The sequence below is a fragment of the Festucalex cinctus genome, chromosome 1 (assembly GCF_051991245.1).
Source record: "Festucalex cinctus isolate MCC-2025b chromosome 1, RoL_Fcin_1.0, whole genome shotgun sequence".
Classification (NCBI taxonomy): domain Eukaryota; kingdom Metazoa; phylum Chordata; class Actinopteri; order Syngnathiformes; family Syngnathidae; genus Festucalex; species Festucalex cinctus.
The window spans coordinates 10,173,318-10,234,265 of NC_135411.1; the positions used below are offsets into that span (position 1 = coordinate 10,173,318).

At 39.0% G+C, this 60,948-nt stretch overlaps 2 protein-coding genes across 12 annotated transcripts; both read left to right on the top strand.

The window, feature by feature from the left end:
* The first annotated feature begins 8,376 nt into the window (after positions 1-8,376).
* On the top strand, positions 8,377-26,247 carry LOC144014948 (collagen alpha-1(XII) chain-like). Of its 5 annotated transcripts, XR_013282658.1 has the most exons (10): positions 8,377-8,547; positions 13,594-13,623; positions 17,175-17,189; positions 20,706-20,861; positions 20,941-21,060; positions 21,153-21,317; positions 21,402-21,587; positions 24,797-24,822; positions 25,249-25,323; positions 25,393-26,247. XR_013282658.1 is itself a non-coding variant. In XM_077515265.1 (9 exons), exons 1-9 carry the CDS (start codon positions 8,493-8,495, stop codon positions 25,261-25,263), a joined length of 768 nt encoding a protein of 255 aa, XP_077371391.1. In that variant the 5' UTR covers positions 8,377-8,492; the 3' UTR covers positions 25,264-26,247. The 5 variants fall into 5 exon arrangements, 3 of the variants coding, with proteins under 3 accessions (XP_077371391.1, XP_077371372.1, XP_077371383.1); XR_013282656.1 differs by having other exon boundaries at positions 24,797-25,323; XM_077515265.1 differs by having other exon boundaries at positions 25,249-26,247.
* A 6,546-nt stretch (positions 26,248-32,793) lies between these two features.
* LOC144015002 (uncharacterized) lies at positions 32,794-47,361 on the top strand. Of its 7 annotated transcripts, none has more exons than XM_077515318.1 (19): positions 32,794-32,900; positions 34,058-34,081; positions 37,105-37,119; positions 37,737-37,751; positions 39,054-39,068; positions 39,649-39,660; positions 40,467-40,481; positions 41,063-41,074; positions 42,914-42,928; positions 43,233-43,247; positions 43,814-43,828; positions 44,109-44,123; positions 44,370-44,430; positions 44,830-44,844; positions 45,215-45,235; positions 45,528-45,542; positions 46,531-46,563; positions 46,986-47,053; positions 47,128-47,361. In XM_077515318.1, the coding sequence occupies exons 2-19, from the start codon at positions 34,073-34,075 to the stop codon at positions 47,215-47,217; spliced, it is 456 nt and encodes a 151-aa protein (XP_077371444.1). In that variant the 5' UTR covers positions 32,794-32,900; positions 34,058-34,072; the 3' UTR covers positions 47,218-47,361. The 7 variants fall into 7 exon arrangements, with proteins under 7 accessions (XP_077371444.1, XP_077371467.1, XP_077371475.1 ...); XM_077515302.1 differs by having other exon boundaries at positions 32,800-32,900; positions 44,370-44,384; XM_077515341.1 differs by lacking the exon at positions 37,105-37,119.
* Positions 47,362-60,948: the final 13,587 nt, after the last annotated feature.

The following is a 60,948-nucleotide window of genomic DNA, read 5'->3' on the forward strand; positions in this document are numbered from 1 at the left end:
TGGGCCTCCATCTACATTTTGTTACAGCTGGCTCAAAATAAGAACGAAAAAAAGCTGATGCTATTTGGTGGAACGGGAATGATCATTATTGAAGGTTGCAGACTGCAGAGGCTCCAATGAAGAATCAGATGTCGCCATAGACTATGTAACACTTTACAATGGGTAATGTTCAGGTCTGAAAAATGTATATAGAATACAAATCTGTGTCTTAATTAAAAGTTTGGCCGTTTAAAAGTCCTTAAAATTCCACCCTTAACTTCTATTTAGAGCTAAGTGGTGTGGTGACGACATACTAGGGCTGGACGATAAATCGAACAAATTTGATTAATTCGTCCATTTAAAGTACCACGATCTGAAAATTAGCTAAATCGTGAAATCGAGGTGTTTATAAATAAATACACATCCTCTCCCTTGAGCGGCTCGCGTCTGCTTCCGCTCGTTATTTTGGGGTCCTTCGTTTGGTGATGACGTCACGCTACGATAGCGAAACTGCGGTATGTGACGGACATGCAGGACCCCGCAACAGTCGTGCAGGAAGGTCACGCAGCACTGCCTGTTTGCTACTTTGCTGCCTACTCGCGCACATTATGTCTGCTGCAGAAGATGAAGACTTTTCTTTCTTTCTTTCTTTCTTTTTTTTTTTACTCACTCACACAAAGACGCGCACAAACTTACATGGTCGCCCAGGTGGGGAAGCAAAACAACGCCAACGGCACCGAAGGCAACCGACGGCCCCACCCCTCCACACAGAGCCCAGAAGACGAAGACTTGATGGTTCGGCTTTTACAAGAGCGACGTAGAGCAAACTACAAGAGTGTGCAAGGTTTGCCAAACAGCTGTTAAAACGAAGAGTAGCAGCACAACTAAAACCGCTTATCTTTCAGAGCGCCCGGCCCCGGGCGCTACGTCATTTTCAGAGATTCGGGTGGCTCTCTCTCAGTATCCTGCATGCTTGCCAGCCAAGCTTGCATCATGCTTGAAAGCTGAGTTTGTGGAGATATGGATAATGCCTAACAAGATAAAATCATCTCTGCAGGCTCAGTGAGCACTTAAGTCAGACAATTGTAAATTCAAGAAAAGCTGCACGTTACCCTGTAAGCGGCTCTTGAGGAAGGCGGCGTGGGAGAACGTTGCTGCTCGGGTGTGGGGTCAATGCGTAAATTGAAATGTAGTCCTTTGCAATCACAATAATATTACAGGGGAAACCTGTTGAATCGAAGCTCACAAATTTATTTCATTAGGTGCAATCCCAAGGGGGAGAAGCACACTTGACTTAAGATGAAATGTAAAAAACCTAAGATGAAATATAAAAGCACTATTCAAACGGTTATAAGAAAAAACGGAGCCCAACACAATATATGCTGTGATGTGAGCGCATGACTACGGCTGGTTGTGTTGCAAAGGTAAGGATGGATTAAGTTGTGTACGTATGTAGATGATGGACTGTGATATGAAACGGTACCGTTCAAAAAGATAACTGTCTGGAAATGCCAACATATCTATGCTGATAATCTGTCTGATAATAAATCTGATAATCTCGCAGATAATTTTTAATTCCCTGCGCAATAAAGCGGCACATTCATCAATAGGTCATTGTCAAAAGGACATGCCATTATCCTGACAAAAGTGGACTTTATACTCTATAGGAGTATTTTCGCAAAAAGTCGCTGCAGCGGACTAAATGAATGAAGAAATCAAATGTGTGTGGCTGAAAGGAGGTGGTGAAAACCTCGAGGTGCATAGTAAAAGACCTGCTACCGACCAGCATAGAGTCTGTTACTACGATAATTGACAGAGAGCATGAATGACCTCTTTTTATGAAACAGGCTAGAGTTACTTCTATTTCACTGGTTTCAGTTACCTCCCTTTCTGAAATGGAAATTGCAGAGTTTCCCACATTTCAGGGTTTATTGACTCAGGGTTCCGGTGATGGGCATTACAGTTCTTTTAGGTGAATTGAATCATTAGAATCAGTTCATTTAAAAGAAACGTTCAAAAGATTTGTCATCGTGACTAACAAAAAAATAAATAAAGTTTTGGAATGTCGTGTTTTTTTTAATTTATAAAGTTACTTTTTAAAATCAACTGTAATAATAAAACTAATAATAATAATAATAATAATAATAATAATAATAATAATAATAATTGCAGTAGACTACACCCACAGTACACAGAGAGAATAATAAATCAGTTAAAATTTGTCCCCAAAAACATCATCTCCCCGCTGCTGCAGCGCGAGTCACATCTTCATGTGCTGGTGAGAGAGAGACTGTCACTCGCTCAATTTTGTTTTCATGCGCTTGCCCCAAGCCCCAGTACGTGGATGGACACCACATCAAGCCGTTAGCTTGGAGAAACACATGATAATGAAAACTTGTCCCCGCTAGCACGGAAGTAGTGGCGTTTCCGTGAGTAGTTCCTTCCTTGGCAAATCGTGAATCATTCATGGTAAGACTACACTCACTCACTGAACTGGTATAGAAGTACGTTCACGCAATGAATCGTACGCGAACGGGAAATGGAAGTAGCACGCTCATTCACTGAATCGTTCACTCACTGATACGTTCAGATCTTTGTGAACAGGAAGCTTCCTCAGTGACGCATTCCTGAACACCAATAGCGAGGCTCTATGTGTAGTAAAATCCCTCCCGCGTCTGACGCTAGCTGCTGATTGGTTCGCGAAGACTTGACGGCATGAGCGTGGCTGACCTCAAATGAATTGAGAAAAGAACAAATCACTTCAAGAAGTGGCCCGTTCACTCATGTTCACTGAAAAGATTTGTTCTTTTTGAACAAAACGGTCGTAAACAACACAACACTACAGGTTTCTCACTAAACCTGCTTTGTGAATGTCATGTCTAAGTAGAATTTCATTAGTCTTCCTGTTTTATTTTGGTAAATGTCTGGCTCCCTCCTTTAACTGACAACTTGCCCTTCCTGTTTCCTGATTACCTTCCCCGCCCTGATTGTTTCCACCTGTTTCCACTTGGTATGTGTGTATATATAGTCTGTGACTCCCTTTGCCCTGTGCTAGTTCGTCTTGTCTGTTAGTGCCTGAGTTCTAAGCCCTGTTTCCAAGCCTCGCCCAAGTAAGCCCTTAGTTATTGTTGTAGTTTTTGTTTGATACTTTGTATACTCTTTGATTTCAGTTTTTCCTCTAACGAGTGATTTTTTTGTTGCACTTTGATCGTTGTCAATTTTCCTCTGCTGAGTGAATTTTTGTTGTACTTTGTTCATTAAAACTTTCAAGAACTTCTACCTTTTTGAGCACGAGTTGTGCATTTGGGTTCACTCCTAGTTCCGCCTTGACAGTGAAATGGACTCCAGGCAAGCATCAAAAACGATAATTTGTTCTCAATTGTCATACCATGACAATTTAAAGGCTAAATAAATTGTAGGAATAATTGTAAATATAGTTATCATACATTTGCTGCAATGAAGAATTGCTTCTGCTTGCAATGAAGAATGCTTTGCTATGCTCCACACTCACATTCACAAAGCGTGAAAGTCTAACAGCTGCTTAACAGGAGATGACTCATAAGTACAAGAACAACAACATCTAGTTCTCCCAGAGCAGTTATTTTGACTGTTCTCAAAATTGGATTTGTTGTTACTCTCTTTATATAGCTCAACAATGTTCCTGGTCTTTTGACTTTTTCTTTCTCTGTATATAGATTATTACTGCATTTTATTGTGATAAAAATAAAAAAAATATTTAGGAGTAATTACTACTTTACCTCCACGCCCGTCAATTTGACTGCTCTTTTCATTTCAATGTGCATCTTTCGCGTTGCTGGGACCCGTGAGGTAGCGCCGCTGGGCTTCCGTAGTTGCTGCCGCTGGACTTCCGTAGCAACTAGCATTCAACGTGGAGGCATTTGGTTTTGGATACAAGCTAGACCGCCAAAAAAAAAAAAATACTAGAGAGGAGACTACACAGCTACATTCTGAGAAGCTGACAGAGAGTCTGACGAATCACAATAAGTGGTCGCTGCATTGCATATAGGCAGTTTCAGGCAGCAAGTCCAAACAAGACCAGCCCACCTCCGCTAAAAGGAGCTGTGTACCGCTCCACTGGAAGTGGCAACACAGCTCAAGGTAGAGTAAAAGCTTATAGTCAAAAATGCACTCCTAGATGTGATGGAGTCATTATGTTTTTGTTAGTACGAGCCTGATAATCGAAATTAATAGACCTGTTTTCCACAGACAAGCAAGATAGGGGCTTTTTTAGCTATTCAAAACGGCGAGTAATAACCATATTAGGCGATTACTATTATTATTATTAGGTGAGCGTGCAAGCCGTCGAAATAACTGCTCTGGGAGATCTAGTTGTTTTAGAATTCTAGTAGTGTTAGTGATTGCAATCTTGATCACACATGAAATCAGCAATCTTCCACTCACATACATACACCCATAAACAAGTACAGTGTTCCAACTATGCTCTGCTCAACCCCTTTAGAGTTGGAACACCCATGTAACAAGGAGCGTGAAAACCAAATAAAGTTTGGGTGAGGATAGGATTTTTTTTAAAGGGTGGAGAAGTAAATTGTATGAGTCAGTTCCACTCCTCTCTCCTCGTGAGCTTTGAACTCAGTGTCTTCTCTCCTTTTTGTGTCATGTCAAATGTCAAACAGGTAAACCTGACATAAATACAGTTACATGACGCACTCTCCCATGTGAGGGTCATCAGACAACATTCCAACCATTCAAAAGCAGAGGGTGTGCCTACTGAGATGTCAGCAAATTAGTAAACAGCAAAAAACAATGAACCCAAAAAAATTATCAACATGAACTCATTTATGAAGTGGTCATTCTTGTGAGACATTGTTTGGGGCCACAGTCAGCGATGGATCTCAGCGATCAGTTTGTTTGGTGTTTCTTTCTGTTGGTGTCTATAACTGATTAATGGTGCTGGCGGGGAAGGGAGCCGAGGCCGGTAACGCTTCTGCCCTAACGCCCGAAATCCACTCATGGGACAAGGGATTCCACGTCTGCCATGACAATGGAGACAATGGAACCTGAGTCTGAGTTGACTGAGGTTTAAGGTTGAGGCCATTTAGCCTCAAATACGAGGGCTACATTAAAACCTGAGGGTGAATAAAACCAAGGGGACATTTTAATACTATTCAGTTAAATTGAATTTGCATCGTAATGATGACTTCAATTGCTGAAAATAAGGTAAGAAACCAGGTCGGAATGTTGATAACATAATGATCTGGCAAATAAATCTTCATAGAAGTAAGGCTGCTAGCTACAACTTACATAAAGTTACCAAAAAGACATTGTCCAGGATTCTCCTAGCTCAGGAACCCTGGACATACAGTGCTAAAGTTAAGGGGAAGCTCCAGGGATGGAAACAGTTCCACGTCAATCAGAACAGTGAACGACCCAGGGCATAGACTTGAAGCAACCCGTCTTAGATGTCAACTGTTACCGGTTTTCTCAAACAGGGACGTACTAGATGTATGAATAAATGGTGTGCTCCGGGAGAAAGATAATTTTGTTTTTGTCTCGGCGTACATGGCAGATGGAGAACCAGCACCACCATTGATCCTTCAGGAGGTGGTTTTGGTCTGTGGAAAAGACACCTGTTGCGATAGGGTCTGATTCAAATGCGCATCATATACTATGGGGTTCTTCCGACATAAATGATAGGGGTGAGGAACTCTATTGTGCTAGAGCAAATCTGAAGTTCTGTAACAGATCTACATTCAGGACAAAAGTAAGGGGCGGAGTGCTGGATCTAACATTTGTGAACCAGTGTGCGCGCGAGTCTGTGAAAGATTGGCATGTCAGTGGCGTGCCTTCTTTCTCGGATCACGTGTATATTCGGTTCACAATATTCTGTTGGGGGGGTAAGTAGCAATAGGCCCAGGGAAAGGATGGAATTTATCGTGTTTTATGGCAGAACGGATGGCAACACATTAAAAAATATGTTGGCATTTTATTCAGGGGCTGTCTAAGGTATAGTTATGTACCAGTGGCCTGGAGAAATGGCCGAGGTGTTTTTCTTCCAAAACCGGGAAAGAATAGCTTACTTTGCAGCTACAGTTAGGCCCAAAAATATTTGGACAGTTGTTATTTTAGCTGTTGACAAAAACATATTCAAGATACAATCATATAGTGTATATATAATTAAAGTGCTCTCTGCTTTAATTTGAGAGTATTGACATCCAAATTGGAGCAAGGGTTTAGGAATTACAGCTCTTTAAATTTTAGCTCTCTTTTTCAGGGGAACAAAAGTAATTGGACAATTGACTCAGAAGGCTGAAAAAAAAAAAAGTAAAAAAAATAACATGAGCGCTTCCCCTCATTTAACCTGCCATCAATTACGCAGTTAAAATGTCTGAAGTTGATTCTAGGTGTGGCGCTTGTATTTGGAAGCTGTTGTTGTGAACACAGAACATGCTGTCAAAGGAGCTCTCAATAGGGGTGAAACAGACCATCCTGAGGCAGACAAAAAAAGAACAAAATGTTAAGAGTGGCCGAATCAACAGTTTGGTACATTGTGAGGAAAAACAAAATGCACTGGTGAGCTTGTGAACTCAAAAGGCCTGGACATCCATAGAAGACAACAGCGGTGGATGATCACAGAATCCTTTCCATGGTGAAGAAAAAGTTAGCATGTTTAATGATATCCTCAGCTTATACAAGCAGGCCTATGGGTGCGATGCAGTTGTTGTTGAATATCATTCTAATAGAAGCGTTTGTCAGGGCGGAAGCTGTCCGTGGTTCCTACATTGATCATTGATCAGATGGCATTGATCGGATGGGATTTTGGACGGCCAAAACCGTGGCCACTTCTGGAAAAACCAAGAGTCATGTGGATGTGTGTAATAGTGACAGACATGATTTGCCATTGTTTGACATGCCAGGTGACCTTAGGAAAAAAAACTAAGACATTTGAAAGATACTTTCAATGTCAAATACAAGATAAAAAAAAAATAGAATATTAACGTAACCTAATGTAGTTCTTAGATGTTACACAGACGGTTCGAAACTAGAAGGAAGAAATGGAGCTGGTGTTTACATCCAGAACCCGAATAGCGCTCGGTCTCCCATGAAGCAATCCCAATATTTGGGTCAACTTAGTACCGTCTTCCAGCAGCAAATGAAAGTTGTCCTCTCTGATTGTCATGCTGCTATCAAGGCAATGGAATGCAATATGGCAGTTTGCATTGAAAAACTTAACGAATTGGCTAAGTGTAATAATCTTCTCATTACATGGATACCTGATCATCATGGAGTCCAGGGAAAGGAGGAGGCTAATAAACTGACAAAACTGGGATCTGAGCTCCCGATTGAGGACCCAGAAGCCTTTATTTTGATCCCATATGCTGCGTGTATGCTTTGCAGGAGTGGAGCAGAAAACTCTGGCAAGCAGTGTGGGAAAAACGTACCGTTTGGAAAGGAATAAAAGAGATCGTTGGATGGCCTTCACCTGTGCAACTGCATCTTGAGTTTGAGTCGAAGTCAATTGAATCTGGTTATTCAAGTCCTTAAAGGTCACTGTACACTATAGGCCTATGGAGTTAAATTAGGGTAAAAAGTTTTGTACTTGAAAAAATAAAACTCAAAATAAAAATTCACATGCTGCCAAACACACGAATATGGTGTATATATGTTGAGTTAAGAGTTCTTTTAATTCCTACATTCCCTGAAGGCACTGTCACTGGGGGGTGTTTCCAAAGCGCTTTTGTGCAGCTGTCACTCATGATTCCATGCCCCCACGTAACATTCGGGTCAAAAGTCTGAGACTTGAAACTGAAAAAAAAATATTTGAAACTGAAAAAAAAAAGATCTGAAAGTGAAAAAAAAAAGTTTTGAAACTGAAAAAATGTGTTGAAACCCAAAAAAACAAGATCTGAATCTGAAAAGAAAAAAACATGCAACTGAAAAAAATAAGACCTCAAATGTCAAAATATATATGGAAGCAAAAATAATTTATTCAAAGTCAGGACCAAAGTGAATCAAAATTAATTTTGACCCGAAAAAACTTTTCACATGCTTATTTTTATTTTGAATACCTTTTTATATTTTGTGAAATTCAAGATCAACACAACAATTTTCAGTTTCAAGTTTTATTTTTTCAAGTGCAAAACTCTTGACCCTAATTTAACTCCATATAGGCCGGGCTACGACCTTTTGATCATTGATGATTAATTGTCATACCAAGACAATTAAAGGCTAATTAAATAATTACAGGACGCCCTCTCCCAGGTGAGGGTTATCAGACAACATTCCTACCAATTAAAAGCAGAGGGTGTGCCTACTGAGATGTTTGAAAATTAGTAAACAGCAAAGACCAATGATCCAAAAAATATAAATATGAAGACATTTATGAAGGTGTCACAGCAGAGGGTGTGTCTACTGAGATGAAAATAAATTAGTAGACAACAAAACAAGGAGTAGAGAACAAGGAACCAAAAATTACAGAAATCATTTATGAAGGTGTCCTTGATGTGAGACGTTGCGAGAGGCTACAGTCAGCGATGGATCAGTTTGTTTGGTGTTTCCTTCTGTTGGTGTCTATCACACTGATTAATGGTGAGTCCTTGTTACATTTATGATTTTAAAGGCTTGAATCATTTGCATTGATGAGTTGTAGGTCGACTTCATATTTAATCCTAACATTAACTAGATAATAATGATGTATAAAAAAAAATAAAAAAAATGCAGTATTTACCTCGCCTCTTTCGATGTAGCACGTAGCAAGTAGGCAGGGTTAGGTCTCCAAAACATGATGGATCGACCATGGAGAGGCACAACCTGAAAGAAGTGTGGTACATTTAAAAGACATGCAAAAATAAAAATAAGAATAAAACTGCAATGAAAAATAATTGCGCAACATCGTTGTTAAATGAAGCACACAAAAGGCTTTTCCTTTATCCATCCATCCATCCATCCATCTTCTTCCGCTTATCCGGGGTCGGGTCGCGGGGGCAGCAGCTTCAGGAGGGAAACCCAGACTTCCCTCTCCCCAGCCACTTCAACCAGCTCCTCCGGCGGGATCCCGAGGCGTTCCCAGGCCAGCCGAGAGACATAGTCTCTCCAGCGTGTCCTGGGTCGTCCCCGGGGCCTCCCGCCAGTGGGACATGCCCGGAACACCTCCCCAGGGAGGCGTCCAGGAGGCATCCGAACCAGATGCCCGAGCCACCTCAGCTGGCTCCTCTCAACGCGGAGGAGCAGCGGCTCGACTCTGAGTCCCTCCCGGATGACCGAGCTTCTCACCTTATCTCTAAGGGAGAGCCCGGACACCCTGCGGAGGAAGCTCATTTCGGCCGCTTGTATCCGGGATCTCGTTCTTTCGGTCACGACCCACAGCTCGTGACCATAGGTGAGGGTTGGAACGTAGATCGACCGGTAAATGGAGAGCTTTGCCTTTTGGCTCAGCTCTTTCTTCACCACGACGGACCGATACAGAGTCCGCATCACTGCAGACGCTGCACCGATCCGCCTGTCGATCTCCCGCTCCATCCCACCCTCACTCGTGAACAAGACCCCAAGATACTTGAACTCCTCCACTTGGGGCTTTTCCTTTATATATATATATATATATATATATATATATATATATATATATATATATATATATATATATATATATATATATATATATATATATATATATAAAATCAGTGTCATGCGGTCTTAATAAGCTATTAATGCGGCGCTTGCCCAAGCCCTTCAAAATGAAATCATACAGTGCTCCGTGTGACATTGAAGTTGCTTACTTTTGTTTTTTTTCCAACAGTAACAAGAGTAACAGTTTTTGTTTCACCAATACAACAGAGCCAAACAGAGTGTGTACCAAATCTTATTGAAAGCCCTCCTCTTGTCACTCCAAAGTATTTGCAGAAATATCTTCAAGAGTGGCGGCTGTAGCTAATCTTCTGATCTGGATAATGTGATGTATCTGGGAGGGTAAAAGACTTTATATTTTAAACAAATTAGGTCGAAACTAAGAAACTAGAAACTAAGATATTATTTCAAACAATATTGGTCTCAGGTCTCGCAATTGACATAACATACAGTAGTTAACATTTTGACAAGCTTAATCTGACCATGAGGTCAGTTCTGGGGCCTCATTTATAAAACTGTGCTTGAAAACCTGCGCGGAAAAGTACGTACGAACGAAACTCAAAACTCACGTACGCAGAAAAAAATTTAGATTTATAAAACCATGCGTATACACACATACGCAAATCTGCACGCAAGTTCCCTTTATAAATGCCACACGATCCCAACCGGTGTGCGCAGCAGATTCCACGCTGTTCCCCGCCCCAAATCCGCCAATTTCACCCCATATTAGGCAATGGAAAGCAACTCATCTGCGTATTAATAAGCAGCACGTGTTGGCGAACATCAAACCAAAACAATTTGGACGGTAAATGAAAGGCAAGAAAGAAAGCTAAAGTCACCATAATGTACTAGAATTTTGGTGTGAACTAGGGGTGTAAAAAAAAAATCGATTCGGCGATATATCGCGATACTACATCGCGCGATTCTCGAATCGATTCAATAATCGGCAGAATCGATTTTTTTTTTTTTTGATTTTTTTTTTTTTTTTTTTTTTTTTTTTTTTTTTTTTTTTTTTTTTAGGATTCACACCTTGAGCATGGAAGAATGTTATATGAACGGCACATTAAGCCTTAATATTTTTATTTTAATGCTGTTCAAACATGAAACAGATTACAACCTCTATAAGACTGAAATTTCAGATAAATAAATAATACATTTTCATATAAATCTTACACTCTACAAGCTTACTGATTAGTATTTTCTAAATATGAATGAAAAAAAATCGCAACAATCGACTTATAAATTCGTATCGGGATTAATCGGTATCGAATCGTGACCATTCGTATCGGGATTAATCGGTATCGAATCGAATCGTGACCTGTGAATCGTGATACGAATCGAATCGTCAGGTACTAGGCAATTCACACCCCTAGTGTGAACAGTAGGTCCTATAAAAAAAATAAAAAAATAAAATAAAAAATAAAAAGATTTTAAAACAAGATGTACATTAAAACCCTCACTGAAGAGGTCGAGTCATGGAAGGCCAATAAAAGCAAGCGGGACGCGGATCATGATAATGCCGCCAGATGGCGCACACGGAGATTTTATTTTTTAAATAAGGAAAGGAATAATAACGATAATCCATCCATCCATTTTCTTAACCGCTTACACTTGTATTGTTTTCACCCAGACTTACTAAATTGTCTCTAAATTAGGCGATCAATAGGCCGCTCTATTATTGTTAATATTTCCCAATGAGTTGCTTATGGATCTTCATCCAGAAAAACGGCTGCGTGGATCTCATTGTGAACGTTTATGGAAGACTTTATTGACGCGCGCATTTATTTATTTGCTTGACGAAACATATCTCCATCGCAAAGATGCTTGCACCAGACTATTTTTCTAGCTATTTTTTCAATCCTTATTGTCTTGTGTCTTGTGCATTTTATTTAGCCTTTAATGGCAATTGCGAGGCACGGGCGGGTGAAGTTACTATTGGGGCATATTGTTGCGCGGCGCGATGATGTAATGCGTGCAGTATGTCTACATAGTTGTCATTAATATGATTTGTTGCATGAGGCTTTTTCAAGACAAGTGATCAATGAGAGAAAACGAGCGTTTAAAATGCTCATTCGCATGCAGCTTTCCGCTCCACTGCGCGCTTGTCACATCCGAGCAACTCTGGAGCAAAACAAACATTAATATATGTGACCCAATATCCAGCATACATGTCGTTTGAGGAACAGAAATGCACCACAAAACTTAATGTGTCGCTGTTTTTCCATGTCTCCAGAATGTGCGGATTGCGTACGGTAGGTCCAGACTTGACGTGGCGGTGCGTAAAGTTTCACGTTCAGTGTGTTTTCTATAAATACCAGCTTTGGCGCAGAAATGTTCGTACGTAGAGTTTTGGCCTCATTTTGATCGTACGCAAGCTTTATAAATGAGGCCCCTGATCCCAGGTAAGATGCAATTCAAACTGCTGACATTTGTTCATTGTGACGATGGAATATGTTTCATAATAAAAGCACACTCAGATATTCTAGTAAAGTGAAAGTGAAAGGTTTTGAGTTTGACTTGACCTAAATTGATTTAAGAAAAAAAAAGAAAGAAAAAAAAAAGAAAGTGGGTGCTACACGATAAGGATACATCCTTTGAAGGGAAACATTTTTGATCTCTTTTATTTATATATTATGTATATATAAACACGTGTACACACACACACACACACACACACACACACGCACACACACACACGCCCACACACACACCCACCCACACCCACACACACCCTAAGCAATTTTAATTATGGGTGCATCGTTCAGAAATAAACTGTGAGAGAGTTTCACCCTGATAAAGACATGTTCGCACTGCAAAGTCAAAGTGTGTGTTAATATTTAACTAATAACTACCAATACTTAGTTTTTATATTATCCAGAATGTTTTTTTTTCTTGATTGAATAATAATGAAATGAGAATTCATAAGTAGAACATGTCAGTATTTAGGACCATGGAGAAATTTTCAAGAATTAAAAGAAAAGCAAAAATCAGCAAATTTACTGGTCACTCATGCATGATTAGATGAAAAATGTACTTGCATCGTCATAAATTTCAGGGGCAGAATGACAAAATTTTGGGGCAGTCTAGAGCCTTGCAACGGACTCTTTCGCGACCGGAGCGCAAATGTTACACGTTTGCGCATATGAAGAAAAAAAAAAGCATGTTCTAATCTTTAGGTTCGTGGGCACATATTTTCAAATTTTCATCTCCAAGTATCCACGGACTTCGAAACAGGAGTTATTTACCGAAAAAAATATTCTCACGTTTGTATCATCAAGACTGGACTATTGTAATTCTTTATTTACTTGCTTGAATAAGAATTCTTTGAACAAATTACAAGTAGTTCAAAATTCTGCTGAACGACTGCTTACTAAAAATAGTAAAAGAACTCACATCACTCCAATTTTGGCATCTTTACATTGGCTACTGGTGCAATTTAGAATTTATTTTAAAATGTTAATAATTTTTAAAGCACTTCATGGCATGACACCAGAATATATTCATGAGCTTTTAAATCCATATAGACCAAAAAGATCATTAAGACTATAGGCAGTTCCAGAGGGTGATCGTGCTTTTGTTGTTAAGGCCCTGAGACTCTGGAACAGCATCCCTAACCATGTTAGAAATGTAGTCTCTAACATCTTTTAAGTCTATTTTAAAGATTTATTTTTGGGGGGCTTGCATTTTCTGATTACATTGTTTGACTTTAATTGTATTAGTATATTTGTATGTTTGTTCTTTTGAATTGCCTTATGTCGAATTGAATGATTGCCTGACGGCTTTTATGCGTTTGTATTTTATTTATTTGTAAAGCACCTTGTGATGTGTTGCTTGAAAGGTGCTATATAAATAAATTATCATTATTATCATTTTTATTATTATTGTAATTATGAGCCCACAGTTTAATATGGAGGATTCCTCCCTATGGCAGCGAAAGATAACTATCCTCAAATAATATTTACAAGAATCCAAATTAATTAATAACATGTTTTTTTTTTCTTTTTTATTTAGTAAATGTGTCAGCCCAGTCCAGTGGATCAGGTAACCTCCCACACCCGTACGTCACACATTGTACACCGGAACAATCCTCTACCCACAGTTGTTTTGACCTTTTTTTTTTTTTTTTTTTTTTTTTTTAATTTTCAACAAATGCCAAATTCCTAAGGTAATACTGTGCATTCATGAATAAAAATTGAATAAATAACATGATTTTCTCTTTTAATTACTCTTCAGTTACCGTCAACACAAGCAGTGTTGTTAAAGTTACTTTTTGAAAAGTAAAGAGTTATAGTTATAGTTACTTCTCTGAAAAAGTAACTAATTACTTTACTAGTTATTCAATAATGACAGTAACTACTTTAAGTTACTTTACTGAAAAGAATACTAATATAAACAAAGAGCAATGAAACTAAAACTCGCAGGGATCTTTATTTTTATCAACGTGCCTTCAAAACAAAAGTTGATGTGTATTATCAAATAAATAAAATAATAGTAAGAATACTACTACTACTACTACTAATAATAATAATAATAATAATAATAATAATAATAATAATAATAATGTATTATTATAATAATAATATAATAATAACTTAAGACATTGTCGACACAGGCAAACAGACTATTTTTAGCCTCATGAAAGGAAAGTATGTTAATTTACCTCACATCTGGCCATTTCAAATAATATAAAAAAGATGGATGAACACAAAAAAGTGCTTTCAGCCTCAATAAGCACATTGAGATGCTTTTCAGGCTGCTGAATGTGCAGAGGTATTTAAAAATTAAAAAGGAAAAAACAAGAAAAAAAATGGAAACACTGTTTGTGCATTCCCTGTATTCATGGGAACCCCGCCCGGGCACGGACTTAAGAGTACGGGGCCACTCGCTTCTGTGTGGGATCTGACTCCTGAGAGGATACCATATCGTTGTATGAGAAACCCCCGGGCATCGAGCAACACGTTGTTGAAATCTGTTCTATCTGTCCGTACCATAACACGTTATAAGCGTGCGCGCACACAACACTAGTAGTAGCCAACACAAAATGCCCAATCCCACCAGTTTTTTTTTTTGTTTGTTTTTGGGGGGTTTTTAAGCGAGCCATGGCGCTGCAGGGGGAGACTTTTCACTTGGATCACGTAGCCTAACATAATAATAATAAATAACTTAAGTAACGCTCGTACAATAACTCTAGGACCGTTATGGAATGGGAAAATGTAAAGAGTTACGTTAGAAGTTACAGCAAAAAAGTAGTTTTGTTATATAACGTAACGAATGTAAGGGCGTTAGTTTTGCAATGAATTTGCTTGCTACTTTAGTGAAAAGGCATAAGCCATCAGGTCAAACATTGTTACAAACCAGCAAAATAACAAAATAATGCAGCACTTAAAATCACCTAGGAATAATTTAATTACCATGACAGAATTTGGCTCAGTGGATCAAAATACTGCAGTAGACTTGGTTCAGCAATTGAAACCTTCCACGAGGTGTCTTGACTCAATACCATCTGGCTTTTTCAAAATCATTGTGAAATCTGTTCAGATCGATTTACAACAAATAATTAATTGCTCACTTCAATCAGGTGAGCTTCCTAAATGTCTGAAAGTAGCCGCCGTCAAGCCCATTCTAAAAAAGAGAACATTGGATTTCTCCCTGCTAGCAAATTATAGACCAATCGCAAACCTTCCCTTCGTAACTAAAATAGTTGAAAAAGTGGTTTTTAATGAACTCAGCAATTTCTTGAGCCTAAACGGACTTTTGGATAAATTCCAGTCAGGTTTCCGACCTCATCACAGTACAGAAACAGCTCCGATTAAAGTACTGAATGATATAAGATTGAGCACTGATGCAAGGAAGGTATCGGTGCTCGTCTTGTTTGACCTCAGTGCAGCATTTGACACGATTGATCATAATATACTGTTAGGCTGGAAACTTGGGTGGGATTAAATGGAACAGTCCTTAAATGGTTCAGGTCCTATTTGGAGGAAAGGAGTTACTTTGTGACCATTGGAAATTTTGAATCAGATCGAAAGGCCATGACATGTGGGGTCCCTCAAGGGTCAGTCCTTGGACCCCTGTTGTTCAGTCTGCATATGTTACCTTTGGGTCAAATGCTTCAGAACGCCGATGTTGACTATCATAGTTATGCAGATGACACACAATTGTATTTATCAATGACCCCAAATGACAGCAGTTCTATTAACGGATTGTGTCATTCTCTAGAGCAAGTTAACAACTGGATGAACCAAAATTTCCTTCAGCTGAACGAAAACAAAACGGAGCTCATTGTTTTCGGCAATAAAGAAAAGAGGATTGCTGTTAAAAAACAGCTTGAGTCACTGTCTTTAGAAACTAAAGACCAAGTTCGAAATCTTGACCTGACCTTCAGCAATCACATTAAATTCATCACTAAAACAGCCTTTTACCAGCTGAAAAACATATCCAGACTGAAGGACTGCATGCTTCAAACAGACCAAGAGAAGCTTATCAATGCTTTATCTCCAGCAGAATAGATTACTGTAACGGTCTTCTGACTGGACTCTCTCAAAAGAACATGAGACAATTGCAGCTCATTCAGAACGCTGCAGCTCGAGTTCTGACCAAAACAAAAAGATCAGAACATATTACTCCAGTACTTAAGGATTTACACTGGCTCCCAGTCAGCTGTAGAATCGATTTTAAAGTTCTGCTACTCGTCTATAAATCACTAAATGGTTTGGGTCCTGAATATATCCAAGAAATGCTGAATGAGTACAAACCCAGCAGGGCTCTGAGATCTACAGACTTGGGCCAACTAGTGGAACCCAGAGTTCGAAGTAAACATGGTGAAGCTGCATTTAGCTATTATGCTGCACACAGATGGAATAGGCTGCCAACAGAAGTGAAGTCAGCCCCGAGTGTAAATGCTTTTAAATCCAGGTTAAAAACTTTGCTTTTTTCTTATACCTTTGATTAGGGACTTTTAAACAGCTTTAAGTATTTTGTTTTTTTTAAATTTGTCTTTATTGTTATTATTTTTATTATTAAAACTTTATGTTAAATGTTTTAAAGTTTGTTGAATAATGTTTTAAGATTATTATTGTATGTTCTTTTTAGTAAATTTTGTAACCTATTTTCATTTATTTTTCTTCCTCTGAATGTTAACTACTGTTTCTTGATGCTTATGTGTTGTCTTTCCTTGTGTAAAGCACATTGAGTTGCCTTGCGTATGAAATGTGCTATACAAATAAACTTGCCTTGCCTAGTTCCAACCCTGAACACATAAGTAACGTCCCACACCTACAATTTGCATATTGTACACCAGAACAATGATTTACAAGGGAAGCTGAAACACACAAGTGCCAATTTGCCTCCAGCCAAGCCTGAAGCTAATGTCAAAAGGTCCAAGATGAAACCTGTTGGCTGCTGCATAACATCTACTTATACTGAAAGTATAAGGTTGCATTATTAGTAGCTCATCAGAATGTCACAAGCTAATATTGCACATTATCCACAGTCATTCCAACTTGTTTCGCGAAATGCTTGAGTAAGGCAAATCTGTGCATTCACAAATTAAAATGGAATAAATAATGGTGTTCTCTTTATTTACTTTTCAGGTGGCGGCAGCCCAGGTAACCTCCCACAGCTACACTTTGTGCCCAAATGCTGCAAGCCAAATTTTAGTGAATGTTTAAAGTAGTGATGGGAATATGAAGTTTCATGATGCACTTGTGAAATTTTTTTGGTGCTTTAGTACGTTTATATAACCCTCCGTGAGTCATTACGTTATCGTGGTGGAGGGGTTTGCGTGTCCCAATGATCCTAAGAGCTATGTTGTCTGGGGCTTTATGCCCCTGGCAAACAGGTCATAGATGAGGGACCAAACAAAACATGGCTCAATGACCTCTTATGATGAATATCAATATTGGATCGCGGTTTCCCTTGCCCGGACACGGGTCACCGGGGCCACCCTCTGGAGCCAGGCCTGGAGGCGGGGCTCGAAGGCGAGCGTCTAGTGGCCGGCCCTTCACCCATGGGGCCTGGCCGGGCATAGCCCGAATAGGCAATGTGGTTCCCCCTTCGTATGTGCTCCCCAACCTGTAGGAGGGGCCACAGAGGTTGGGTACGTAGCGAGCTGGGTGGCGGCCAAAGGCGGGAGTTTTGGTGGTCCGATCCCTGGCTACAGAAGCTAGCTCTTGCAACCCACCTCTCTGGTGGGGAAGGAGCCCGAGCTGGTCTCCTCCACACACGACATGGGGGCTGGTACCAATCCTCTTGAGAGGGGTTTGACTCTATGCCACGCTGGAGTTGCCCCTGCTGAGAGGCGTAGAGCAGGTGTGGGCATACCTATTGCCCCCCGGCTTGGGGCCTGTACAATGGGGTTTACCCGAGTAGACGACAGGGTAGCATACCTCCGCCTTCGAGTGGGGGCGACAGGTCCTGACTGTTGTTTGTGTATATGCACCAAACAGCAGTTCAGAGTACCCACCCTTTTTGGAGTCCTTGGAGGGTGTGCTGGAGAGCGCTCCACCTGGGGACTCCCTCGTCCTGCTGGGAGACTTGAATGCTCACGTGGGCAATGACAGTGAGACCTGCAGGGGCGTGATTGGGAGGAACGCCCCCACCCCAATCAGAACCCGAGCGGTGTTCTGTAATTGGACTTCTGTACTTGTCACGGATTATCCATAACGAATACCATGTTCAAACACAAGGGTGTCCATATGGGCACTTGGCACCAGGACCCCCTTAGGCCGCAGTTCGATGATCGACTTTGTAGTCGTGTCATCGGATTTGCAGCCACATATTTTGGACACTCGGGTGAAGATAGGGCGGAACTGTCAACTGATCACCAAATGGTGGCGTGTTGGCTCCGATGGTGGGGGAAGATGCCATCCGACCTGGCAGACCCAAACGTATTGAGAGGGTTTGCTGGGAAGGTCTGGCGGAATCCCCTGTCAGAAAGTTTCAATGCCAACCTCCGGCAGAACTTCTCCCTTGGTGGGGGATATTGAGTCCGAGTGGGCATGTTCCGCGCCTCCATTGTTGAGGCGGCTTATCAGAGCTGTGGTTGTAAGGTGGTCGGTGCCTGTCGCTGTGGCAATCCTCGAACACGCTGGTGGACATTAGCCGTAAGGGATGCCGTCAAGCTGAAGAACGAGTCCTGTCAGGCTCTTTGGCCTGTGGGACTCCGGAGAAAGTGGACAGGTACCGGCTGACCAAGCGGAACGCGGCTTCGGCGGTCGCTGAGGCAAAAACTCGGACATAGGAGGAGTTCGGTGAGGTCATGGAAAACGACTTCTGGACGGCTTCGAGGAAATTCTGGTCCACCATCCGGCGTCTCAGGAGAGGAAAGCATTGCACCATTAACACTGTGTATAGCGGAGATGCTATTGACCTCGACGCTTGACATCTTGAGTCGGTGAGGAGAATACTTCGAAGACCTTCTCAATTCCACCGACACGTCTTCCGTTGAGGAGGCAGAGTCTGGGGTGGGCTCTCCTATCTCTGGGGTTGAAGTCACTGAGATGGTTTGAAAGTTCCTCGGTGGCAGGGCCCAGGGGGTGGATGAGATCCGCCTCCGATTCTGGATGTTGTGGCACTGTCGTGGTTGGCACGCCTCTCCAAAATCGCATGGACATCGGGGACAGTGCCTCTGGATTAGCAGACCGGAGTCGTGGTCTCCCTTTTTAAGAAGGGGGACCAGCGGGTAGGTTCTAACTACAGAAGGCTCACACTCTTCAGCCTCCCTGGTAAGGTCTATTCAGGGGTGCTGGAGAGGAGGGTCCATCGGGAAGTTCAATCTCGGATCCAGGAGGAGCAGTGTGGTTTTCGTCCCTGCCGTGGAACAGTGGACTAGCTCTCCATCCTCGGCAGGATCCTCGAGGGTGCGTGGGAGTTCGCTCAACCAGTCCATGTGTTTTGTGGATTTGGAGAAGGCGTTCGACCGTGTCCCTCGGGGAGGCCTGTGGGGGGTGCTTCGGCAGTACGGGGTACTGAGCCCCCTGATATGGGCTGTTTGGTCCCTGTACGACCGCATTGCCGGCAGTATGTCAGATTTGTTTCCCGTGAGGGTTGGACTCCACCAAGGCTGCCCTTTGTCACCGAATCTGTTCATAACTTTTATGGATAGAATTTCTAGGCGCAGCCGATGCATTGAGGGGATCCGGTTTGGTGGCCTCAGCATTGCATCTCTGCTTTTTGCAGACGATGTGGTGCTCTTGGATGAATGAATGGATGGGTTGAGTACTTTTATATAAAGGCTACTGCAATGGAAATGGATTGAATTTCCACTGCATCTTTAAAACAAGAGTGCCATCCAGGAGTCCAAAAATAAATAAATGAATAACTAAATAAATAAATAAAAGTGCTTCACTTAATTTGTCCATCACTAAGCTAAAGTCGAGATGAAACCTGCCGTAGCTGCTGCATAATATACCAATAATTTGATCCTAGCTATTAACGACAATGTAAGGAAACATTATTAGAGGTTTCTTGGATTTCAGTGAAGTCGGACGCTTTTACCCTGCTCCTCTCCCGACCTGATCTTTCCTGTTCGCTGACATGGTCTTGTGCAGTCTTTTGTTTCAACTGTCATCCCAGCCTCCTGCCTCATTTTCTCCGAAAATCAAGGTCATGGAATTGTTCAGCTAGTGTCTCAACACAATCAACAAGATTTTCTCGACAAGAAGAGCGGTGAAGTGAAATCTGCTTGTCCAGATGTAACATATGCTGCTGTGATTACTTTGGATTCTTGGAACATGTGGAAGATGATGTAGTCCTTTCTTTCAATTGTTTCTGTGGTTCTTATTTTGGAAAACAATGACCAAACTGGTAATATAGTACATCAATTGTTAGGTGCCGCTCAACACAAACAAGGGCATGCCAATATTCTCCTCCAATGAATGCCATGGCAAAAAAAAAGCCCCCAAACAGGATTTCACAACTTATAATAAACATTCAATGACAAAAACGGGAGATAAATACAAATTCAGAAAACAATTTGTGGAGCTCTTGTAACAGTTTGCCAACTCAAACCAAAGGTGCCATTTTGTGAATTAGATAAATGTAGTGACTGAAAATGTACTAGCCGGAGTAACAAATTCCGCATTGGTGAGCACTTTTGTGTTTGCATGTGCGGGGGTGCTCAGGTGATGGAAATGTCACATGTGTCACTGGTGACGCCGACATTGTGTTACTGGTGGATGGCTCCGGGAGCATCGGCATCGCTAACTTCGGCCTGGTCTTAAACTTCCTGGAGAGTCTTGCAATGGGCTTCATGGTGGACGACGCCCGCATACGCGTCGGTAAGCTCGCTCGCACCTTTGACATCACAGCCAGCGATGTGCATGTGACGTGCGCGTGACGTGTTTGGCATGTGCGCAGGCTTCGTGCAGTTCAACAGCACCCCAAAGATGGAGTGGGACCTGAACACTCACATGACCGAAGCGGCCCTCCTGAACGCCATCAGGACCGTGTCGTACTCAAATGGAGGCACAGCGACAGGTAGGCGCCAGCTACACTTATGTAGCATCACATGCTAGCAATTCCTGAGCTATGTAATGTGTCCTTGACAAACCCTCGTGACCTCCACACAGGTGCGGCGCTGAACTTTGTTCTGGCCAATAGCTTCACCCCGGCAGCCGGAAACAGAGACGATGTTCCCAATGTGATCGTCCTCGTCACAGACGGAAGGTCGGCCGACAACGTGACACAGCCCGCACAGGCCGTGAAGGACGCCGGGATCGAAGTATTTGCCGTCGGTACGAGTTGGCGTTGCTGCGGCGGATGGGCGGAGCAGTTTCCTGCTAGGTGGCGCTGACTTGACTTCCTTCCTTATTGGGCAGGTGTGAGGAATGCAAACGAGGACGAGCTGAGGATCATTGCGTCGGCGCCCCTCGACACGCACGTCTTCAACGTGGCCGACTTTGACGAGATAAGCAACATTGTGGGCAATCTCACCAGCAACATCTGTGACGCGGTGGATGACCCGCCAGATGGGAGTCCAGGTGGGAGTCCCGGTGGGAGTCCAGGTGGGAGTCCAGACCTATAGATGCAGCCATGAGCACGAAGTCGAACTGTATGTTGATGCCGTAGCCATATTGGATGTGGCAATGTGTGAAAATGGAATGCCTCATTCATTTAATTACATTTTATGCTTGTAAACAGAGCAAACACTCAAAAACAGATAAATTCATGAGAAAACAATTGTGGACGAAATTTCATGTATTCTACTACACTGTTCTTGCCATGAATAATGTTAAATTTGCGAAATGTCAAGGTTTTTTTTTGGGGGGGGGGGTTTTAGGGCAAGTAACAGTATGAAACATCACTGTAATTTTAAAGAGGAAGTCAACCTTTAACATTTGTCATATGTGACAAATGACCTATTTTCAAATAGTGAATACTAAAGAACGGAATAATTAAAGAATTATAATAATAAATAAATTATAAATTATAATTAATACATAAAATAAATTATAATAATTAAATAAAACATACTTTTTTATTCCTAATGAAAGAATGGAATACGATCTTTCAATTGGTACCGACATTGTATATGTAGTAAAAGCACACAATATTCTGTTTGCCTTGAAAGAAGAGTTAAAATGCTTGAAATCGGCTTCTTTTTTTTTATATAACGTGTGGCAGTAAAAGAGTTAAGGAGCTCACTTGGACCACACCTATATAGAATTCCATCCCAAATTAGCTTATATGTGGATAGTTTTTGTTGAAACTTGTGAGCTAATTGAACAAGTGGGCAAAATTAAAGAATCAATTTTAGCTGTGGACATCCACACAACGTCAAAGTTGATGGAAAATGTAGCCTTTATGGGCGAGTACCGACATGTCACATTTCAGGATACAGTATTCCTTGAAACCTACAACAACTATTAATATACAGAATGTCATTTATCAATTACAGTGATACCTCGGCTGACGAACGCTTTAGCTCACGAACTTTTCGCCTCACGAACATTAAATTCGCGAGAATTTAGTCTCTGCTGACGAACTACTTTTCGGCGGACGAACCAAACCACGCGGTCGAACAGCACCACGGTGGCGGCCATGAGAAGCTGACGCACGCTCACGGCGTCCCAGTTCGTCACCCCCTTTCTTTTACCCCGGGTTTTCACTGGATGCGGTTGCGGTGCGGTTGCGGTGCGGTGCGTCTTGACTGCGTGCTCCGGACGGGTCAATTTTTTTGTCAATCCACACCGGCTCCGCACAGCTGCGGTCCGGCAGCTCCGTCGCCGCCCACTTCCCAACGTGTCTCGCGGGACCGCGCGCGCGCGATCATGTGGCATTTCACAACGAGAGGTGGACTTCTTTTGATTTAACTTTTTCTTCTTCTTCTGCTATGAGATTCCATGCAGCATCCTTTTTTTGGTTGTCCTTGTAAAGTATATTAATAACGAGAGTCGGGTCAGTGCGGGTCCACTCTTTATTTCTGTCTTCCCCGTCCGGCTGCCGCTCAGTACGGCAAGCGAGACGGGCACAACAAGCAATCGTGAACATCAAACTCACAATACATTACAGTCCTTATAAAAAGGATGTGCCGTGTCATATATTATTTTGTGGTTTTCCACCTCCAATATAAACCTCTCCTCGTCCATGTTCGCTGGTGTCTAAACCGTGAATGAGCACATGGCCCGGCGACGCCCACGTCACGTTTTGCTGAAAAACTTGCGAAATAGGAGCTGGCGAGTGTTTTATTCTGAAAGGTAACCGGAAATTTATTTTGAAACTGCCTCGGTCTTCCTGTCCCGCTCGATGTGTTTTGTGCTAGCTTGCCATTTGCCGGAGGCCTACCGCTGCGGCGTCCGGCAAAAATAGAAAATAGGTCTATCCTTGCGGAAGGCTTGCGGCACGCCGCAGGCCTTCCGCAGTCGACACGCAACGCACCCGCAAGCGGTGTAAACTGCACCATTCGAATGAATGGAATCTAATTGCTTGCGTCGCCGGACCGCACCGCAACCGCACCGCAACCGCAACCGGTGAAAACCCGGGGTTAGTGCGGACGCGGTTTGTGTTTGGAGACATTTTGAGTGTACTTTTGCTATTATGGGACAGAAAAAGACCCCACCACAGGCTAGTGTTAAGCCTAATGCTTACCAGCGAGGGACGGCGATTCGGCGGCGCGTTTGCATTGTAGTCAATGGAGTTCGCGCCACTAAAAAAAAGCGAAAGTGCCATCACGTACCTCAAAAAAGGAGAAAATCGTGCCACGGCTGTTTAGTCCCAGGAAAGAGGTGAAAGTAGTTGGCGATGCTCACTTTTTGTTGACTCGCTAAAGTGCTCCACTTCCTTGTTCACCAAGGGACACGCCTCCTCCGCTCCAGTGAGCACGAAAGTGCGAATGAGCCGCAACCGTTCCATAAACACTCTAAGCGGTGAAACGCTCGCGAATGAAGTAAGTCTACCATTGCTACTATCCTTAAGAACTACCATCACAAAGTAAAATAAAACGACTTTATTATACAGTACAATTTATTTCTTTAATTACAATACAATAGCACATTTATTATACATAAAATAAGGTATATTTTTGTGTAGTTTTAAGGCTTATTTAGTAGAAAACTATGTTTTATAGGGACCTGGGAACGGATTATTCTCATTTTAATGGTTTCTTATGGGAAATAAATGTTCTGAAGAAGAACTTTTCGGCTTACACACACTCTCTGGGAACCAATTAAGTTTGTGAGCCGAGGTATCACTGTAGTTTTTTTTTTTTACATTTGGGTTGAACATAGGAGAGTGATTTCACAAGCGGACATGACTCGCCGCTAGTGAGTTCCCGTGCACCATTGTACATATGTGTAAATTTTATGGCATGTAAAACAAAACAAAACAAAACATTCGTGTTCCCTTCAATTATCGGAGTGATCGATTTAGTTTCTCTAATTCAGTAATGTTTCTTTGCCTCTTCCTCTAACAAAGCACGAAAGCCTCTTTTAAATACAGAAAATTACAAACGTGGTCATTTCTATCTCCTCTTATCTCTCCCTGATGAAGTGGCCAGCAGACACAGACCTCTTATTTTCACACATATACCATATGCACAGGACTCTTAGCATTTGTTTTTCCATCAATTGTCAAAAGCAAATTAAAAAAACAAAACAAAACAAAAACGTCAGGCTTTTTCTTGAGAGCAACAAAAGTAATTTTGACGACTGCCACTCCAATATTATGAAACAACTTTCTGAAAGACTTCTGAAAGACTTTTGTCTTTTGTTTGTAGATATTGAAGATGATCCCGAGGAAGAGGTATCTCCTCACGCATGCACACACAAGCTCATTGTACTGTACTGGCAATTACTGGAAGGCAGTCGACTTGTTCACCAAGGACAACTAGCATTGCTGTGCCTTCACCAGCAGATGGTAGCAAAGCACAATCTCATGTACTCATGTACTGTGAGAAAATGCTGTGAAAACTCTCCCAACAGGATGGAACGCACATCTAGAAGTGTTTCCATGTTATTCTTTTTGTTGGTTATTTGAGTCTTGATATCACTTTAATTGGGTTGATGATATTATATTGCCATTCACAAATAAAATAAGAGCAGTTCTTAATCGATCAACTGTATGCATAATTCTGTTCTTGGCACAAGTAGTGTACAACTAAAGACCTAAGAGAAGTACTATATTTCTTCGAGTCACTTCATGACTTCATTTCTTTGTATTTCTCAACAGTGTCCAGGCATGTAAAAGCTCGGGTTATACCGGTACATGCCCTGGGAGCGAACGTGACAGAAATCCTCCAACAAAGTAATCGTCTAACGTGCAGTACAGGAGTCCACATTCCTGCTCTCAAAATGAATGTTTGCTGTTTCACAGATCCTCTTTAACCTAACTCGCAATGTCTGCACCAATTGCCAAGTTGACGTCACTGCAACGGCGACCCTAGACCAGACCACCAGTCTGACAGTTCTAACTTCTCCATCTGCAACAGAGGAGAAGCCCACTGTTCCAGTTTATCAAGAATGGCGTATGCTTGCCTGTATAAATCTATGACAACAATAAAAGTATATCAATCTGTAATTTGGATTCATTCTTTCCTGAGGCAAACTGTCACCAATAAATACGTTCTATGTTATAGCTAAGTCCTTCTCAAATTGTGGTGTGGGCCAGCCTAAGTGGGTGTGGTACAATACCAGGGGGGCGCGCATGTGACTCACTGAAACCTTTTTTTTTTCTTCTTCTTTCTTTCTTTTTTTTTGGGGGGGGGGGGGTCACAATAGAATAATGTGTAATTGCACATCCACTACAGTAGATGGCAGTAGCGCTCTCATTTTACCTTTTTTTTTTGTTTAATTAATTTAATAACAGCATTATTGATCACTGATTCTTTAGCCCTGTGTAAAACTGCTCTAGATTGTGATACCTTAGATTTGACATATTCAATATGAGATTTCCATGTTAAGTGTTCGTCAATTATAATAACAAAAAACTTTATTGAGGTTTGTAATTCTTTTTTTTTTTTTTTTTTTTTTGAATTTCCTTTTTTGAAAAGTGGGACTACCTTAGCTATTTTAATTTGTTCTGAGAAAATTCCTGTTGTAAATGATAAATTGCTAATGTACGTAAAAGGCTCTGTGATCACGTCTATGATTTGTTTGATCAGTGACATATTCATATCTGTATAATCATGTGATTTTTTTTTTACTGGCAAAACTTTGAACAATGGCTTGTACGGCCTCTTGAAAAATACTATTTTTACATTGTTAGGTATTGTTATTGTTATATTATTGGTTATTGTCATTTTATTTATGTATTAAGATAATGTTGATATTCGAAATAAACATTTCAAACAAGGTATGATTCCATAATCAATATTTTCGTCGGTGATATTTTGTGATAATCTTGGGGCAATATTTACAAAGTGATGATTGAATTTGTTCGTCTGTCATAAATTACCAAATGGTCCTTAATTTAATAAAATAGTTTAGAGAGATTGTTTTTGCCTTGCCTTTATTCAAAACTTTATTTATTGTACCCCAAGTATTTTTTTTTACTACTTGTACTTTTCTGTAGTAATTTAGTGTTTTTTTTGTTGTCTTCTTAGGATGAAGACCAGTTTATTTTTTATATTTTTTAGGCCTAGAGTCTGCATCTTTTGTTCTTTGTTTCAGAAACATTCTATTGAAAATATTTTTTTTTCCTACAGGCATATTTCAGTCCATTTGTCATCCAAGGATTCTGAGCTTTTTTTCCTGCTTTGCATATGAATTGTAATCGTTTTACAATGTGAATTTATGAGTGTTGTCATGAAGGAATTATAAGCATTATTTAAGTCTTTATATGTACGTGATCCCAGTTCTGACTCTTCAGATGTTCTCTTAAAAGTTCTACTGCTTTTCTGGACGAATCTCTTATAGTGATTGGAATTTCCTCCTGCACAGTTTTGATATCTGATTTTCTCATAGATTATGAATACAGGGAGATGATCACTCATGTCTGTTGTAATGTAACTATACCACTTATTATTTTATCATGTATGTTTGTGTATATATTATCAAGGATGGAAGCATTGTGAGTAGTAATCCTGGTAGGTTGAGATGTCATGGGAGATAGACCAGTAGTTTCCATACAGTTCGTAAAGTCATTTGTTGTGACATTATTACCGGAATCAGTATTAAAATCACCACATAGAATTATTGATTTGTTAGTAACATCTTCAAACATTTCCATGATTCTATCTGTGAACAAGTCAACTCCTGGCCCAGGTGGTCTATATACACAAGTGATTAATATATACCCATATTGTTCATTATTTCCGTTGTTGGTACTTCCATCAAATTAATCGCACTCATACTTTTCTGTTCTATGATTTTACAATTTAAGCTTGTATCTACGTAGAGAGCAACGCCTCTACCAGTTTTACTTAATGTATTTACATAGTACATATTGTATCCTTATTTGTACGTTTTCAATTTGACTTTCGTTTAGCCATGTTTCCGTCATAGCAATCACATTAAATTTCTGTGCTACATCACCTAAAAACTCTTCGATTATAGTACTTTTATGATTTAGACTTCGGCAATTCAAGTGTATGATGGAGAATGCATTGTCAGATACCTTATCTATCATTATATTCAACTGTTCTATTGAGTAATGTGTAAGTATATTCCGTACAAAATCAGTTTCCATATCATCATAGATTTTTACAACTTATGTCATAGTTTGTGTCTATAATGCTGTGGGTAAGTCCTTGTTGTAATGCATCAGAAGCTTAGCAAATCTAAACACCAAATGCTGATTCGTCACCTTCACTATTCATATTTGTCCAAGTCCTGCATATTCTGGAAACACAACACTTTTGCTCTCCCGGGTGGGCCATTTAGTTTTATATACAATTTACAATTCATTGTCCAAGTAGAGAATAGGACTGGTATCGATTCAGATTTACAAAATGGAGTCAATTTGATTCAGAAGGGCCCGATTCGATTCAATTCATGATTCACATTGATTTTTGATTCATTTAAGGATTTCATGCAGTACCAATTTTACTTTTATATGAAAGACATTCCCAGAAGTAGCAATACTGCAAAATAGCAGAAACTTCTTTCTATTACTTGGTGCCATTAGTAAAATATTAATATTTACATTCATAATTGAATCCAATACAGTTACAGATTAAAAGTATTGAATATTGAATGGTTTTATGAATCGATATTGGGCTATGAAAAGGAATATTGATTTAATATCGATATTTTAGACCCAGCCCTAAGAGAATATTTTTTTCTGTTTCCTTAAAAAAAACATTCCTTCTTTGCAATTTCAGCATTTTTGCTTTGTTAAATGCATCATTCAAAAAAACATTTATACCTTCCATTTGTTTCCCCTTGTCTCAGTACAGTATTTTTCTGCTTTCTGTTTGAGAAGCAAACTACTATAAGAGATTTTTGTTGTTTATTCTTCTTTGAAAGCGGGTGACGTTACAATGTCTTTTTTCTTAATTTCTATACCCTTATTGCAAAGAAATTGTGTGACCTGTTGCTCTACAAATATCAAATATCACCACCTGGAGCCTCACTTCCCCCCGTAGTTCTCGATGCTGTCTCCGCATAAGAGCGTGGCTTGATCTCCAGCCCTGTGACAATAATGTAATTTATTATTCAGGAATATTGTTCCAAATCCGAAATTCGATGTTCCAGATTTGCTATTATCTTGTTCTTTTCCTCGTTTATTCACTTGAGGTCTTTAATTTCCTGCACAAGTTCTATTACTTGATTCACCTGCTTTGAAACTGTTGCAACTTCTGCTGAAAGGAAATCAAGCTTTTCCTTTCTATCCCCATACTTGTTTGTTGCCATTTTGGCAATTGAAGGGCAATGCTTATGCTAGGGAGGGTCCAACGTTTTGACTCAGGAAAATGCACTACATAAATACAGGATGTATACCCATGAACTCCTTCTCAATCTACACCTCTGGGCTTCTGTTAATGTGTGGTGGTGATTTTTTTCCTCTACCCCCACCCCCCCAGACTGTATTTTGCCATTTTGTGTTTTTTTTGTCAACAACGGGACGTTTCAGTTTAGCGTCTGTGGACAGACAGTTGTTTACCCCTACAGCCAATCGCAGAGCGGGGGGTGGTAGGGGGCGTGTCACTCACTTAGGCAGACGGGGCCTGTGTCCAAATTCAGAAAGCTGGGTCCTCCGAAGGGCGAATTTGTCGGCTACATGACGTCACTCCCGCCGCGACTCGACAGCACGCATGGACTTACACATGAAAGGACTGTCGGTCAATGCGTTACCGATAAGCAGCATTGACAATCCATACACGGTCGAAAACAAGAGTAAATCTTGGGATTGCATTTACTCACTTCCGAGCCCTTAGGAGCGGCTTGGGCTGAAGAGCAACGTAGAGTTGGCCTGTTAGCTTGCTGATTTAGCGACATGCTAGGCTAAGTCACTTTGACAAGGGTAACTCGGCAATATAGAACAAGGGTCGAACTTTTCTTATGCCCTTATATTTACACCTAGCATTGAAGCTGAAGCTAGGCTAAAAGGCTAATGTTGTTTTGAGCTATTAGCCCTGTCAGCGATCGCTGAGTGCGGTCAAAGGTAGGGGGTGAGAACGTTGAGCTGGTGTGGGTTGAGCCGTGGGAGGGGTCCATTTTGCAAACAGAAATGGTTTGTTTACAAACAGAAACGGTCAAAACTCCGGACTTTACCTTTATGCTCAACGGCTTGACACAAACGTAGACTCCGATTTGTTTTGTTTAATGTTAATAAGGGGACAATGCTATGCAGAATGTTCAATATTAATCCAAATCTGAATGTTTCTGGTGAAACAAAAGAAATATTTAACTAATAATACAGTATAAATTAAAAATTCCGGTTTCTGTAAAGTAAAAGCTCGAAGAGGTTAGGACATTATAAGCATACGCTTTGGTTGTGTCCTCAACAGCACAGGATGAAAAAAGTAACAAGCCTATTTAAAGAGATAACAAATTAAGAGCACTCGAGCTGTAATGGGGGACGGACAGTTCACTACCTGCATGTCAAATCATGCATCTGTGTGACCTTGGCTTGCCACTAGAGCTAAGGATATCACTGGGTTGGCATACAGCTTAGACAGAGGAAAACCAAATACGCTTCCAGTGCCAATAGTTTGACGTGGTTCCAGCGGGTGTAAAGTTTATGCCAATGGAATCAGCTCGTTGTAGACAAAGTGGCTCAACCCCACCACGCCGGGACCCTCTTCACATCACGCCACAGGACGTAATTCACTTTCTGTCTCATCCACATTGATGATGCGCACTTTGTTAGACTAGAAAGTAATTATCTATGAAGTATGTCAGGTTGACTTCTACGTCAGGCACGCCTTGGGTGCCAACTTCCTTGTATTTCAAGGATGTGTTTTGGGTTTTTTGTTTTTGTTTTTTTGCTGCTGTTTTTTTGTGTGTGTTGATTCTCTTCTTGTCAGTGTAAAGTTATCTGTAAAAACATATTTGCAAAATTGCAATTAATAATAGGAGAAGCTAACACATACAAGTCATTTCATAGTCCACATGTCATGACCACTATCTTTACATTGAAGCCAACAGCGCGTCACATGGAGACACAGCTTGTCTCATCAGTTAGGAGTGATCTGAGTCCAGTCCTCAGTTTCTACATATGTACAGCTCGACCGATACTATGGGCCTCCATCTATATTTTGTTACAGCTGGCACAAAATAAGGACAAAAAAAAGCTGATGCTATTTGGTGGAAGAGGAATGATCATTACTGAAGGGTGCAGAGGCTCCAATGACGAATCTGATGTCGCCATAGACTATTTAACACTTTACAATGGGTAATGTTCAGGTCTGAAAAATGTATAGAGAATACAAATCTGTTTCTTAATTAAAAGATTGTCTGTTTAAAAGTCCTTAAAATTCCACCCTTAACTTCTATTCAGAGCTAAGTGGTGCGGTGACGACACACCCTGCCAAACCTGAAGGAACTCTTCCTCCAAGTATCACATTGTATGTAACCAAAGGCACAGAACTTCCTGCAGTGAATGTTCCTGATTACAGCTCGGCCACCTGGAGCAAATGCCACAGTACCTCCTGTCACTGAAGAAACAGCTAATATAATTATGAATCACAATTTTACTGACGATGCACAGAACAGACCACCGCAGTCAGGTACATTGATTGTTCTGTAGCTTTTGTTGTACCTTGGACTTTTATAGTTGGTTATGTTTTTTGTTTTTTTTCCCTAGTCAGCCAACTATGCTAATGGGGTCAGCTCATTACTGATGTACTGTATTTGACTGGACAAGACAAAGTGGTTCAACCCTTACATTTAGGACAGGGACCTCTTCAGATCACACTACAGGACGTAATTAACCTTCTCTCGTCCACTGTAAAGTTTTACATACTATTAATTAAGCTTCCAATGTGTTTGTGATAATTACAGAAGTAAATAATAAAAGTGAGGCACGCCTTGAGGTACAAACGCCCTTGTTTTTGAATGGTGACTTGTTGCTCTTCATTTTTAAAGGGCGCAATTGTTTGTATTTTAGTATGCAGCCCCTTAAGGTTTCTTATTTTCCCCTGTTTTATTGTATTTCATTATTTTTTTATTTTTTTTGTTTTTCCTTGCCCTCCTGTGGAGTTAAGATCAGGAGATGTCCTTAATATTGGTCAACTGTGGGTGTGGAATGCCCTTTGAGACACTTTTGTAATAAAGGGATATGTCAATAAAAGACATGATTAGTTCTCCTACTTTTTCACTTTGATGGAATAGGCTTCTCTTTTTTTGTGAGGGAAAGCAGCAATAACTAATAACTAAATAGCATAATTGAAAATTAAGTCCAACAATGACAATGTAAGCCACATTTTATTTTAATGTAGTTGAGATATTGGGTTTGTTTGTTTGTTTGTTTGTTTGTTTTTAACCCCGAAATCAAATACTTAATTCCCACAGAACTAACTCTACCACAAACAATAACACGCAAACAAAAGATGTGGGGCCTGTGCGGAAACTTTGATGGGAGAATCTTGAATGACAGAATTAAACCGGATGGCACGGTCAACTAGACCGAGTTTGGAGAGCGCTGGAGAGTGTGACAAAGTCATCGCTGAGAAAACTGTGGTCTACCATTCTGTAGGATACTTCTCTCTTTTCTGCAGACTAAGCAAAACATGAATAGTCAATCACATCTTTGCATACAGTTAACATCACGTTTGTTTTTACATTGCCTGAATTCATTCAATTCAACTGTTGCTATACTATAATGATGATGCATAACAATTCTTTGTAAGGGGAACAATTTTTTGTATCACTTTTTTGTAACAATTTTGTATCACTTTTCTATATATATTTAGACATCACATATCAAATTGGAATTAAAGTACACCTTTTATCACATGGCTCATTTTTATCAAATGTGTATGACCTCACAGACTCAGTAAATCAATTTTGGAACTAAAGCACCACTATAAACAATGTTCATATTTGCAGTTTAGCAATGGGCCGGTGTTTGCTCAATGTTTTATTGCCGTTTGTAGGTTAACTTATGCTGGAAAACAGGCTGCACTTGTGTTTTGCTATTACGTGGAAACCCTGATTTGAAAACCAGCAAGGTTAGCGTCACAAATGAGAATGTTCAGTTGCTTGCTGACTTCCCCCTGTAGGTAACCAGACAACATTCCTACCAATGAAAAGCAGAGGGTGTGTTTACTGAGATGAAAACAAATTAGTAGACAACAAAAGTAGAGAACAAGGAACCAAAAATTACAGAAATAATTTACGAAGGTGTCCTTGATGTGAGACGTTGTGAGAGGCTACAGTCAGCGATGGATCAGTTTGTTTGGTGTTTTTTTCTGTTGGTGTCTATACCTCAGATTAAGGGTGAGTTCTTGTTACATTTCTTGTTTAAAGGCTTGAATGATTCTGAGTTGTAGGTCTAATTCATATTTGACTTTGTATAATAGATGTAGAAAAAAAAAATACTTTGTCCTTCAGAAAGAGAAAAGTTTGTTACTGTTTTTGTCACGGGGGGAGGAGGGTGTACAGTGCACTTCACTTCACAAATATGGCACTTTACTGTACTGTACTGTATTTCATTTAAATTATTAAATTCAATCCCGGTATAATAACCTTATTTATTGATTGATTTGATTTTTATTTTATTTCTATTATTATTATTATTATTATTTCAATCTCTGGTGTAATAACATTATTTATTGAATTATTTTTTATTTTATTAGCACCCAAAAACATGAAAGAGGAGTATAGGCATTGCTTATAAATAGATGAATGAAAAAAACTTTAATATACTAGCAATTAGGGCTGCACGATATTGAAAAAACATGCGATATGCGATATACTTGCTGAACATAGCGATATCGATATTATTGCGATATTTAACATGTACCTCAGGAAATTACATTTTTATTACCTAATGAAAGAAAAACATTTTTCATGGGGCAAAATAAGCAACCTTCATGTAATCTTAGTTAATTAATTGTAATTATGTCTTGATAATTTACAACTATTGAATGGCGATGCACATTTTAGTTAGCATCTGACTGGTCAAATTCATATAAAAAGCATAAAATTCCATATAAAACTTATTGCGTGCCTTTGCGATATGCATATTGCAAGGGCCAATATCGCGATATCGATATTTTTTCGATATATTGTGCAGCCCTACTAGCAATTTATGGTCGGTGACTAGTGCTGACTACTGACTGAGAATGGGTGGATGGGATTGTATTTGTCATTTAACTATAAGTTACTACTTAATAATTACTAGTACTACTACGACTACTACTACTACTACTACTACCACTACCAACAGTAGTAGTAATTAACAGTTAATTACTTCGCAGTTTTCACAGAATTTATCTATTTCCTTCATTGGCATTCAGCTTTTAATATTCAATTTAGCATTCAGTTATTAGCATTCAGCTTTCAGCATTCCCACACAATATCTGCAGAAATTGCACTTAGTCTAGTTCATAAGGTAGGCTAATTCACATACTTTTCTCTTTCATTTTTTCCAGCACAAGATTTACCAGATGCATCAGGTAACATCCCCTGCAACATCCATTTACTCTTTGCATTTTACAGGGTCACTGGGAATCCAGTATATTGAGAGCACGTGTCAAGTTAAAGAGTTAATAATTCCATACCCTGTTTCATTTTCATGTGCTACTACTAGCCATTTTATCAGAATAATAAGAAATACACTTCAATGTAAGTCTTGACTTCATTTTCTGAAGCACAAATACTCTAGTATTTGGTACAACATAAAGCAAGTAATACTACAACTCGGTGACTAGCAAATTTCAAATGTTCTGCTGTGATTCGGTCCAGGCAACAAGATTTACTGTTTGATAGTTTATTAACATCGTTAGTTTATTATAGTTTATTAAATCATTTACCTCTCCTGTTGTAATAGCCACATTATCAGGCAAAACATTCCCAACTCCAAAATCTTACTAGGGCTGGGCGATATGGCCAAAAAATAAAATCTCGATATTTTTCTGCCATTCTGGACGATTACGATTTTACTTGATTTTGATCAAAAGTTAAAAAAATAAAAATAAAAATATTTAAGCAAGGTTTGATTTATTCAAAAATTGATCTTGTGCAAAATGTTCAGACAATAACGTACACGATTTTTTTTGTATCAGTTTTACGGTAAATTTAACATAGCTTGTTCAAAAAAAGCTGCTCATATCTTAAATGCAACGTGCAAAAAAAAAACTACTCACAGCCTTTTGCTCAACATAAATGCCATACATAGCTTATACAAAAAAAAAAAAAAAAACTACTTATGGCTTTTGCATAACCTAAATGCCACAAAGCTTGTGCAAAAAAAGCTACTCATAGCCTTTTGTTCAACTTAAATGCCACATACATATCTTGTGCAAAAAAAGCTACTCATAGCTTTTGCATAACTTAATTGCCACAAGTAAGTAGTTCTAACAATTGTAAGCAGGTATTGTAAACCACACAAAGTATTCTGCAAATATACAACTCAACTCACAATAACATTTGTATATAACAGAACTTCAAGATCAACAGCGTAAAAATAATCAACACCACCTTTTATTGTAATAAACTCAAATTCCTTACAAGCAAAACTAGCCTGTCAACTGACTCTGGCAAAAGACAAGCTCTGGTGCATGTCAAAATGTTTCCCCCGGTACGAAATTCAGCTCAAGTTTGCCGTTTCATGGTGTGCGTGTACTTATCTTTGCTAGCGTTAGCCACGCCGCACTCTCCAAGACGTGAGCATTCGTCCCATTCTTTCGAATGCATTTGGCGCAAGTGCTGGAGGAGGTTAGTTGTGCTGCCTGCTAATTTTCGTTTTAATAGCTGTTCGGCAAACCTTGCACACGCTTTTACTGTGCTCTACGTCGCTCTTGTAAAAGCCGAACATGAGTCCCTTTTCTGGGGTCTTCTGGAGCAGACAATGTGCACGAGTAGGCAGCATACCGTTTGGCCAAAGTAGCTGATGTTGGGCTCCCGGTGATTTGGAAGCGTCACTTTCCTTCGCTGCCGGTTGGCGTGGGTTGGCTTCGCCGCCTGGGAGACCGTGTAAAGGCCTCAGTATACTTCTGCGTCAGGCTCACGCGGAGACGTTACGGCGGAGCTCCGCTCCTGCGTTTGCTTTCAAACTTGTGCGCGATACATATCAGATTAATGAATTAATTTGTTCATACATTTTTGTGCGTGTTTGTGTGAGTGAAAAGAAACGGGGAAAAAAAAAACAGGCGGTAATGTGGATTGCCTGTACGGCTGTTGCGGGCTCCTGTGCGCCTACCGATTCCACTTTTTCATCACGAGTATGATTGTTGTTATGTGTTAGATCAGGGACATTCTCTACATTTAGCGTCATAGAAACTGGCATATGATCTGTTGTTGCCATTCCATACAAGATCTTAACATCCTTGACACACTCGTGCATCCGCAGAGCTCAAACAATGATCTAACCATGAAGTTGTACTCCAAGCTTCACTCACATATGTATAACTGTCACTTGGCGAAAATCTTTACTTGATAGATTTAACTTACTATCTTTGACAAAACTGCATCAAGTGCTGACCAAACATGGACTTGATATCAGAGATATCGGCATTAAAATCACCCATAACATAAAAACAAGTACATTCACTTTCCTCAATAAAAGAGTGGAATTAATTTATATTACCTCATAGTTTAAATGTTCTGTTGACATTTATAGTAAATATTAAGTCAACAAACACATGGACGGTTATCTATCCGGAGCTATCGTTAGCCTTTGGCTAAAAACTTGTAGCAAGCTAAGTGGGCTCTGTGTGGCGTAGTGGCACTGTCACTTACCTTCGGTGCAGGCGGCGTGAGTTCGCTTTCCTGCCCGGGAGACCGTCAGTGAGTGAGTGAATGAGTGAAAAAAAAAAAGCTACAAGCTAGCTGCGCTAGCTAGCAGTACTAGAATTCTCCAGCCATCTGATTTCTGAAATGACTACAGCTGGGATAGGCTCCAGCGCACCTGCGACCCACGTAAGGATAACGCCCAGTTCACACTGAATGCATACCGGTTGCGGAACAGCATCCGTGCGAATGCCGCAAGGAAAAAACAACAACATTTGAGTCTGCGTGTCAATTCACACACGGTGTGGTGCGGAGCTGCAGAATGTTTCCAAAAGGTTTCTACGGCCCAGTCTCAATACCCACACACTACGCTCTTCAATGATGTGTTCACTTAATTCATTGAGGAGCACAGAAGTGTTCGAGAGCGATGGTTACAAGCATGAGAAAAATTATAGAATTGGGACAGTGCGTAGGATGTCATCGACTTGCGCCACTGTGTTCGATTGTCATCAAACATTGTGGCAGTGTTTTTTTTATTTTGGCAATGTTGCTGCTAAAAATCATAGCAAAACTGCAGTAAAGTACTACAATAGTTCAAACCCCAGTCAACTGCATCTCACATTATTTCATAACCAAAGTCATTTTCATATTTTTCACTAAATGCCTAATGTATGGACAAGGTAATGCTGTACATTCTTCAAATATAATGGAATAAACAATGTGTTTTTCTCTTCTATTTATTCTTCAGCTACCATCAGCACAAGTAAGTTGTACACCACAACAACTATCTACAAGGGAAGCTCAAACCCTCAGTTGCCCACTGAGCCAGAGAAAAGACTTTAATTTATGTATCAAGATCTTAGATAAAGCCTGTTTTAGTTGTTGCATAATATTTTACTAATAATTTGAGCCTAGCACAAGGTAATGCTGTACATTCCTCACGTTTAACGGCGGCTTCTAGCTAGCAGCGAGCTACCAGCACCAAGCAGCAAGCTAAGTGGGCTCTGTGTGGCGTAGTGGCACTGTCACTTACCTTCGGTGCAGGCGGCGCGAGTTCGCTTTCCTGCCCGGGAGACCGTCAAAATGGGTTTAGAGAAAAACGGACCACCTCAATGTTCATTATTATTCCCATATTTGACTGATTGTGTAGAAATCTGGGGAAACGCATATAAAAACAATAAATTTAGGCAATTTTGCTGCTTAAAATCATTGCAAAACTGCAGTAAAGCACTACAAAAGTTAAAAATCTCACATTATCTCATAACCAAAGTCATTTTTATATTTTTCACCAAATGCCTAATGTATGGACAGGGTAATGCTGTACATTCTTCAAATATAATGGAATAAACAATGTGTTTTTCTCTTCTATTTATTCTTCAGCTACCATCAGCACAAGTAAGCCCCCAAACCTACACTTTGCACATTGTACAACACAACAACTATATACATGGGAAGCTCAATTAATGTCTCAAGTTCTGAGATGAAGCCTGTTGTAGCTGCTGCATAATATTTTACTAATAATTTGAGCCTGGCTACTAGGGGTGTTAAAAAAAATCGATTCGGCGATATATCGCGATACTACCTCGCGCGATTCTCGAATCGATTCAATAATCGGCAGAATCGATTTTTTTTTTGAATTTTTTTTTTTTTTTTTTTTTTTTTTTTTTTTTTTTTTTTTTTTTTTTTTTAGGATTCACACCTTGAGCATGGAAGAATGTTATATGAACGGCACATTAAGCCTTAATATTTTTATTTTAATGCTGTTCAAATGTGAAACAGATTGCAAACTGTTTGTGTACAGTGGCTCACGGTTATAAGCCTCAAGTTTTAGATAAATATATTCATACAAATCTTACAGTGTACATGTACAAATTTACTGATAGTATTTTCTAAATTTGAATGGAAAAAAATCGCAACAATCGACTTATAAATTCGTATCGGGATTAATCGGTATCGAATCGTGACCATTCGTATCGGGATTAATCGGTATCGAATCGAATCGTGACCTGTGAATCGTGATACGAATCGAATCGTCAGGTACTAGGCAATTCACACCCCTACTGGCTACGTAATTGCTACAGTCCACAGATGAACTATTAGCAGTTCATCTGGCTGCCACCAGCTAATATCCACCTCACAACTTTTGTCATTATCTCATAACCAAAGTCATTTTCACTTTCTTTCACGAAATGCCAAATGTATGGATAAGGTATACAGTGAGTGAAAATACAGTGTTTACATGTCATGTTTCATGCAATATGAAAAGTTGGATATGTTGAGTGGGAAATTGGAACTAGTAGAGAGAAAAAATATTTTAAAAGTCTTCATTTGCCTTTATCTTAAGAGTCTGTAATATATAATAGCTCAGATATTGTTTATTATAATTAACTTTTTGTTGGGTAAAAAAAAAAATATTGAAAAGAACCTTGAAAAAAATGATCGCACATGATATCGCAATCGCCATTTTTGGGGAAAAAATAAATAAATCGCAATTAGATTATTTACCATAATCGTTCAGCCCTAATACGGATGCACTATTAACAGTTCATCTGGCTGCCACCAGTTAATATCCACCTCACAACCTTTGTCATTATCTCATAACCAAATTCATTTTTACGTTTTTTCAAGGACAAGATAATACTGTACATTCATCAGTAAAATGGAATAAATAACATTTTTCTCTTATTTACTTTTCAGATCCTGATGCACCAGGTAACCTAACACCTACACTTTGCATATTGTACACCAGAATAATTATTTGCAAAGGAACCTCAACACACAATTGCCCATTTGTCTCCAGCATTAGGTTTTAAGCAAATTACGAAAGGACCTAACAACAGTGAACAGATGGATTATTAGCAGTTCATCTGGCTGCCATCAACTAGAAAAATCTATCTAGAAAAATTATTTTCATACAGACTGGACAATTTTATTGAGAAACATAAGCTCTTAAGTGAAAATCAATATGGGTTTAGAGAAAACCGGACCACCTCAATGTTCATTATTATTACCATATTTGACTTATTGTGTAGAAATCTGGAGAAACGCATATAAAAAAAATATATATATAAAAAAATTTGGGCAATTTTGCTGCTTAAAATCATAGCAAAACTGCAATAAAGTACTACAAAAGTTAAAACCCCAGTCAACTGCATCTCACATTATCTCATAACCAAAGTCATTTTCATATTTTTTCACCAAATTCCAAACGTATGGACAAGGTAATGCTGTACATTCCTCAAGTATAATGGAATAAAAAAAAATGTGTTTTTCTCTTGTCTTTATTTTTCAGCTCCCGACACAAGTAAGCTCCCAAACCGACACTTTGCACATTGTACACCACAACAACTATATACATGGGAAGCTCAATCCCTAACGTGTCCCCTGCCCCTAGCCAAAAGGCTTTAATTAATGTCTCAAGTTCTTAGATGAAGCCTGTTGTAGCTGCTGCATAATATTTTAGTAATAATTTGAGCCTGGCTACGTAATTACTCCAGTCCACAGATGAACTATTCGCAGTTCTGGCTGCCACCAGCTAATATCCACCTCACAACTTTTGTCATTATCTCATAACCAAAGTCATTTTCACTTTCTTTCACGAAATGCCAAATGTATGGATAAGGTATACAGTGAGTGAAAATACAGTGTTTACATGTCATGTTTCATGCAATATGAAAAGTTGGATATGTTGAGTGGGAAATTGGAACTAGTAGAGAGAAAAAATATTTTAAAAGTCTTCATTTTCCTTTATCTTAAGAGTCTGTAATATATAATAGCTCAGATATTGTTTATTATAATTAACTTTTTGTTGGGTAAAAAAAAAAATATTGAAAAGAACCTTGAAAAAAATGATCGCACATGATATCGCAATCGCCATTTTTGGGGGAAAAATAAATAAATCGCAATTAGATTATTTACCATAATCGTTCAGCCCTAATACGGATGCACTATTAACAGTTCATCTGGCTGCCACCAGTTAATATCCACCTCACAACCTTTGTCATTATCTCATAACCAAATTCATTTTTACGTTTTTTCAAGGACAAGATAATACTGTACATTCATCAGTAAAATGGAATAAATAACATTTTTCTCTTATTTACTTTTCAGATCCTGATGCACCAGGTAACCTAACACCTACACTTTGCATATTGTACACCAGAATAATTATTTGCAAAGGAACCTCAACACACAATTGCCCATTTGTCTCCAGCATTAGGTTTTAAGCAAATTACGAAAGGACCTAACAACAGTGAACAGATGGATTATTAGCAGTTCATCTGGCTGCCATCAACTAGAAAAATCTATCTAGAAAAATTATTTTCATACAGACTGGACAATTTTATTGAGAAACATAAGCTCTTAAGTGAAAATCAATATGGGTTTAGAGAAAACCGGACCACCTCAATGTTCATTATTATTACCATATTTGACTTATTGTGTAGAAATCTGGAGAAACGCATATAAAAAAAAATATATATATAAAAAAATTTGGGCAATTTTGCTGCTTAAAATCATAGCAAAACTGCAATAAAGTACTACAAAAGTTAAAACCCCAGTCAACTGCATCTCACATTATCTCATAACCAAAGTCATTTTCATATTTTTTCACCAAATTCCAAACGTATGGACAAGGTAATGCTGTACATTCCTCAAGTATAATGGAATAAAAAAAAATGTGTTTTTCTCTTGTCTTTATTTTTCAGCTCCCGACACAAGTAAGCTCCCAAACCGACACTTTGCACATTGTACACCACAACAACTATATACATGGGAAGCTCAATCCCTAACGTGTCCCCTGCCCCTAGCCAAAAGGCTTTAATTAATGTCTCAAGTTCTTAGATGAAGCCTGTTGTAGCTGCTGCATAATATTTTAGTAATAATTTGAGCCTGGCTACGTAATTACTCCAGTCCACAGATGAACTATTCGCAGTTCTGGCTGCCACCAGCTAATATCCACCTCACAACTTTTGTCATTATCTCATAACCAAAGTCATTTTCACTTTCTTTCACGAAATGCCAAATGTATGGATAATAGGGGTGTTTAAAAAAAAATCGATTCGGCGATATATCGCGATACCACATCGCGCGATTCTCGAATCGATTCAATAAAAAAAAAAATCGATTTTTTTTTTTTTTTTTTTTTTTTTTTTTTTTTTTTTTTTTTAGGATTCACACCTTGAGCATGGAAGAATGTTATATGAACGGCACATTAAGCCTTAATATTTTTATTTTAATGCTGTTCAAATGTGAAACAGATTGCAAACTGTTTGTGTACAGTGGCTCACGGTTATAAGCCTCAAGTTTTAGATAAATATATTCATACAAATCTTACAGTGTACATGTACAAATTTACTGATAGTATTTTCTAAATTTGAATGGAAAAAAATCGCAACAATCGACTTATAAATTCGTATCGGGATTAATCGGTATCGAATCGTGACCATTCGTATCGGGATTAATCGGTATCGAATCGAATCGTGACCTGTGAATCGTGATACGAATCGAATCGTCAGGTACTAGGCAATTCACACCCCTAATGGATAAGGTATACAGTGAGTGAAAATACAGTGTTTACATGTCATGTTTCATGCAATATGAAAAGTTGGATATGTTGAGTGGGAAATTATAACTAGTAGAGAGAAAAAATATTTTAAAAGTCTTCATTTGCCTTTATCTTAAGAGTCTGTAATATATAATAGCTCATATTGTTTATTAGGGGTGTGAATTGCATAGTACCTGACGATTTGATCCGTATCACGATTCATAGGTCACGATTCGATTCGATACCGATTAATCCCGATATGAATTTACAAGTCGATTGTTGCGATTTTTTTTTCTCAAATTTAGAAAATAGCATTCAGTAAACTTGTACATGTATACTGTAAGATTTGTATGAAAATGTATTATTTATTGATCTGAAACTTCAGTTTTATAACTGTGAGCCACTGTATTTAACAAACAGGTTGTAACCTTTTCCATGTTAGAACAGCATTGAAATAAAATATTAAGGCTTAATGTTCCATTAATATAACATTCTTCCATGCTTAAGGTGTGAGAGTTAGACGTTTTGTTGAATATTTTTCCATAAAAAATGAATGTTAAAAAAAATCGATTCGGCTGCCTACTGAATCGATTCAAGAATTGTGTGCTTTAGTATCGTGATATATTGCCGAATCGATTTTTTTTAACACCCCTAATGTTTATTATAATTAACTTTTTGTTGGGTAAAAAAAAATTATTGAAAAGAACCTTGAAAAAAATGATCGCACATGATATCGCAATCTCCATTTTTGGGGAAAAAATAAATAAATCGCAATTAGATTATTTACCATAATCGTTCAGCCCTAATACGGATGCACTATTAGCAGTTCATCTGGCTGCCACCAGTTAATACCCACCTCACAACTTTTGTCATTATCTCATAACCAAATTCATTTTTACTTTTTTTCTTTTTTTTTTTTTTTTTACCAAATGCCTAATGTATGGACAAGGTAATAATGTACATCCATCATTAAAATTGAATAAATCCAATTTTTCTCTTATTTACTTTTCAGATACTGATGCACCAGGTAACCTAACACCTACACTTTGTACATTGTACACCAGTATGATTATTTGCAAAGGAAGCTCAACACACAACTGCCCATTTGCCTCCAGCATTAAGGTCTGAAACAAATTACTGAAGGGCCTAACTCCGGTGAACTGATGGATTATTAGCAGTTCATCTGGCTGCCACCAGTTAATATCCACCTCACAACTTTTGTCATTCTCTCATAACCAAATTCATTTTTACTTTTTTTCAAGGACAAGGGTATACTGTACATTCATCGGTAAAATGGAATAAATAACATTTTTCTCTTATTTACTTTTCAGATCCTGATGCACCAGGTAACCTAACACCTACACTTTGCACATTGTACACCAGAATAATTATTTGCAAAGGAAGCTCAACACACAATTGCCCATTTGTCTCCAGCATTAGGTTTTAAGCAAATTACGAAAGGACCTAACAACGGTGAACAGATGGATTATTAGCAGTTCATCTGGCTGCCATCAACTAGAAAAATCTATCTAGAAAAATTATTTTCACACAGACTGGACAATTTTATTGAGAAACATAAGCTCTTAAGTAAAAATCAATATGGGTTTAGAGAAAAACGGACCACCTCAATGTTCATTATTATTCCCATATTTGACTTATTGTGTAGAAATCTGGGGAAACACATATAAAACAAATTAATTTAGGAAATTTTGCTGCTTAAAATCATAGCAAAACTGCAATAAAATAGGACAAAAGTTAAAACCCCAGTCAACTGCATCTCACATTATCTCATAACCAAAGTCATTTTCATATTTTTCACCAAATTCCTAACGTATGGACAAGGTAATGCTGTACATTCCTCAAATATAATGGCATAATACAAATGTGTTTTTCTCTTGTCTTTACTCTTCAGCTGTCGAAGGCCCAAGTAAGCTCCCAAACCGACACTTTGCACATTGTACACCACAACAACTATCTACAAGGGAAGCTCTGGCTGCCACCAACTAATAGCCACCTTTACCCTCATCATTATCTCATAACCAAATTCATTTGTACTTTTTTTTTTTTTCCCCCACCAAATACCTAATGTATCCAAAGTCATTTTCATATTTTTCACCAAATGCCTAATGTATGGACAAGGTAATGCTGTACATTCTTCAAATATAATGGAATAAACAATGTGTTTTTCTCTTCTATTTATTCTTCAGCTACCATCAGCACAAGTAAGCCCCCAAACCTACACTTTGCACATTGTACAACACAACAACTATCTACAAGGGAAGCTCAAACCCTCAGTTGCCTACTGAGCCAGCCAAAAGACTTTAATTTATGTTTCAAGATCTTAAATGAAGCCTGTTTTAGTTGTTGCATCATATTTTACTAATAATTTGAGCCTAGCACAAAGTAATGCTGTACATTCCTCACGTATAATGGAATAAATAACATGTTTGTCTCTCTTCATTTTTCAGCTCCGATCAACACAAGTAACCTTCTGCACCTACGTTCTACACATTCTACACTTTGGCAGGGGTTCTTAAACTTTTTTTTTTTACCTTGGGGCCCAACTTTTCCTGTAGAAAGTGGTCCGTGACCCATTCAGAAATTATGATTTATGTTGCCTTATTATTGTTTGTATTTAATAACAAAATCAAATCTAGTTAAGGTGATAAAATCATTATCAAATAATATAATACAAGGTGGTCATCAATGGTAAGGCCAACTTCAAAATAAAAGGCTACCAATTGTAATACGTTTCAGATCTAGGACTGCACGATTATGGAAAAAAAAATAATCACAATTATTTTGGTAATAATTGAAATCACGATTATTAAAAAAAAAAAAAGATATTTAAAAATATCTGTACATACTGTACATTCATAAATTAAAATTGAATACATGACATGTTTTTCTCTTTTATTTACTTTTCAGCTACTATCGGCCCAGGTAACTTACCACATCCTACACTTTACACATTGTACATCAGAATAATTATTTGCCCAGGAAGCTCAACACACAATTGCCCATTTGCCTCCGGCATTAAGTCTTTAGCGAAATGGCTAAGATGAAAGCTGTTGTAGCTCCTGCATATTGTTTAACCAATAATTTCAGCCTAGCTACGTTATAACTACAGTAAAAAGATGTATTATTAGCATTTCATCTGACTGCTACCAGCTGAAATCCACCTCACAACCGTTGTCATTTTATCTCATAACCAAAGTCATTTTCACTTAATGTACAAACAAGGTAATGCTGTATACTCATGAATGAAGATGGAATAAATAACGTCTTTTTCTCTTTTTATTTTACATTTCAGTTATCGGTGACGGCAGCTCAGGTAACATCCCACACCCTACACTTTGCGCATTGTACACCAGAATAATTATTTGCCAAGGAAGCTCAAACAGACAAATGCCCGTTTGACGACGGCATTAAGTCTTTAGCAAATGCATAAAGGATTAAGATGAAAACTGTTGAAGCTGCTGCGTATTGTCTAATCAATAATATGAGCCAAGCTATGTTATAACTACAGTAAAAGCACTAGCAGTTCATCTGGCTGCCACCAGCTGTGTACTCATGAATGAAGTTGATATAATAACGTGTTTTTCTCTTTTTATTTTACTTTTCAGCTTCCGGCAACCCAGGTAACTTGCTCCCAGATCAACACTTTTGCACATTGTACACCAGAAAAATTCTCTATTGTACATGGTACAAACACTCAAGCACTCAACTGCGTCCAGCACAAGTTCTCTCATAGTTGTTGATTTATAATATCTTTTTAAGAATTTAAGGCTAGCTAGCCAGCTAGCTACATTATAACTACAATTTTACAATAAAACAAAACTCACCTTTCAGGGTGGTCTTTTATTTTGAGGAGTCTAAGGCACACCTGTGCCCTTATCATGGTGTCTAATCAGAATCTTGATATGGCACACCTGTGCGGTGGGATGGATTATCTCGACAAAGGAGAGGTGCTCACTATCACAGATTTCGACTGGTTCATGAAAAATACTTGAGAGAAATGGTACTTTAGTGTATGTGGTAAAGGTTTTAGATCTTTGAGTTCACCTAAAAAAAAAATTGAAGCAAAAACATAGCGTTGCACGAAGGGGGTTGCTTAAGTGAAAATGGCTGGTTGAAGGTTGAAGTTGAAATTCAGGCTAATCTTCAATTTTGTATTCATGTTTCATGGTGCTTGACATAATGTTTCAATGTATTTGTACAAGTCAAGACTTATAATAGGATTCAAAAGTATATTTGTATTCAAGTTACAAACAATTATCGGCATACTTATCAGTTATCGACATCGCCACTTTCTAAAATTATTGGTTTATCGGTACTGGTTGAAAATAGAACTATCGTGACAGGGAAATGAACCACTAATAAATAGTAATATTTATATAATTAATATTATTTCCATGCCATCAACTAATATATAAACCTCATAATTTCACACATTGTAACACAGTCATTTTAACTAATGATTTCCACCAATTGTCTTTTGTAAAATTTTCCTTTAAACAAGAGTTTGCTGACGAATACATGCCAGGCTTTTTCATGAAAAGAACAAAATAAATTTTGACTACTGCCACTAAGATGTGAAATAATAGAATTTTTATCTTTTGTTGGTAGATTTCCAAAATAACGCCTCAACGGAAGGAAGAGGTACTGTAACTTCACACGCACATATGCTCACATACTGCCAATTACTGGAAGCAAATCTACTTGTTCACCAAAAACAACTAGCATTGCTGTGCCTTCACCAGTAGATGCCAGCAAAGCACCATCTACAAATGGTTGCTATTACTCATGTCCTGTGAGAAAATGCTGTGAAAACTCTCCAACAGACTCAAAAGTTTCTATATGTTATTCCACTTGCTGGTTATATTAATCTAGATATCAATTGAATGGGATTGATGACATAGTATTGCCATTCACAAAGAAAAACAGAAGTTTTCCGTCTACATTATGCACAATTCTGGTTTGGGCACAAGCAAGTCATAAACAATTAAAGACACAATAGCAGAAAAAAACATATTTAGTTGTTGAGTGAATTCATAACTTCTTGTCTTCGTATTTCCCAACAGTGTACGTGCATATAAAAGCTGATGTTAGGCATGCCGTGGGAGTTAATGTGACAGAAATCCTCCAACAAGTAAGTCATACGTGACACGTGCAGCAAAGAAGTACACATTCTTGCTCTCATTATGAATGTTTGCTCTCTCACAGTTTCTCTTTAATCTAACTCTTGGATTATGTGACGATTGCAAAGTTGACATCAATACAACGGTAACCCCAGACCAGATCACAGTATTCTGATGGACTTCTAACTTCTCCATGTGCAACAGAGTATCGAGAAGCCCGCTGTTCCAGTTTATCAACAATGGTGTATGCTTGCCATGTACACAGGCAGAACTTAAAGGCATGCTCATAAAAATCTGACAATAAAAAGACTACTATACATGAGAAAGCCTTTTTTTTTTCAGATCTGGAATGACAAGCAGGACAAACATAGTACCAGAATAATAACATTTTGCACGAGTTAATTTATCTGGATAAATGAGTTTTTGCACTTAATTTTGGTTTGCTGTGAAGCAGTTTTGTGCCGTCCTTGGATGGTCATTTTTATGTATGAGATGAGGTTATTTTTTTTTTTTATTTAAAGGCTAGAATTTTATTTTATTTTTTATTTTTTTAATATATGCGTCATTGACAGATAAATTTGTCGGACGTGGCCCATTGAATTATCATGTGGTGCGACCAAAAAGAAATAGCCAATATTTTATTTTGAAATACATTTAAAGACAGGAGTTTGTATCATTCATAAGACAACCAAGAACCTATGGTAGAAGCTATTAGGTTTGTACTGTCTCACAACTATGTAAAAATAATTAAATAAATAAGTTACCCTTTTAGCAACTGGTATATATTTGGACATCATGTGGTATTACCTGAAAAAAAAATAATAATAATTTCCCAACAAATTTCTATTTTCATTACAATTTTCCTTGGTATCTTGTTTTGTTTAGATGACGAATTTAGTCACAATTTAGCTTCATAACTATGATCTCAGTTGAAAATTTTATGCGACCATCTGGTGCGACCATTGTAGAAAGCTTTCCATGATAGCTTTAAGTCCTAAATTATAGATGCCATAAGTTGTAGATAATAGTAAAATTGTAGATAATAGGACTTTGTAAATAATAATACATAATTAATATTTTATGTGTGTGTGTGTGTGTGTGTGTGTTTTTTTTAAGTAATAAATTAACTATGCTGCGTCTGGTGAAATCCTTATCCGTCAATGACTCACATTCATCGAACATGAAATGTACTATTATATGAACTGGCTCAATTAAAATCAGACCTGCGTGTATTTTCCCCATGATTTTAAAATGGCATTTTGTCATACATCTATTTAGGAAGTGTGTGGTCTTATTGACAATTCCGTCCTCACGTCACAAGTCAAAACGGCGGTGTAATGCTGCATTTGAAGACAGGAGTAAGGTGGGACCTGGGAAGTTGGAAGTGTGCTTGGGAGCGCCGCTAAAAGGGCCCCGACATCACCAACCAGCTTCAATCTGATGCCACTCGACAATAGAGACACAGACCGTGAATGGCAACACATAATGTACACAATTCTAATATTTAATCTATTTATTTATTATGACGTTAATTTAGTTATTCAAAGTAAACTTCATGTCACCCAACGTGATTTGGACTGACTGCGTTGACCAGAATAACAAATAATTGATTGTAATCAGTCATTTTGGTTGTTTATATTTGCCTGAAACGCTTTGAGGTCGGAAGTGGGACAATCCGACCAGGATCAATCCGGCTTCCCACCTTCCTCGAATGCATCATAAACTCGGTGAAAGGAAGCTCTCCACTCATTGGATTTTGGATCCTTGTCTATTGCTTTGTGAGGATTATTTTGATTGCAAAATGTAACACGATACAGGGGCCACGATACGATATGTATTGCGATACATATGTATCCCACATAAGACACATTTTATTTCGTTTTTTTAAACAAAATATAGGAAAATTGGTACACTGAGACACGTGCCATGTTAAGTTTATAAGTAAATAAATGTTGATATTCTTCCTCTGCTTTAATTTTTCTTAGCAAGACACAGTGTCCAATCACTGGTGAGCTATTTTTGCATTAATTGAAGGCAATTAACTTCAAAGACGCTGCTGGTTTTTGGTTTTTTTTAGATACAATGCAAGCCGCAATGGCAAACGTTAACTGCCTATTTAAAGTTAAAAAGCAATATCGATACTGACGCCTGCGTATCGATACATGTATTGTAATGAGGCCCGCAACGATATATTGCCGTATCGATTTTTTTAGCACACCCCTAGTCATTTGAGTACATAATTACCTAATTTGTAGACAGGGATGTTTCAGGCTAAAGTAATATGATGCGCTGTTTGTTTTCACTGTGTATGGCGGAAACAGGAGAAATTGCCGGATGTTCGGAATTGTCAATGTGCCCCCCTCCCCCAAGTAAGTGCTGAAGAAAAATTGTAGCCCCTCCACTATTTAAGTTGCCATCCCTGCTCTAAGTGTGTAAAAATAAATAAAAGAATACTTAAAGAAACGAGCAAAAATTTAATACGTGAACTACTATAATAGGTAAAGGCCCTTAAAAAAGGGAAGCTTATGAATCGATGCCAAAACGTTAGTGCGATGCCTTTTTTCTGACCTTGATTTAATAACAGCTGGCACAAACAGCATTAAAAGACATGACTTCATTGGAGTTTTTAGCAGTGTTTCATTTGTGCGGCCTTTACTCATTCAATGTACTTTATTTGTTAGTTTTTAGACCTTGATTGAAAGCTCACTGGACACAAAATTGTGTGGAAAATAGCGCACACCATTTTTGAAGTGTTCGTCTGTGGTATACATTGTGGTATTTAATGTTTGTAGACTCACACCGCAAGTCACAGCAGATACAAAATATGAACGTACGGTATTGAATTTGAATATTATCTTGACTTACCTTTTATAAGTCTTCTTCAGTATGGCCGCTAGCTTCCTCGGCTAGCAAGCAAGAAGGTCCATTAGAAACAACGAAGAACATGGTAGCTCACGGAGGATTCGTCACGTGTCGCCAAGTAGTTTGTTTTGGGTCCACTGTATAACATGTAACTGGCTTAATTTAGTTTATACCTGTACAGTACTACTACACTTTCATGGTACGACGACTGTACGAGCGTATTGAACGTGACTTGAGTTGAACTCTTCGTGCAATATCACTTTTCACCACAAAGCTTTGGGAAAATTGAAGTGTCGTTAGAACCCAGAGGGGCGCTGTTTTACCCATTTTGGAAAAAGGGGCTATGCGTTCGTTGGCTTCAATCAACACAAGTGCAGTACAGTAGCCTATACATAAGATCGAAAATAAAACATCAGCCACACATAATAATAATAATAATAATAATAATAATAATAACAATAATAATAATAATAATGTTGTTGTTGTTGTTGTTGTTGTTGTTGTTGTTGTTGTTGTTATTATTTTTATTATTATTATTATTATTATTATTTTTATTATTATTATTATTATTATTATTATTATTATTATTATTATTATTATTATTACTTCAATAAGATTTTCTAATAAAGTATACAAGATATCCATACATATTGGCATTTAGGATACAAAAACAATAACAAAGATAATTGATTCATTTTATTTGGAGTAAACTGTGCCATGGTGGACCGTGCATTTGGTACCCGGGCGTTTCCCGACTGAATCCACCTCTTACCACCACTATCATGTTGCAGTTACAGAACGCATCAATACTTTACTAAAATGCAACATAATAGCACCCCCAACTGTGCTACGTACATAATTTGGAATCATTCATAATAAAGATTTATTCTAATAGCATTTACATTGTAACTTGTAAATGTAGGTCAATGATTCGGACAAGTGATGTTGCCAGCACAGAAGGCCCTGTAAGTCACCCATGTTTTTTTTGTTTTTTTAAATGCAGAAACATTATGGGCAGACTGTTCATGTATAAACAATACTGAATATATTTAGCCGTTGTTTTCTTTTTGGTTAGCATGTCCAACTCAGAGTCAAAAGATTCTGGTTTGCGAATCTCCCTCAAGCGGCCTTGCTTAGTGGACTTGGCATGCTCTCCCCCACTGCTTGCACGGGTTTTCTCCTTTGCCGGCTTTCTCCGACAATAAATAGGCTAAAACATGCATGTTTGGTTTATCGATGACTCAATTGTCAAATTTTTTTTGCCATGTGATTGAATGCCATATACCCAAAGTCTGCAGCAATAGATCCACTGAGGTTCTCTCAACACAATTTTGTCAGAGATGTACTTTTTGGGGGTAGTTTACGGGGTGACCTCCACATCTAAAAGAGGATGAGGCAATTACTACGTAGGAAGTGGAAGCAGGTTCCCGTGGCCCCAGGGACTGCAACGACAGCTCTGAGCGGATAGTTCAAATTAGACAAGCGCTGTCCATCCTCACAAACCTTTGACCCCACTGATTTAATTGCATGAAGAGCATGTGTAAATGAGTGCAGTTCTTCACCCCTTCCCCTTGTGGTATCACACAGTTAATCGGCAGAGGGGGCAAAAGTACTTCACATTCTGGGCTTGAGTGCTTGTGTGAAAATAAATAAATAGGCTAACAATAAAAAAGGTAAATGTAGTAATGATTCAACTATTTTTTTTATATGGTGTTGTTTGTAAGTTCACGCTGAAAATTACAGCAACATTTGGTCACATTTAACTTCATACAATGTTTAAAAAAATTAGTGTCTTTTTTTTTGCATGTCGATAATTATATTTCTCAATTTATGATACTATATTTAATAGTACAATCAAAATATTTAATGGCGGCATCCCTGTTTGGTTCAAGGTGTGGCTCCAATAGCTACATAATATTTTTTGCCAGGCCTAATGTGTGTGCAAAACGTCATATATTCTCACGCACGTTTAGACCATCAAAATCGCCATGGCAACAGTAGTTGACAAAAAAAAAAAAAAAAAAAGCTGACTTTGCTTTTCGTTACACTTAAATGTTTAATATCAATTTTAGATTCTAAATATGTTTGATATAAAAAATTAAATATACAGTACATCAGAATGCTACATCTAAATTTGCAGTAAATAATAAAAATAAAAAAAATATGTTATAGCTCAATGTTAAACTTAAAGTTAAATTTTAATGTTAAATCTAAATCTTAATGTTATATTTAAATTTTGAGTCTAAATGTAAATTTGTAATTTAATTCAGAATATTTCTGTCGTGAACGTGGAAGTGTGGTGGTGGACCCAAATGCAGGAGGCGGACGAGTCAGGGAGGCAGAGGTGCGAAAAAAGAAGTAAATTTAATCCAACAAAAACCAACGTAGCAAACAGGGCTTGGTAACAACGAATACAAAAAATACCAGAGGGAAAACTATACAAGAACAGACGACAACACTGGCAACATGAACGTGGGGAAACAAGAATAATGAACCGACAAAAACTGACACAAAAACCGATAACTAAATACACACACTAATTACACATGACGAGACACAGCTGGGCAAGACACAAGTGGAAGGGGTTGCTGATTGGATGTAACATGAGGATGGGCAGGAAAACACAGGTGGACATGGAAAGGCTTAACGATACTAGGGAAAAACAGGAAATCAAAACATGACAAACTAAAAACCCAACAAAAGCAAAGCAAAACCCACCCTAAATAGAACCAAAACATGACAATTTCAGGCAAAACTAGAAACTTGGGTAATATGCAATTTCAAAAGTTTCTATCAAAACCAAAATAAAAGCTCAAGGTCTCGGTTAGGATTCAGGACAAGGTGTCATCAACCGCAGTGGCTGAAAAAAGATCTTTTTAAATTATATGGCATTAAAGTAAAAAGTCATCAAAACATTTCTTACTTTAATATATACCTGAAAAATGTACAATACAGTACAAAATTTTTACTTGGCTACTTTCCACCTCTCCTCGTCATCTCCCTGTTCAGAACAGGTAATATTTGCAATGTGTGTGCGCGCGTGCGTGTACGTGTGTGTGCACAAATCAGAAGTGTGTGTTCTCTTTTTTTAAAGCAGCCACCCCCACCCCACCCTACAGCCCCCCCCCCCCCCCCCCCTCCACAATCCGGCTATGTAATTGAAGTTAATTCTGCAGACTGCGGTTCACGTTTCGTCACCACTTTGTAAACTTAGATCATTCGGGGTCAGCGTGAGGTTGAAGCGACCCTGTAGCCATGCGTCCACTCGCCAAATATCAGTTACCATGTAATGGTGAAGGAATGTCGCCCAGTCTCTGGTGACTATTGCCTTTTTTTTTTTTTTTTTTTTGTCTTAATTAGAACCAATTTGAGTGTGGGATGTCATTGTATTTGACTCTGAAGCGATGCTGACATGCATGTGCGTACACTCGCTGGTCCCAGCATTAGATACACTTGCTCATAAAATGTAAAAAAAAAAATCTTCAAACAGAAACTTATTTTTTCAAAGAAAAAAATATTATTACTTTTGACACAGTTGGAGAGATCATTCTAGCAATCACTGTCAAATGGTTGTCATTAGAACTGCATCACCAACTGCATCATCTCGTTTTGTTTTTATATTTTCTCGCCTTCAAATTTTAATGGCCCGTCTTTCGATATACACGTCGTCCGGACAAATTTGTGTTCCAGATGGGATTTTTATAGATAGTTCCCACGCACTCAGCTGGTGGGTGTGTCCAGCACCAGCTGACGTCCGCCATATTGTTTGGTCTTTCACAGTTTGAAGCCTGGACAAACTGATAAGAAGACACTTCTAAAAAGGCTTAATGGGCAGCAACGAGCACGCAAAAGACAACGTTGGACAGAAAAAGTCTACAGGAAAGGAATGCCAGCGGTACGATGCAAGAATTGGAGTGATCGCAGGGAAAGCTCCCGATACACTGAAGAAGGAAGATCTGGTGGACGATGTTAGACGCCTGCGACCATTCACGTACATCGACATTATGAACTATCTTATAAATGCAAAGACCTCGTTTGAACAACTAAAGCCATTAAAATCAATACAAGCCATTTACAGTGATACCTCAGCTCACGAACATAATTGGTTCCCAGAAAGTGTGTGTAAGGCGAAAAGTTTGTCTTGCGAACATTTATTTCCCATAAGAAACCATTAAAATGAGAATAATCCGTTCCCAGGTCCCTATAAAACATAATTTTCTACTAAATAAGCCTTAAAACTACACAAAAATATACCTTATTTTATGTATAATAAATGTGCTATTGTATTGTAATTAAGGAAATAAACTGTACTGTATAATAAAGTCGTTTTATTTAGCTTTGTGATGGTAGTTCTTAAGGATGGTAGCAATGGTAGACTTACTTCATTCGCGAGCGTTTATGGAACGGTTGCCGCTCATTCGCGCTTTCGTGCTCACCGGAGCGGAGGAGGCGTGTCCCTTGGTGAACAAGGAAGTGGAGCACTTTAGCGAGTCAACAAAAAGTGAGCACCGCCAACTACTTTCACCTCTTTCCTGGGACTAAACTGCCGTGGCACTATTTTCTCCTTTTTTGAGGTACGTGATAGCACTTTCACTTTTTTTAGTGGCGCGAACTCCATTGACTACAATGCAAACGCGCCGCCGTCCCTCGCCGTCCCTCGCTTTTGGTGAGAACGTAGCATTAGGCTTAACACTAGCCTGTGGTGGGGTCTTTTTCGGTCCCATAATAGCAAAAGTACACTCAATATGGTCCAAAATGTCTATCAAACACAAACCACGTCCGCACTAAAAGAAAGGGGGTGACGAACTGGGACGCCGTGAGCGTGCGTCAGCTTCTCGTGGCCGCCACCGTGGTGCCGTTCGATCGCGTGGTTTGGTTCGTCCGCCGAAAACGAGTTCGTCAGCAGAGACTATATGCTCGCGAATTTAATGATCTTGAGGCGAAAAGTTTGTGAGCTTAAGCGTTCGTCAGCGGAGGTTTTACTGTATTACAAAAAGTGAGAAAACTCTTTTTAAATGACAACCGAAACTACCAAAATGTCCCTGGTCTAAAGTTACTTTTTCAGATAAACGTGTATTTCTGCTTATTTGTGGGTTTTCCATTGCATCCTAGACAATTTTTGTTTGGGGACATTTTAGTAGTTTCTGTTGTCAACATAACACAGTTAGCCACCACAAGCTAACATGGGGTTTAGCTTGTAGGCAGTAGGCTAGACTGGACAGGAACGGACTAAGACAATATGCTTAGTAAGAACAAACGATAAATAGTAATGAAGTGATCATCAGATATTTCATAGGTTCATCCTTTTTGTTGATATTGGCTAGCCGCAATTTGTGACGTTCCTCACGAAGCAATTTAATGAAATGACCTTCAAGTTCTCGGATCTTTGGAATGGAATAGAAACCCGACTTATAAATTCCATCAGCTTTATTAGTACAACCACGTACCCAACACGTAACAACTATATCGGTTCTGAAAAAAGGACACTTGTTTGTTGCAATTTACTAGAGCGTAAGAGCGCACAGCGTTAACTGCTACGACAAGCAAACAAAATGGCGGACACACGATGTGGTGATGTCACATCGGAACAATGTATTGTTTATACCAAATGCAGATGAAGTTGACAAATTTTACGTTTGATTCAGCTATACCCGTCTCGACATCAAAAAGCAACCATAATCATAATGCGGGATGTTCTGTGAAATGAAAACTACGTTTAAATCCGACCAACGCCACCACACATCAAGTTGTGTAGACATCACTCGTATGGGGGTGTGCGTGCGTGTGTGTTATTGATCCTGATTGGGCCTCACGGGACGAGATTCCAGCCTGCCGTTGACCCACACTTCTCCGTGTTTCCACCCTTCCCTGCGATCATCAGAGGCAGCTGTCTATTCCTGCCAGCAGGCCGGCTCGCGTGACATTTCTGATTGGTAGGTGAGAGAGAGAGAGAGAGAAAGAGAAAGAAATCGTACAGTGAAAATCACAAGCAGGTCTTGGCTGAACTGGTCTTTGCTGACGTTTCTTTGGCTTGGTGACTGTCAAAACATTACCTCGGTCCGGCCACTATTTAGAGCTGTGTTTCTCAAATAAGCCACAAGTCGGAGCTTAGGAGAATTTGCAACAAACTATTATGTTTTATCTAAGGTTGTGCATCTCTCTAATAAAATACTCGATTCAATACGCATCATTCTCAGCACCTTGGGATGTGATACAAGGAAAGTTCAGTGGAACGATTTAATTTAAGGTTATGAGGAAGTTCCTTGTTGCCGTTTTACAATATGAATGTGATTTTGCGTATATACATATATATATATATATATATATATATATATATATATATATATATATATATATATATATATATATATATATATATATATATATAAATTAGCGGTGTTAAAAAATCGATTCGCCAATATATCGCGATACTACAGCACGCAATTCTCGAATCGATTCAATAGGCAGCCGAATCGATTTTTTAACATCCATTTTTGATGAAAAAATATTCAACAAATCGTCTAACTTTCACACCTTAAGCATGGAAGAATGTTTTATTAATGGAACATTAAGCCTTAATATTTTTATTTCAATGCTGTTCTAACATGAAAAAGGTTACAACCTGTTTGTTAAATACAGTAGCGTACAGTTATAACATTGAAGTTTGAGATCAATAAATAATAAATTTTCATACAAATCTTACAGTATACATGTACAAGTTTACTCAATGCTATTTTCTAAATTGAGTAAAAAAAATCGTAACAATCGACTTGTAAATTCATATCGGGATTAATCGGTATTGAATCGAATCGCGACCTATGAATCGTGATACGGATCGAATCGTCAGGTCCTAGGCAATTCACAACCCTAATATATATATATATATATATATATATATATATATATATATATATATATATATATATATATATATATATATATATATTAGTGCTGTCAAAGTGAAAGCCTTAACTAATTAATTAATCACAAAAAATTATCGCATTAATCATTGTATTACCACAGATTAATCACACTCTTTTTTTTTTTTCTTTTTTTTCTTTTTTTGTATGTGTGCGTGCGTTTGCGTGCGTGCGTGCGTTTGCGTGTGTGCGTTTGCGTGCGTTTGCGTGCGTGCGCGTGCGTGCGTGCGTGCGTGCGTGCAAATACGTAGAAATTTATACTCATTCATTCACCTAAAACCTTATAAATATCCCATTACCCTTCGCCTTAACCAGGTACTTCAGAATCTTGCCAGAGTCGTGAGGTTTAAATGGTCAGGAGACCAGAGAAAAGGTCAGAAAAAAAAAGAAATAAAGAGAAAAGAAAGGTAAATCAAAGTGAAATCCAGCACCGACCAAACACTTCCTGCCTTCCCCATGATTACAAAATCAAAGTCTTACGCCAACCCCGGAAGCCTCTAAATTCCAGCAAATTTAGCGAGATCTCAAGAGACCAGAGGAAAAACTAGAGAGAGGAAGGAGAGAAGGATCGATAAGGCAGAGTGAGATCCATAGAAGCCAGTACATCCAATCCATCAAAGTGAAGTCCAGCACCAACAAGACCCCCTCCTGCGAGTCTTATGCCAACCCCAGAAACCTCATACTTCTAATAAATTAAGATCTCAAGTGACCAGAGGAAAAACTAAAGAGAGGAAGGAGGGAAGGATAGATAAAGCAAAGTGAGAACCACAGACACCAGCACCAACTGATTCAAGGGGCTGTGGGAGGGAGAGGCTACTTCTGTTGGGTTTCAGTAGATGCTGGTGCGACGGATCTGGCATGCATAAGGACCACCACCAAAGAAAGAAGCCGTCAACCGCGGTCCAGCAAAGCGAGCACCCCCCCCCCCATCCCCCCCCCCCCCCCCCCCCCCCCGAAATCCCCAGGCCGCGGCAGCACCAAGGCCACCCCCAAGCCACCCGAGCGGACACCGGTCGGCGAGCCGACCCAGACGCCCGGAACACCCCCGCCCCAGCCCCGGCCCACACCCCCGAGCCCAAGGCCGCAGAACGAGGCCCAGCGGGCCCCCACAGCGCCCCACCGGTCCCCAGCCCCCATCCCCCCACGACCCCCCCGCACCCCACCCAAACCCGCCACCCACCACGACCCAGGCCCAACCACCCCCGACCCCCAAACCCCCGAACACACCCCGACCCCCAACACCCAACCCCCCACCCACCCATACCTCCACCCCCCCAAACAAGCCCCCCCCCCCCCCCCCCCCCGATGGCCGCCAGTGGATGGTTACATTAAAGGAATCTGTTGGAGTTTGAGCAATAAACATAACTGCATGCATTAAAGTAAAGCATTTAATAAATGTTTACATATGCCATAAGTCATTTTTTCCCATTTTAAATTATGCTAATAATTGATTAGAAATTTTTTGAAGACGTCCTCATAACATTAAATGTAAAAAAAATTAACACATAAGAGGTGCGCTTCAAATTTAGCGGGCAAAATATGTGGGGGGGGGGGCTTTTTAAGTCAGTGATTAATCATGATTAATCAAAATTCTAAGATGTGATTAATCTGATTAAAACATTTAATAACTTTGACAGAAACTTTTTAATCATATATATATATATATATATATATAAATACATTAGGGATGTGTATCTCTTCAATAAAAGATAATTTGACGATTCGATATCTCGAGCATAGGTTGTGATATTATTCATGAATGGTCATTTTTCATTAATTCTTAAGTGCAACGATTCAATTTGGTTCGATTCAGTGGAGTTACGATTCAATTCGATATGGTCCAGCTCAGTTTGAGAGCGTATGAGGAAGTTTCTCGTTGCCATTTAACAATATAAATGAACTTGTCAGTACTGCAAATACGAATTGATCAATTGATTATATGTATCTCGGTGTGATATAATTCAAGAACGGTACATTTTAAAGTAGAACGATTTCAATCGGTTTGATTCAGTGTGGTTACAATTCAGAATGATTCATTTTGATACACTCGTCTTTTAAGTCATAATTGTTCCAATTCAAATTGCTTTTGGTTCGATTCCAGCTTTCCGCCTTCCTGGGTGGAGTTTGCATGTTCTTCCCGTGCCTGCGTGGGTCTTCTCCAGGTACTCCGGTTTCCTCCCACATTCTAAAAAAAAACCATACTTGGTAGGTTGATTGAAGAGTCTAAATCAGGGGTGTCAAACATACGGCCCGCGGGCCGGATCAGGCCCGCAAAGCAGTTTAATCCGGCCCGCAAGATGATTTTGTAAAGTTAAAAAAAATAATAATAATTGTAACGTCAGATTAATTAATCAGCCGGCCACAATCAAAATATATACAATTTGTGATTTCACAAGCAGTCCTCAGATGAGCAATTCAACTTGTACGGGGGTCGTCCTGGATGTCATTATTTTACATACAGCTTAAAGTTACGGTTTGTTTAAAGGCCCGGTCTGCCGGTTTCACTCAGGAAAATGCACATTTTAAATACAGGATTCAAACAAACAAACTACTTCTCACTTTACAGCTCTGGGCTTCTCTTAATGTCTGGTGGTGATTTTGTCCTTGTCATTAACTGCGCCACCCAATGCATTCTGGGAACAATATATATGCAAAATGGGTCGATTTAACACGTCCGGAACGTATACCGGCAAAGTGTCGCCCCGTTCCGTTTGCATTTGTGTTATTCTTCGGAGCAACACGATGACAGTTGAGCTCCGTAATTTAGGGCTGGTCCACAAATCTGTGTATAAATGACGGTAATCGTTTTTAAGTTATATATCGTTATTTTTAGTGTTGTTCCGATACCGTTTCTTGGCTCCCGATACCAATACCCAGCTTTGCAGTATCGGGCGATACCAATACCATACCGATACTTAAGGTTTTTTTAGTGCTGTTCCGCTACCTTTTTTTGGGTCCCGATACCGATACCAATACCAAGCTTTGCAGTATCGTCCGATACCGATACCATACCGATACTTAAGGTTTTTTTTTTCCTCAACATGAAAAAGCTGTCACCGATAGTCACCGATACCGATACCACTGTTTTAAAGCAGTATCGGCACCTCTGCCGATACCAGTATCGGTATCGGAACAACACTAGTTATTTTACCTATGCGGCCCACTTGGTAATATATTTTCCTCCATGTGGCCCCTGAGCGAACATGAGTTTGACACCCCTGGTCTAAATTGTCCCTTAGGTGTGATTGTGAGTGTGAATGGTTGTTTGACTATTTATCCCCTGAAATTGTCTGGCAACCAGTTCAAAGTGTACCCCGCCTACCGCCCGATAAGCTCAGCAGCCCTGCCACCCTTGTGATGAATAAGTGGTTCGGAAAATGGATGGATGAAATTGCTCTAGTTGTATCATCAAAAAAACAATACATAGGCTACATATGGGGACTGTCTTGCCAATAAAACAAACTAAATCGCTAAATTGAATTCAGTGGTTCTTTAATTTACACTTCACATCTCAACTCATCTTTCCCCATTGAAATGAATGGGAACGCCATTAATCTGTGGTAGCCCACTCAAAAAAAAAATATATATATTTATCACGTGTTCTATGGTGGCAGTGAACTCAAGTCAGCTCACTTCACAAGCTCCGCCTCCCACTTCACCATCGTTCTTGGCATCAAGATACCACAAGAGGGCACCAAAACAATCATTTTATGTTAGACAGGGCTTTGGCATTAGTACAAAAGCGGGAATAGAAGAGTTTTCAACAAATAATAGAGGATAGGTTTCAATAAATAAATATAGGGGGTTCCTTGGAGAAATTTTTTCACCTAGACCCAACCTGTTTTGGGCAAAGGTATGCCTCACAGGCTACACTTTTTATCCAAGTCCAACAAATATTTCCTTCTTTCGGTGCCTTCTTTTGAAACACTTGAAGAGAACATGACAAAGAAGATGTAAAACGTAGGCGTTGTCGTAGCGCTGCTGGTCTTCGTCTGGCTGGAAGCGAGCAGTTGTTGACGCGGTGCCCGCTGGCATCTGGACAATAGAGCAGACGGGAGCGTCTGGTTCATGTCCAAAGCTGTGCTGGACGGTTGAGCTGAGTGTTAATTTCAAATGAATCAAAA

Bases quoted from the DNA above. Each gene is read 5' to 3' on its own strand.
- LOC144014948 (XM_077515246.1), top strand. From the start codon at position 8,493: ATGGATCAGTTTGTTTGGTGTTTCCTTCTGTTGGTGTCTATCACACTG. The intron at 8,548-13,593 runs GTGAGTCCTTGT...TTTTTTATTTAG, and splicing joins GTCTATCACACTGATTAATG to TAAATGTGTCAGCCCAGTCC. The intron at 21,061-21,152 runs GTAGGCGCCAGC...ACCTCCACACAG, and splicing joins AAATGGAGGCACAGCGACAG to GTGCGGCGCTGAACTTTGTT.
- LOC144015002 (XM_077515302.1), top strand. From the start codon at position 32,846: ATGGATCAGTTTGTTTGGTGTTTTTTTCTGTTGGTGTCTATACCTCAG. The intron at 32,901-34,057 runs GTGAGTTCTTGT...CATTTTTTCCAG, and splicing joins GTCTATACCTCAGATTAAGG to CACAAGATTTACCAGATGCA. The intron at 47,054-47,127 runs GTAAGTCATACG...GCTCTCTCACAG, and splicing joins TGACAGAAATCCTCCAACAA to TTTCTCTTTAATCTAACTCT.